The following is a 72,089-nucleotide window of genomic DNA, read 5'->3' as shown; positions in this document are numbered from 1 at the left end:
CCCAAACAGTGCTGCAAAACCCTGGTCTTTCCTTAGCCAAAAATGTAGAGATAGAATGTACAATGATATGCCAAAGCAATCCCAAGTGTCCAACCCTGAAAATGACTTAGGAATTACATGATATAGACTAGCCCAACCCATTCCCTTGCCTCTAGGGGTCAAGCTCATCATTCTAGGAGTTGTTTCAACCAATTCTAAACAAAGCACTAAAATCTAGGCAATCAAAACAACTTGCCTCTATAAGGTAGGAAACTGATTCATTCATTAAATTTTCACTTTTTAGTGAATTAATCCTCTAGAACAAGTAAATAAGTTCCAAAATTACATCATTTTTATCCAATTACATCAAGATAGATCAAAAATTACATCAAGATAGATCAAAAATTACATCAAAAAGCAAAACTAGTCAAATTGGCCAAATTTCTGAGCTGGAAGGTGAAAAATTGAGCAAAAATCCTCTATGCGCCGCGCTAAATCCTCTATGCATCACGCCACTTTGAGGCTGAGTTTGAGGCATTTCCTAAAGTCCAAATTGAGCCCAAGTGTGCTTGTTGGAAAGCCCTACCTGTCTACTTTCCAACCCAGGTATAATTTCTAAATTTGGTGCCCATTTGCCCCTCCAAAACTTCAATCTCCCAAGACTGCTCCCTGTGTGTCAAAATAGGGGCAGTGAGGTCATTTTTTTGAGTGTTTTTGACCTCCTAGGGACTCAAAACTTGCAGAAACTTCTTGGCCATGCACCAGCAGTCATGATTTTTCATGAAAAATCGAAAAATGTAAACATTTTTCAATTTGGAGCTACCTATCAAAACCGTGCGCCACATGGCGTGACGCATAGGGAGAAAAACCCCGTTTTTGTGTCAAAATTTGTCAAAATGCCAAAAATGCCCCAAATTTCTTGAAATTTGGGCTGGAGCTTCTCCATCAAGTGTCATGCTAGGTTAAAGAGGCTTTGGCCAATATCTGAAGACGATCAAGCTCCATTTGCCTCTTTTGCTTCCTTATTGCCTTCCTCAATTTTGTCTTTAAATTCCTTATTCGTACCTTGCAGACCTTGTTTCGTGCCATGTAGTGGAAAGACATGTGTCTCAGCAATGCATGGTCCTTATCAGCCTTGTCCAATAGTCTCTCTAAGTGCATGTTAACTCTCTCGAGATTAGACTCCTTATCCTCATTAATCTCTTGCTCCAATGACGTGAGCTCAATTCTTCTCCTTTGTGCAGCTTGGTGATTCTCGCGGATGTTTTGTAACTCCATGATTGCTTGCTGATCTTCAAGCTATTTCTTCCTCTGCTCCAAATACTTCATGGTCCACTTAGATCTCTCCAAGTCAAGGGATAAGGCTTGGATCTCTGTTTGCTGCTCCTGGATGATATCCCTAAGTTTGGCACTTTGTGGGCCCGTATCTGTATCATCATCATGAATGAGAATGAAGTCGGTCTCTCTTTACCTGAAGGCCCCTCATCTTGCATTGGCCTCTTGCCTTTGTCCTGTACCTATGATGCTGATGGAGGAAGTGAGGCCACTTCCACCCCGAGTGGACATAACACTCGCTTTGCTACTGCAAACAAATGTTTGGTGCCTCTCTGATATGTGATGAACACTGGCACACTAGTGGTCTCATGGTGCTCATACTGATGAGAAGGTCCACCTTCATGCTTAACCTCTGATAATCCTTGTGAAGCTTTGAAGAAGTCACGAGAGATGAAATCATCCCAAATGATGCCCTGTAATCCAAGCTTATGAACCACCAAAATCTTAAAAAGAGAAAAATGATAAACACTGTTAAGTTGCTGCTGAGGTGTTTTGTGTTGCACAAGTGTGGTCATCCTCTCTATGTTCCGGCGAATGAAATACGGACTGCTCATCATCCATACCCTGGTGAAATGCATGAGCAACCTGATGTGATAAGCATAGAGAAGTCACCTCAAGCCTAGGTTCCTTGGAAACCTCATCATGTTTTCTTGATGACCCCACCTCCATGGGTTGTACTAACATGGTTTGGTGCTGGCTTGGTGAAGTGGTTATATGCGTTTTCAAGGCTGCCTCAATGAAGGTGTCCCATGTCATGTTCTTATCTTTCAACTGATGGAGTAATATAACCTTTATCAGGCTATGGTGAAAGAGGCTGGGATAATGCACTTTTCCTTTCAATTTCATGCTTTCAAACATTTTGGTTAGGCTCTTATACAAGTAGCTGGACAAATTTAGAGACTTGGCAGCTGTAAAGTGCATGAGCAGTCTTATGTGGTATTGATATAGCCTAGAAAATCTGCCCTCACATGTGAAGAACTTCATGAGAGCCTTCACCAATGGTGCATATCTCTCCAATAGGTATCTGAATAGGAAAAAATGTGAGTTAGCTCCTTTGTATTGTGATTTCAAGTAGGGTTTGTACTCTTCTAGGTCTAGGTTCATGCCTTTGAACTAATTTTCACCATGGTTTGGTATGCATGTAGCTTGAGAGATGGCATCCACTGAAAACATGAAATTAGTCCTTGCAATGGTGATCTTGTCTTTCTTCAAGGTGAGGGCAAATATACCTGTGAGATGCTCATGGTAGCCTACTTCTTGCACTCTTTGACAAAACGCTAAACAATTGACATATTCAAAGCATTTCATGACAAATGGGGAGGAGGTGATTTCATTGCAATTAGAGGGCTCAAACCTCAATATATTTCCCCCTTTTTGTACTTCCTCTTCTCTAATGGTGATGAGTTAGACTCCATACTTCAAACCCTAGGTGAAAGGCAAGCAAAAATAGTGAAATTTGTTGCTGTGAGGGAATGAGGTGGTATGATGGACTTAGGATTTGGATAAATTTGTAAGGAAATTTAGGAGGGTAGGGGATGATGTCAATAAGTAGGGGAAAAAGGAATTTTGGGAAATGAGTGAGGGGAGGGGGTGGAAAAGGCGAAAACACAAGCCTATCCTAGAAAGAGATAGGGTAGATTAGGGTTTAGAGGAAAATGATAGAAAATGAGGGGATAAGGATTTTTGATGGATGGAAATGGCGTATTAGCTGCAAAAATATGTGTAGGGACAAGGAATCTAGGGTTTAGGGTAGCAACTCATCATTTGAGGATCAAAACCATGAAAATCATGTAAACCCTAAAAGAAGAAGTATTTGATCATTTTCTTGACATATGAGGCAAATGAGGGCATGAAAATGATTAAAATTATTTTTTATAGAGCATGGGGGATGAAATGAATGAAAAGGAGCTTTGAAAAATGAATTTTGGTAATCAAACAACAATTTTTGACAACTCTTCCCCATGTGCAGCGAAGGCTTCCTATGTGCAGCGGGCTATCCAGGTGCATAGCGAGAGTCGATTTTTGCCAGTGAGGGCTATGGAATCACAATTTTTTGCAAAGGAGAGGGAGAATCTAGATTATAGGATGGTAGACAAGTGCAAATGAGTGTGAGTGAGCTCCTCCATGCGCTTTTATAATTTTCTTTCAGTGTCTAAGTAATTAATGAGGTAGGATGACCCACCTCACCAATTCACTTTCTTTTTTAGTTTTGTAGCCTTAGGACCTCTTCTTGTAACTTTAGAACCTTAGGAACACCATTACATCTAAAAACATAAATTACATTTGAAATCAAGTGTTATTGAACAAATTTACCTATTACTACTCCTCATTTTCCAGATTTATACATGAAATGACTGATTTTGTGACCTTAACCCTAATGACCTAATGGTGACACAGAGCTAAATGGAGACCATGATGATGTGACTGAAGTGATATTAATGATGTTTTCATGATGTTAGACTCTAATGAGTAATGAAAGTGACTGACATATGAAATTATTGAGAGAGTGTAAATAGCCCTAGACACATTAGCCAACGACAGAATTTTTATTTGAAGACTCACTGAAAGGACAAAAATTTGACTTGACACCCTAAAAACACCTTGTAAGAGCATATTTGATCATGGGTGATAGACTGAACTAATTAACACTAACACCCTCACCGATAACCTTACTTTTTTGTGACTTGGGAAACCGACCAATTCATTAGCAAAACAATACTGTGCACAACCCAAAGTCTCCCTTTCTCTGAAATTTCTTTGTCCATGCCTTATCACAACCATAGGATTGCATCCTACAAGTTTTATTATGAAATTCTCCTAAAAAACTTCATCCCTGGGATACCTGGAATTCACTAACACTCCTTGGCACACACTCTTATTTGTTCATTTCCAAGCATTTTGACCTAGTTCTCCCTTGTGTTCCCCTAACTCTCCCTAACACTCCTCACCATCCATTGAAACTATATGCCATGTGTTAGCACACCTTTACATTCCTTGGCATGCCCTGGCACTCCTTAGCTATCATGCCCTCACAACTACCCTTACTTTTTTTAGACATGGCCAGAACCCAACCAAGTCCTGCCCTGACTACAACAACTTAACCAAGTTATAGTTACTACAATCTGTAATGCCTTGTTCACCTAAGAACTTCCTATAACACATCTTATGCTACTCTTTTCTAATCTCAACTCATCCCACTTAACAAGCTTCCAATTGAAGGTTCACGTCCAACCATGGCCATAAAACAAGAAAGAAACACAATTTACATCTTGGCATCCCATAGTAGATGGCATGTCTAACAATCCCTTAGCTCTATGTGACATGTGTTAGCATCCCCTACATTTATTGGCATGATTTTCACTCCCTGGAACACCCTAGCACTCTTTGACATGCCTTGGCACTCTAGCATGCCTTGGCACGGCCTAGCATCTAACCTTGTCACTCCCTCCTTAGAACACTTGGAACTCGTTGACACTCCCTATCACACACTCTTATCTCTTCATTTCCATGCATTTTGAACTAGTTATCCCTTGTGTTTTTGTGGCACTCCCTAACATTTGCTAGCACACATTGACACGCCGTGGCACATGGCACATCTTGGTATGTTTCCTTGGCACTCTAGCATTCCTTAGCAATACCTAACATATCTTGTCGCTCCCTCCTTACCACACCTAGAACTCACTAGCACTCCCTGTCACACACTCTTATTCATTCATTCCATGTATTTGAAACTTGTGATCCCTTTTGTTTCCTTGCTACTCCATAACACTCCTTGGCATGCATTGGCACACCTTAGCACCTGACACATATTGGCATGTTGCTCTGACCTTTAACATGCCTTAGAATATCCTACCATACCTTGTTACTCCCTCAGCACACCTATGTCTCACTGACACTTCCTATCACAAAGATTTATTTGTTCATTTGCATGTTCTAATTTTACCTAGTCCTCCCTTGTGTTTCCCTAACACTCCCTAACACGTCCTACCACATGTTGACACACCCTGGCACATGGCACGTCTTGGTTGCATGTTTCCCTAGCAATCTGGCATGACTTAGTGCAACCTAGCATACCATGTCACTCTCTCCTTAGCACACTTGGAGCTCATTGAAACTCCCTGTCACACACTCTTATTCATTCATTTCCATGCATTTTGAGCTAGTGCTCCCTTATGTTTCTCTAGCACACCCTAACACTCCTTGGCATGCATTGGCACACCTTGGTGCTTAGCACATCTTGGTATGCTTCCCTAGCACTCTAACATGCCTTGGAAACAATGCATATCATACCTTGTCACTCCCTCCTTAGCACACCTGGAACTTGCTGATTGTAATGTTCCAAACTAGGAAAAATAGTGCTATGAAAAGCGGACAATAAAAATAACACCATAAAATTAAATCAAACCATCAAACCACAAAACTGTCTGGCATGTGTTAGCACACCTTTTCATTCCTTAGCATGCCCTAGCACTCCTTAGCTATCATGCCCTCACAACTACCCTTACATTTTTTGCAACATGGGAACCCAACAAAATCCTACCTCAACTATAACAACATCTTGACCAAGTTACAATTACTACAACTAGACTATGCCTTGTTCACCTAAGAACTTCCTATAACCCTTCTTAGGATACTCATGTATAATTTCAACTTATCCAACTTAACAAGTTAAGAAGACAAGGCTCACATCCAACCATGGTCATAAAATTAAACAACTAAATAACAAATTTTACATCTTGACATGCCATAACATCTGGCACGCTTAATAATCCCTTAGAACTATGTAGCACGTGTTAGCATCCCCTGCATTTCTTGGCATGATTTGGCACTTCCTAGCACTCCCTAACACTTATCACACCTCATGCTCGCTAGCTAACACTCTCTGCCACACTCTTATTCATTCATTTCCATGCACTTGAAACCACTTCTCCCTTTTGTTTCCATGGAACTTGGCCCTAACACTCCCTAGCATGTGTTGGCACCACACCTTGGTGCTTGGAACTTCTTGCCATGACTTAGCACTTGGCATGTCTTGGCATGACTAAAATTCCTTGGAACTATCTAGCATGTGTTAGTACTTCTTGGCATTCCCTGGAACACCTTGGCACTCCCTAGTTGTCATGTCGTCATAGATAGTCTTACTTTTTTTGCGACTTGGGAACCCAACCAAGTCATTGAAAAAACAATGTTGTGCCCAACCCAAATTATCCCTTTGTCTGAAACTGCTTTGTACATGCCTTAGCACAACCATAGGCTTCCCTCCTACAAGTCCTATTCTAAACTTATCCTAACACACTTCTTCCTTGGGGCACCTAGAATTTGCTGACATTCCTTGGCCCACTGCAATCTTATTTGCTCATTTCCAAGCATTTTGACCTAGTTCTCCTTTATGACGCCTTGGCACTGGCTAGTATACCTTTTCACTCCCTCCTTAGCACACCTATAAATATCTGACAATTCATTTCCATGAATTTTAAATGAGTTTTCCCTTGTGTTTCCCTGGCACTTGGCCCTCACACTCCCTAGCATGCATGGATAAAATATTTACAAAATTTGCCCATATCCTACTATCTAGGGTTTGGCTTTTGACTAACTAAAAATGTGATAACTGAAGAGATAATCATGGTATATGATAGAAAAATCCTCAAACTTCATTATCCAAATATATTTTAGGTCAACCATGCCAAGTTGGAGGTCCACCAAGTCAAATTTCAAAAAGTTCTAGAACCCCGTCAGCAATTATGGCCTAGAAAAATTGTGAAAAATGGGTCTCACAGTGTCACCTGTAACTCCAAGACAGTAAATCCTGTGTAAAAAATGAGAGATATATATTTTTTTGGGTATGAACAAAAACCTCCTCCCATTTTCAAAAATACTTTCCCATTTGTTCATAATCCAAGCTTGAAGTTGGTCACACAGAAACACAACAAATCTTGGCAGAAGGGCATCAAATAGTTGACTTGAGATTTTGATGACTTGAATGAGGTTTTGAGTGTTTTTTAAGACCTATGAAGAAACTTGGAGATGTCAAATACACCCTGGAGCCTTTAAACCATGAAAAAACATCATTTTAGCCTCTTCAAACTTGATTCCAAAACTAACTGTCCAAAAGCACAGCAAGGAATACAAACTCATATCTCTTTAACCATAACACCTCTGCAAAACATGAAGGAGGTTATTATGCTTGGTTCCATTTTTAACAAAAACCTCCTTTGGTTTTCCAAAATTCATCTCCATTTGGTCATAAATATCTTTTGAAAATGATGATAAAAATAGAGTCAAAAGCGCAACAACTCTCCTATAGCAATTGTATTTTGGGCATATCTCCCAAACGGTAAATCCAAATGGGCTGAACTGTTTACAAAAAGTTGATATCATCATAATGCATCTCCCAAAAAACTTTCAACCCAATTAGAGTCACAAATATCAAGGAAATCCCAAAATGGTTGTAGATGATGATGACTCATTGCTCGAAAACCGTGCATCCTTTTGTGCTGAAATTGAGTGGGTGTTCTCATTTCATCCCTAGTCATCTCTTGTAACAATTTCATGGAAACTGGGTGTGAGGTTTAAGAGATATGATGGGAACATGGTGACTAGGTAAAAGTGTAGCGCAAAAGAGCAGCAACTTAGGGGAATGGAATGAGAGGGAAGGGAGTGTTGGGAACGCGTTTTGGTCGCAGAGCGCGAAGGTGTCAAGAGTCATAAAGGGTTGTCCACCCTTATTTTGTAAAGTGAAAAATCGGCTGTAAAGATCTACCCATGGTTCGCGAACCATGGGATTGTATAAAAAGGAGCTAAGTAAGTAAGCTCTAAGTAGTTGGTAGCAAAGAATGAAGTAAGGAGTTAAGCATTGGAATCTTTGTAGAGGAGTCTAAGTGTTCTTGGGTCTTAGCATAGGTAGAGGCTCTGTAGTTGAGTAAGCAGAGGCCTAGGGTGGATGTTCGCAGCTGAGTGCGGGGACCCCTGCAGTTGTGTGCGCAAGGCAGAGTGAGTCTGTATTAACTTAAAGATGTCAATAAAGAGAAGTATTCTGCAATTACTATGTATTCAATGCATCTGATTATATTGCGTTTGGGTTTAATTTACAATGTTTATGTGATACGCGAATATATGTGATTGTATTGGTTAACTGAACGTAAGTAAGGATATCAGTTTAGATGACGCTAACTATGATTGATTAGTAAGATAAGTAATACACTTAAGATAACTTGGGAACCTATACAATACATTGTCATAGCTGTGCGGAAGTACCTTGATCACGGGTTAGGGATGTGCGAAGGGAAATCATACACCTTTGTGGACGTATTGAAGGGCGGAATAAGGGTAGAATGACAGAGACTTAAGGCTTAGAGACCTGCACGAAGGTAGGGGATGAGGGTATAAATCAACAGCATGACCATCTTAGGGTGCAGAAACTTGGTTCCAGCATCCCTCCATTCTACTTCGGGTGAGAATTCAGTCTGCGCTTCACGAGCTGACGCCGAAAAGGCTAGTAGTGTAGGGATTTGTTTGGCTAACTAATGCTAAACCTGGGTCAGGCCCCACGAAGCCAACAAATGGTTCTATTGCCAGGACCAGAATCTACATAAGAGATGTGTGATGTCATATCACTGGAATCCAACTAAGCAAGAGGTCAAAGACTGGTTTGATAGGAAGATCCATGAATTCACAGCACGAAGAACAAAAATCCACGACCGACAAAGGAACATTGGCTGGAAAGGTACCTGTATACAAAAATCCACGAGATCCTTTTTTGTTCCTTTCGAGTTGAGTTATATGAGTGGATCGCGAAGCTAGCGGATAGCCAAGGAAGGTGGAGGCTTGATGGTCCTATTTTCTAGACCCTGGAATTAGTACAGAGACTGGAAGCCTCTGAGGATAAGATCTCTTGCACTGTCGATTATTGGCTCGATCGTATCATAGGAGGGTTTGTGACTGAATTCGCGGTCGATACCTCAGTCAGTTATAGCGAGGTGGAGCGACACTTTTTCAAATGTTCACAAGGTAAGTACTTGAAGTCTTGAAATACCTGGATTAAGATGTTATTGTGCGAAAAATGGGTTAAGCAACTACCTTGATGTTTGGAGCTACGTGAAGTGGAAAGACTTACAGGAACGAAGGAAGAAAGGGTCCTAAATATAGCCCACTGGTTTCACCTCCATTAGGTGACAGAAAGGGAGTAGCATAGGCTTCTCCATGAAGTGTAGTTCAGTTAATAAAACAAGGATTCCTATGACTGCCACCTCCGCCTACACCACCTCCAACTTCACCACCATTACCTACGACTTCGCCCACACCACCATCACCTCCACCGTAGTTCAACATGGTGAATTCACTAAAGCTGCCTTTGTTTAAGGGCTTGGGAAATTAGGACCCGGACCATTTCTGGTTCATCGTAAAAGCTATATGGGAAGCTCAGGGCATCACAGACGATCACATGAAGAAGGCAACATTGGTTAGCACTTTGCAAGATTGCACGCTAACTTGGTACATCAAGTACTCTAATGATAACCCAAACATTGGGTTGGAAAAAATCCAGACCACGCTAAATAAAGATTTCAGTATGCCTAAAGCCAAGGCATAGTCGATTGTGGGGTTCAAGTAAATCATGATGAAACCAGGTGAGACACCTTGGGAATTGGATCAACGATTGAAGTGTAAGATCCGCAAAGCTAATATGAACTTTACAAATGGGCATAACCACAAATGGTTTATGGCTTCGCTCCTGCCTCACCTAAGGGTTGCACTGGCACAATAGAAGATTACAACTCATGAAGAGTCCTTGGAGATTTCAATAAGACTACATGAAACACCGATGCAAGATCCAAATCTAGGGGTTCAGTAGATCCATGCACAGTTGCAAAATTTTTGTCTCGAATTTCAAAGTTTGAAGTAGGACAGAACAGTTCAACCAAAGGCGCGTGAAGAAATGTGGTGCCTGAAATGTAAAGGTCAAAGGCATTTAAAGAACGTTGCCCGGTCTTTATGAACTATATTGCAGAAGGAGGATCGATGCCTTTGAGACCAGAAGCCCAAGTAGGGCCAAGCGTGGGGCCTATGTTGTGGTGCGCTATATGTCAGGGAGCAGGGAAACATATGACTGATAACTATCATTTGCTGTAGAACTTTGTACAAACATCACAACAACTGTTCTACAACTTCTGCAGGTCGGTAGGGCATGGTGAGCACAACTGCCAAAGTTATTAATTGATGATGGACAAAACACCCACCTATATATTTCAAAAAGAAATGCGGCCTCCTAACCAAAGTGCTAGGATGGCGTGAATAGGCTTTCAGGGGCGCAAATGAGGCCGAGGTGGAGGAGGACCTGGCAGAGGTCGGGGAAAACTGATCTGTAACAATTGTGGGGGAACAGGACACTATGCCCGTGAATGCACTAACCAAACGTGTCCATCATGCAATATTGTACTCAGTTTGATCTTGAGACATAGGAATGTCCTATGCTAATAGAGAGGATACGTGAAAAAGGGGTGCTACCACTGTAGCCAACTTAGAAACTACAGATGATGAGGGATGAGCCTCACGAAGAGGATCCGAATGTGAATATAGTGCTCCGAAGTGGAATTGCAACGGGCGACAATAAATGGAAATGGCCTGAAGATAGCTCATGGGTTCGCAAAGCTCCTGTGAAGGAGGCTGAATTTGATTTGGAGCATGCATGTGGAAAATTCATGGAAGTAATGAAGAGCTTCGCTGAGGCCTCTACCTCAGGGAGCCACGATAAGCCCATTCAGGAAATGGACCCTTCTATGCTTACGACCTTTCTAGAGACCTGCATGAAGTTGTTACATGATAGAAAGTTTGTGAAGGGATTACGGGAACTTATAAATAGATGTGCCGGAAACACTCCGGGTGAACCATGCATGGTATGGAAGATTGGTAAGCATAAAGCAAGGACAGGACATGAGATGAGACTCACTGCGCAGATAGGAGAATATGAAATGGATTAGGTTATTCAGGACTTGGGGTCACATGCAAACGTTTTACCAAAGCAGGCTTGGGAGCGGATGGGGAGACCCGCGCTGCAGTGGTCTTCGATTCAGTTAAGGATGGAAAATAAATAGAAGATCATCCCCATGGGACAACTGCAAGGCGTAACTGTAGATATTGAAGATGCAAGTGCATTCACTAATTTTGAAGTAATAGAAATTATGGATGATAGCAACCCCTACCCTGCGCTCCTTGGCATTGATTGGGCTACTGACATGAACAGGGTAATCAACCTAAAGAAGCAAAATATGATATTTGAAAAGAAATAACTTCACGTAATAGTACCCCTAGATCCTGCTGAAGGATTGCGCTATACTGAACTAGTCTGTGCTTATGAAAGTGATGATGATTTGGACTACATATATAAGATAATAGCGTGAGACAAATATTGGGTGAATCTGACAGTGGATGGATGAATTATATGGGATCGCGAGAGTTCTTGCAACTCAGACTCGGACGAAGAATTAGAGCGCTGACACAATTGGCTACATGAAGTAACCACGCTAAGCTATAACATGATGACCCGGTCGTTGCATTGTGTGTCGTCAGAGGTAAGAAATCTACCCACTTATGATGGATTGAATGATGTGGATGTGTTTTTGGGTGCATTTGAGAGGGAAGTACCAGAGAAGTAGCACCTCCACGCTTTGGATTTGGCACTGCGTGCTACGCCTGCGAGATGGTGATGTACGCATAAGGGTACTTTTGGATTGTCGTGAGTGTAGGAAGATGATGAGAACACGCTTTTGGAAGTTGAAGGTATGAATGACAGACAAGTATGACGGGAAGGATGATCTGCGTGCACACCTGGCCAAATGGTCTAAGGCTTATGGAGCGAAGCCCCAACCTGAATGGGTGCACTTGTTCTGTCACACCTTGGATGTCATCCTGATGAATTGGTACTTGGAGACAGAGCTCCACCATGGCATAGGTGAATGGGATATTTTGTGTGAAGGGTTCATAATTATATTCAGCTTCGATGATGGGTTTGACTGTATTGATGAAGTGCTACAAGAAGTTAAAGCAACAATATTTCGGATACCGTAGGATCCTTTGGATCTGGTTCAACCCAATTGGACCACTCAGCTGAGCCACAAGCTGGAATTCTATAATGTGACTACTGAAGAGGAAGATGAGGACCCACGAAATATTAATATCCCTAAAACCGAGGGTCAGTGCGAGGTCAAGGGACCATAGATCGAGAATCCTGATATAACCACACCACTGAAGACTAAACAGGTCAATATTGGTATGGAAGTGGAACCCAAATTCACGAAGATTGGAGATTACTAGGATGACACGATGGTAGATAAGTTCATTGAATTTCTCTACGAATACCAGGATTTGTTCCCTACCAAGTTCACAGAGTTAGAGGGGATAATAGGAGACCCGAGTGTTATGAAGATCACATTAAAAGCCGACGTGAAACTGGTTAAGCAAATACCTTAACGTCTCAATCTAAAGTAGAAGGAGAAGGTCTACCTGGAGTTAGATAAGATGCTCGCGGTAGGCATCATTGAGCCCGTAGAAGAATTTGATTGGGTGAGCCCAATGGTGGTACATGAAAAGAAATAGAAGGATGAAATAAGGATATGCGTAGATATCAAGAAGTTGAATGGTTCTTACATGCATGATCCCTTACCGACTACGTTCACTGATGTGGTATTGGATAATGTAGGTGGCCAGGAAGCATACTCCTTTACTAATGGGTTCTCTGGGTACCATTATGTTAAAATCGTGCCTGAAGATAGAAGCAAGACAACCTTTGCAACTGAATGTGGATGTTTTCAGTACATTATAATGCCTTTCGAATTAAAGAATGCGCCTGCGATTTTTTCGTGCGTAGTCATTGCTACATTCAAAGAATTCATTCATAAGTTTCTAGAGGTGTACTTTGATGACTGGACTATGTTTGGGTTGGTAAAATGCCATGTGGCCAGCTTGCGCTTAATGCTAGATACTTGTTGAAGGTACCAGATTGCGCTCAATCTAAAGAAGTGCCTGTGTTGTGTTCCTTTTGGGACACTGCTGGGTCATGTGGTTTGTAGAGAGGGACTGATTGTAGATCCCATGAAGGTCGCAGTGATACTTAACTTGGAGGCGCCAAGGAGTGTGAAATAGCTACTCAAAACCTTAGGACATACTGGGTACTACAGGAAGTTTATCAAGGGCTATGCCCAAATCACCGCACCTATGGAGAAGTTGCTGAAAAAGGATATCACGTTCTGTTGGAATGAGGACTATCAGAAAAGCTTGGATGTATTGAAAGGAAAAATGGTTACCACACCGATTTTAATCTTCTCGGATTGGAAGAAGGAATTTCATGTACATGTAGATGTGTCATGTATAGCACTGGGAGCAGTATTGACACAGGTTGGCGGAGGAGAATTGGACCATCCTATAGAATTCGCAAGCAGGAGGTTATCCAAGGCTAAGAAGAACTATTCCACCTCTGAGCTTGAAGGATTAACCATGGTATATGTGCTCTAGAAGTTTAGACACTATTTGTTGGGTGGAAATTTCAATATGTATACAGATCATTCTGCATTGAAATACCTAATCAATAAGCCTGTGTTGGGGGGAGAATCTGTAGGTGGTTGTTATTGTTCCAGGAATATGATTTTGAAGTTATTGTGAAGCCTAGATGACTGAACGCAGGACCAAACCATCTATTGCTCATCAAAACGGGGGAAGAACCCACTAATTTGGAGGAGGGATTTCCTGATGCATAGCTATTTGCAGTGTGCGTCGCAGATGGTCACTTTGAAGACATCATACACTTCCTAACGGCAGGAACCACCCCAGAAGGATACACCGTCTAGCAAAAAGAGGAGTTAGTGGTGTGTGCAACAGACTTTTCTATCATTGTCATACATCTGTACAAAATGGGGTCTGATGATGTATTACGACAATATGTACCAAAGTTTGAAAGGAGCAGTATCCTTGCGGATGCTCATGGGGGAGCCATGGGAGGCCATTATGCAGGAAGAGAGAGCGTACAGAAGATTTTGCGTGCAGGGTTGTGGTGGCCAACCCTCCATCAGGATTCAAAATCTTACTACAAGCCATGTGATGTGTGTCAAAGGACTAGTAGGTCATCACAGAGAGATGAGCTGCCTCTAAACCCACAGATGATGCTACAACCTTTTGAGAAATGGGTGATAGATTTTGTGGGACCCATTCAGCCCCAAGGAAAGAAGATGGGAGCGCGGTACATTATCACCATGACTAAGTATTTGACTCGATGGGCAGAGGCACAGCCTATGAAGGACTGCACAAGCACAACCACTACAAAGTTTCTCTTTGTGTACGTACTGATGCAATATGGGTGTCCAAAGATTTTGATGAGTGATCGCGGCACACACTTTTTGAACGAAACGATTAGTGTGCTGACAAAGGAATTTCAGGTATATCACTAGAAAATCATGCCTTATCACCCACAGGCTAATGGGATGGTGGAAGCATTAAATAAGGTATCGGAGAATGCGTTGACCAAGGTTTGCAATTCTCAACGAAGTGATTGGGACTTGCACATACCCATAGTACTATGGGCCTATCGAACGACATGCAAAACGTTGACTAGGCAAACACCCTTTAGGCTTGTATATTGTGTTGAAGCAGTGATGCCCATGGAATACATTGTGCCTAGTCTGTGTATAGTGGCACTCATGGGTATGACAGATCACGGAGCCCTGGAAGAGAGGCTCGCATAGCTTGCTGAGCTTGAGGAAGAAAGATTTTTGGCTGGATTTCACCAACAGGTCCAAAAGTAGTGCGAAAAAGCATGGCATGGAATACATTGTGCCTAGTCTGTGCATATTGGCACTCATGAGTATGACAGATCATGGAGCCCTAGAAGAGAGGCTTGTGTAGCTTGCTGAGCTTGAGGAAGAAAGATTTCTGGCTGGATTTCACCAATAGGTCCAAAAGTAGCGCGAAAAAGCATGGCATGATCGGCACATTAAACTATGCACCTTTAAGGTAAATGATTTGGTTTTGTTATATGACAACAAGTTTGATAAATTTCCAAGGAAATTCATAATGCACTGGCTAGGGCCCTATGTCATTAAGGAGATTACCGATGGTGGAGTAGTTTAGTTGGTTAAATTGAATGGAGATCCCTTCCCAGGAAAGGTGAATGGAAGTCGATTGAAGGCATACACTGGTGATCTGGCTAGGTTACTATATTAAGGTAGCATAGTCTTAGCGCTCTAGGTAGCTAAAACGAGGTGCGGGACTATAAACTATACTGCTTGGGTTGGGGAACTGCACGATTGGAGGATTGTGCGAAACGAGGAAATGTCACAGGGTTCACGACCGCGCGAAGAGAGCTGTGCTACCCAGGGATAAATCACACAAGTCAGTTGGAAAGTGACCGTTAAAGTCACTATTCATGCTTTGACAGTAAGAATGCAGCCAAATGGAGTGGGCGGCTGGCATTTAAGACAAAATTTATGGGTAAGATCCTTGGAAATCTGCCACCAATCCAGCATTAATGAACCGAATGTGGGGGAATGGTCGGATTTGAATTCAAAATGGCCTATAAATTATAGGTGGAGGCCCAATGAAAAAAACTTGGAATTTTGAACATTGAGTTGGTGACTTCTCAGACGTGCATGACCCGAACATTCTTCAAAGCACTGCTTGACCGCCAAGTGTTTGATCGGTTTCCAGAGCCCAACTGCAATTTCATCCATGATTTTATCCCAAGATCTAAAGCTATGGACACCGAAGGAGTGACAGCCGAGGGGGCTATGTCGGAAGTTGTTAGGGAGGTAAAGGGAGCTGATCCAGAGGTTGCAGAGGCACTAGCTGAATTCCCCAAGTCACCACAGATGCCTAGACCAAAGCCTACCCTGACCAAGGAGAGTGTGAAGGATAAGAAGTGCAAGCATGCTGTGATACTGGTGCGCGCATCACCGAGAAGAAACCCACAGAAGGACAAGCCCTCCACACAAGAAAAGGGAAAAGCCATTAACTTGGAGCCAGAGGAGGAAGAAATTGAGGACATCCTGATGGATGATGAGGATTTGGGGGTGGAAGTGGAGGAAGTTGAAGTTAAGGGTTCTGACCCTATCACTAAGTTTCTCGAATACGTCCCTCCGTGCAAGAGCAAGACCAAGGTGCCAAAGGACATTGACGAAAGAAAGGTTGCCTTGTACACACCTCTGCTACTAGACGAGATTGTTTTTGAAGGACCGCGCTTGGGGCGGGTTCCTCTATTGAAACTAGAAGATTGGGACTTAGTTGAACATGAAAATTTCCCACACTTGGTGACAGAACAATTCATGCACCACGTTGTTCACACAACCACTGACATGACTGCATTAGAACTGCGAAAGTGGCTCAGGGGATTAGACAAGGCAAGTCTACTCAACCTGCTATGGGTGTCGCACTACAATCGCACCCCCATTACAATATTGGTCATCAAGCAGTTGATATGCTTGGTGCATGATGGGTGTCTATGGCTGGAGGAGCCGATACCCATCACCGACACGCTAATCCATCAGATCACATCACTGCCCTACACAGGGGAAAACCCATCCATGATGTTTGGTGGAAAAGGTGGCGAGCAGGCCCTCGCGGAGGCCATGAAGGAGAAATTTGAGCTCATGAAGAAGCTGTAAGGCTATGCCATCTCAAGTATATGCAATCCTGCGGTCAAAGTGGCCACATAGATCTTGGCAGGAAAGGTTATGAGGAAGTGTCATGCAGATGAAGTGTCAGCACCAGTCATCGCACTAGCAGCTTAATGCGCAAAGGAGTCTATTTTAACTGGGCATGCTATCTCTGTTGTGAGTTCCTTGCGAACTACCATGAGGCATAGGAGCTCAGCAAGACCTTGCACTATGTGTGGCTCTTACTGTCCATTGTGCTGGTAGCTTGGGAGCTGCCAAAAGACAGTCAATTCCCCTCAATCACACCGGACCTACCAGAAGCAGCGAAGTATGCTTCGCTGTGGGTGACCAAGGATGCTCAGTGCATCAAGGATAGCAAGATCTTCTGGATCTTGATGGAAATGAACATACACATGGCTATCAATGGCAAACTGCGATTGTCACTTATTTTGTTTGCCAAACTATAGGAGTACGTGGAGTTCAAGGCATAATTTCAACGTGTATCGATTAGGGCACAGAAGGACCCTGAGCATACATGGTATGACTTTCCTTACTTGGCAACAGACGACGCAATTGATGCAGTTCTTGATCATTGGCCGACAGAGTGGTGCACTGCCTCAGACTTGGTGGTGGGGTCAAGCAAGTCCACTACCAAGTGGAAAAAGGAGGAAGCCAAGCTCAAGATGGTGTAGTTGGCTGAGAAGAGGAAGAAGGAGGCCATTAACAAGGCCCAGGCAGAACGCAATGCCACCCAGCAGGCGGAAAAGTAGACCGGTGAAATAGAGCATGGTTTTGACAAAGGTGTGAGGTCACCTTCTCCCGAAACAAAGGAAGAAACAGATGAGAAAATAGAACAGCATGGAGTGGACCCACAGACAACGTCATACTACATCAAACATCCAAGAGAAAAAAAAAAGTGGGGCCGAGGAAGAAATCCAAGGCTAGTAAGGCATCGATGGACCCAATCACCCTCACAGAGGGAGATTTGAATGACATTGGAGACATGGTGCGGGATGTCACCATGGAGGTCCTGCAGCAGTTCAAACAGCAGTAACAACAAATATTAGGGGCCATCCAGATGGGACTGCATGAGCTACAGATCCGTGCATGATAGACTGGCACCGTGTCCACTAGCCTTGCTATTGGTACTTCAGAAGCTGTTGAGATGTTGCATGCAAAGGACTCCCAAGTGATAGTGTTTCCAGATGGAGCACTAACCACAGAAATAGAAGTTGACAAGCCCACTGTCAGTGCCCTCAAGGGAGTGGGGTTGAACTTGGCAGCGCTCCCTGGCGAGGCACTCCACCTACTATAGGATGGACTGATCGCAGAGTTGAGAACCCATGAACACTGCGCTTTGTAGGTAATCAGTGAGCAGAAGATTAATAATGAACAGGTGGCCCTGCAGCGAGACACCACCCTCAATTCCATGGTGGAACTCAATAAGACAAATATGCGCATGATTAAGGTTGTGAGGCAAGCCTACTGAATGGTCCCCAAATTGGCCATTCCTGAGGATGCGGAGGCAGATGAATAGGTCTACAAGCTTGCAACAGGGGTGTGTGACGCTCACATAGAGTTGGCTAAGGTTCAGCTGGAGCCGAGCCTACAGATTGCAGATTTACAGTTGAAGGTCCAACCTTCAACTCTGCCAAAAGTAAAGGAGCAGTGCACACTCGTTGTCACATAGGTGATAACGGTGGTAGACAATGCAGTAGTAGAATGCACACGGCTTTTTGAATAGTTGTTCGAGGTCCTGACGAGCATCCAGGAGGATCCTAATGTACAACAGCTAGAGACAAAGGTGCGAGAATTACAACAGTGATATGACGAAGTAAAAGGTATAGCACACACTGTCGCTCTAACATAGAGATTGACGAAGCTGCAGGAGGCCAAAACATTGAAGGAATAGGTCGATGCAGCATAGCAAAAAGAGGAAGGGCTGAAGGTGCACTTGAAGCCTTGGTTGGATGAAGCTTATTCATTCACGGCCTCCATTGAAGGAAAGCTTGCTAATCTACAAGTAACTTAGTAGAAACTTCAGGCTCACAGTTTATGACCAGTGACAGAGCGGTTGGTTGAAGAAGTGAAGCAGGTGGCTGCACAGTGAACCACTGAGGTTGTCGTCATATAGGTCAAACTGGGAGGTCTTCATGCCAAGATCTTTGTGCCCATAGAGTGACTCAAGGACAAGTCACCATGTTTGTGTTGGGGGCCTGTTGGGAACAGGTTCCCCCAAGGACAATTTTGGGGCTAAAAGGCCACGTTTTGGGACAATTTTATAATAAGTTGTAAAGTTTCCACATTTTTTGGTTGTGGAGCACAAAGGTTTCAAAGGTCATAAAGGGTTATCTGCCTTTATTTTGTAAAGTGTAAAGTTTGCTGTAAAGATCCACCCATGCTTCGCAGACCATTGGATTGTATAAAAAGGAGCTAAGTAAGTAAGCTCTAAGTAGTTGGTAGTGAAGAATGAAGTAAGGAGTTAAGCATTGGAGTCCTGGTAAAGGAGTCTAAGTGTTCTTGGGTCTTAGCATAGGTAGAGGCTCTGTAGCTAAGTGCGCAGAGGCCTAGGGTGGAAGTTTACAACTAAGTGCGCAGACCCCTGCAATTGTGTGCGTAGGGTGGATATAGTTTGTATTAACTTAAAGATATTAATAAAGAGAAGTATTCTACAATTACCATGTATTTAATGCATCTGATTATATTGTATTTGGGTTTAATTTACAATGTTTATGTGATACGCGAATATATGTGATTGTGTTGGTTAACTGAATGCAAGTAAGGATATCAGTTTATGTGGCACTAATTGTGACTGATTAGTAAGATATGTAAAACAATTACGATAAATTGGGAACCTATACAATATGTTGTCATAGCTGTACGGAAGTCCCTGGATCATGGGTTAGGGCTGCGCGAAGGGCAATCGTACACCTTCGCAGAGGTACTGAAGGGCGGAATAAGGGTAGACTGACAGAGCCCTAAGGCTTAGAAAGCTACGTGAAGGTAGGGATAATGGTATAAACTAGCATCACAACCATCTCAGGGTGTGGAAACTTGGTTCCAGCATCCCCACATACTACTTCGAGTGAGACTTCGATCCGCGCTCTGCGCTCTGCGAGCTGATGCCGAAAGGGCCAGAAGTGTAGGGATTTGTTTGGCTAACTAACGCTGAACCTGGGTCAGGCCCCACGAAGCCAATACGGAGGTAGGAAAAATTACGAGAAACATATGGGGGATAGGTATTGGTGTTAGGAAAATACTAAATGTGGAATTTCTCAAAAACAGTGAGTAAAAGGGGGGGAAAAGGTCAAAACACAGAGCTAGGGTAAAAGCACAACAAATTTCTAGGGTTTTTGGTAAGATAAGGAAATGAAAGGAATTTGATGAGGGGAATGATGGAGAATGGTCATTGAAGGATGATGAAGGAGGTATAAGCTTAAAACAAAGGCCTTTGACTCATGAATGAATCTATGAACCATGGAGAAGGGAAAGTGCAACAAAAACCCTAGTAGCAGAATTTTGACTCAATCTCTAAGGAAAGAAGGTGCAAGTGTGATTGATAGGGTTTGTCTGACCATGATTAATCAAAATAATCATGAAATATGGAGATGACCTACCATGATGAAATGATATCCTCATTTTTGGAGTAGGAGTAGAAATGACACCTATACAATGACTCATACTCTTTTCTTTATAACTTGGCAAATTTTGCTAGTATAGACCAAAATTTGGATTTTGACCTTGATTGACTTGAAAGATTAAAAAATCCTAATTACTATGGAACATAGGACCCTAACAAAGACCATATTAGATGTTGATAAATATCACCAGGTTTTAGGCACAATCGTGATGCTTCTACACATCAGTTACCCATATGGAAGAGTCCTTATTTCATCTAGTATTTAACCAAGACATACCATGCACATGATTCCAAATATATTTCTACATCTAACTCTTCCTACCATATCTCTGAATACATGAATTCTACTTTCTAAAGAAGAGCTCTTATCTAAAGATGTGCATACCTCTTTCCTTCATTTTGTCATCTAGTCAACTTCTTTCACGAACTGCCTCTTTCTTTGAAGAAAATGTCTATGATGAGGCTCCTTTCTCAAGATGATAAAATACTTCAATTATGCCTTCATGTTGCAACTAAACTAGTAAACTTCTTTGATGCTTGCTTCCATAATATGCCAGACTGCATCCACAAACTTCTAGTGGAATATACTCTTTCCAAGATTCTTCCATATATTGAAGAACCTTCTCATTAAGGATCCTTGTGATCCTTTCCTGCTAGAAGACTATTTCTATAACATGCCATGCCTACAAGAGGACATCTCTAAGGTAAAAAATCTTTGTCAATGTATCATCAGTGAGCAATTCAGCTTGTTGCAAACAAGGCAATGTCCTTGTCATTGCTACAGTGATATGACACATAAATAAGGACCCTTTAAAAGGGAAAAATGGTGGATGTTACCATCTCCCATGGATATGCATGAATTTTCTTGTCAAGGAACATGGATCATTTCTTTATAACTTGGCATCAATGGGATTGTTTAGTCATGGCTCCTTAAGCTTCAAAAAGAAGAAACATGGCCGGTCAGGACTTAGGAGTCAGGACCTCAGAATGTTGACCATTCATCACATGTTCTGGGCATATCTCTTTTCTAGTTGCTGGTGTAAAATGTAGTAGCATGGCAGTATGATACTAGCATGTCTTCAGTGAACAGGTTTGTAGTATTTCCCAGACTAGCCATAGCCCAAGTATGAATTAATTTGTAGCAAGCCCTTAGGCTGAAATAGAAGTTGTTAAAGTAGCTAAAAAACCTCTTTCCAAATCTGTAATTTTATTACCATTCTGAAAAATCCTTTACTCAAAAGCAAGGGAACGAGTCCTTGCATCTTTCCTTGTCATAATACTAACAACCTTCAATCACATTGGAATGACTTGGAGGTCAATGATATATGTTTGGGGTGCCTTCTAAGACTAATATAGTCTCTTTTCCATTATCAAAAATTTCATTAATTATTTTAAACACCATATTAGCTACTTATGCATCCACAATTAATTTTCTTTTATTTACCTTAATGTGGGTTGTAACATACATCTACAATATAGCTACTGCTTCTATAAAGCATTTTCTTGATTTCGGTTTTGGATATAATTTATGTTAATTTAGTTGTAGGATGAATCCCATGATTCAAATTCTGATAAACATGCAACACTAGCTGCCTTAGAATACATAAAGTTAAGCCATTGTACTAGTCTATAATCAGCTATAAGAGAATATAAGATAATAGTTATTGAGAGATTATCCAAAATGTGAAACATGCCTATTGTAGATAATTCTATAAGAAGGTTTGTTTACTAGCTTCAGTAAGATTTTTTCTTCCTACATCTTGTATTGGCATAGAGAATATTTATTTCATTTTCCATGTAAAAGCTACAAGGTATAATGAACAATTCTGGAGGTCAAGCTACTGTTTGGCTATTGTTTGTATATCCAACATACAAACAATAGCCAAACAGTAGCTTGACCTCTAGAATTGTTCATTGTTCATATATCATCGCGTTCCTATGTCGCTTGAGGGCTTCCTCCAACAATATTTTGAAAGGATCTCTTGCTCCCTCGTCTTTCTTTTCTTCTGCCATGGGAGCTTGTCAGGGTTTGCGAGGTTGGTCTTGCAAAGGTTCAACCAGTTCGAGCCCTAACTCCTTATACCTTGACTTCATTGGGGACATGCAAAGAGAAAAAATAGAGAAAGAGAAAACTGCTCTGATACCACTAATCCAGACTTATGCATGAATGTGAAAAAATAAAGATAAAATCATAAACACAAAGATGCAGTAGAAATAAAGCTTCACTTCATTAATATCAAAGAATTGAAATATGCTTACAGATAGAATATAAATGAAATAGCTCGGGTGATGGTATCTTATATCTGAGAAGAGATGTGGTTGATACATGCCTCTGAACTGTGTTACAATGAGGTTCAAGGGCATTTTTATTATTGAACAACAAGACAAAGCCCTAAACAACCAAAACCCTAACCCTAGGGGATGGAACACCATGAGTTTGTGGGCCCTGTTGGGGTTAGTTGGGCAGCCAACTTCCTAGGGTCATTATAATTTGTTCATATTATCTCCGTTTGGTGCGTATGATACCTCATTAGAAATATCTCTCCGAGTACTAAAGGATTTACGACCTATGAAGACAAGCTTGTTGTAGACTTAAAAAAACTCTGTTTAGGGGGTCAAAATTGCTCAGGAAGTTTAGGACCCAAAAAAATGCTAAAAATAGTAAATGTTGCTAGAAACAATGAAACTGGTGAAACTGACTGGATGTCTAGGTGGAATAGGTAGGTGACCACCAATATCCACCTAGATCAGGACACCATCAACAAGTAGGTCAAGTGTTGTCTTGTTCAGGATATACTCGTTGTTAAAGGACTAACATCGAGCCCTAGTTGTATTCCTTGTATTAGTGTGATTGTAAAGGGTCATGATCCCTGGTATGGGAGCTCTAGCCTGTTGTATTATAGCTTGTAATATAATGAAGAAGAGTTTGAAAAAGTTAAAAATTTTCATGTGCATTAGTTGATTCCCTGATGCGTGTATATTTCATCATGCATTAAAGTAGATGTGTTGTGGCACTTGAGCATGTTTGCATCAAATATTCTAAGACCAAACCCAAATTATCATTCTTCATGGAAATTCAACACATGCCTTATTCACCTAAGAAATACATGTAACTCATCTAAGGCTACTCATGTCCAATATCAACTCATCCCACTTAACAAGTTACCAAGACAAGGCTCACATCCAACCATGGCAGTAAAACAGCTAAGTAACACAGTTTACATCTTGACATGCCATATCACTTGACACATCTTAGAATGTCCTGGCACTATGTGGCACATGTTAGAATCCGCTATACTCCTTGGCACGATTTGGCACTCCCTAGCACACACTACCACTCCTTGACACGCCCTGGTACTCTAGCATTCCTTAACACTACCTAGCATATAACCTTGTCACTCCCTCCTTAGCACACCTTAAACTCATTGACACTCCCTATCACACACTCCTTTTCGTTCATTTCCATGCATTTTGAACTAGTTCTCCCTTGTGTTTCCATGACACTCCCTAACACTCCTTGGCACACATTGACACACCCTAGCACTTGGCACATCTTGGCATGCCGCCCTGGCACTCTAGCATTCCTTGTCACTCCCTCATTAACACACTTGTTATAGACATATTTGGGCACTTCAACCCCAATCTTATATGTCGATAAAACAAGGCTCTTCAACCCCTAAAAGAGTTGTTTCATACCCTAAAAGAACATGGTCATCTGATTACATCATTCCCCAAAAGTTCCACCTGAAAAACCATCTAGAAATGGCCTAAACTGAACCATACTGACTACTACACTGGCCAGGTGCGATGCATACTGAGTGCTACACTACTCAGGTGCGATGCATATTGATTAGGCCTTCTATAGGGTGCGATGATCTAGGATGGACAAATGTCCAGGATAGTTTGCTAAGTGGATGCTCATAGAATCTTCTAGAAACTTCCCCTCTACCACTTACCTCTCTGAATTTGCCCCAGGCTGAGTAAGAGATCTAAACTTGAGTTATATTTTTCTCTTGTGGAACCAAATGTAACAAGTGGAATGACATTAATTAAACCCCAGAGATGACTCACACCCTTGCACACATCTATAAATGGATCCCTCATCTAAGAGATCCAGGAGGCTGGAATGTTGTGAATTGCAAGGAAGTGTTGATAGTTTGTAATTGAGGAAAGAGCATTTTATTATTGGTGTGATCTTTCTATTTCATGAGGTGAAGAGGGCTTGATGTTGGGAGGATGATGTTGGATCAGACAACTGGGTTTTAATTCTCCCTTCTATTTAATAAAGTTCTTCAAGTTTTCTTCCATATGATTATGCAATTGTGAATGTTATCATTTGTGAATGCTATTGTATGTTCATTATACATCTGGTTTTGTAATGTGTATGTTGTAATAGATCAAGATGCTTTGACGGTTCTTTGTTACTGTGTTTCTACAGGTACTCTCCAAACGGGATAAGTACGGGGAGGAGTTGCAAGCTCTGTCAAGGGGGAGAGAGATCAAGCAAGGGATTAAGCAAAAGTTCGAGGTTGGTTCCGTTGTCTTTCTCTTATCTATTATACATAGAAGAAATCATGAATTGCTTTAAATTGTTTTTTCTAGGGTAGCTACCAAACCTAGAGGGCTAGTCGCTCGAAAAGACACTAGCATTCCTAGAAACAAATTGGAAACTCCACTGGGGAATGAATGGATGTTTGTTTGTTGTTATTGTTTGTTTTATAAACTATAGACAGAACCTGAAGTCAGCTAGGTAGCCTTCGAACTGCTCTTGCTTTGCAATTGCATAGTAGGTGAATGTTTCTTCAGTCAATCTCTGGTTTAGTTTATGAATTAAACATTTGACTTACAAGAATTCAAGATGCCCTTTTGGTAGCTCAGTAACCTCTCAAGACATTCCTCTGTACTTTATCTTTATTGTCCCTCATATCTCAGCTTAACTCACTGAAAATAGTTTCACAGCTGAGCCAAAACCTACTTCAGTTGCGCTCCCTGGCCCATCGCGCTATCTGTCACTGTAAACCAGTATGAATTGCACCTCCTAAGTGTGTAAAGTGCGATGCATCCCTATTTCTGGGAAGCTTAGGTGCGATGACTGACTGAGCCTATTTCCATTCTAGAAATTCGGGGGTTTTATCCTTGTTTTCAGTTATGTTTAGTTGTCTTTGCTTCTTATCAACAGTGCCTCATTACTAAAACCTCCTTGCATCACATAGATCAGCCTCCATTGATTAGGATTAGTGAATGTTTTTTGTATTTGTTCATCATTTACAATCCTTTGTCGAAAATTTGTTTAAATCGATCGTCGCTTTGGTACAAAAAGTGTCATAACTATCGTTTTATGTCAAAAAGAGAAGTGTCATAGATTCTTCCTTCCCTAGATAGTCGATTGAACTTTTTGTCATGTATTTGGTTTGATTTTTTTTTATTCAAAGTGTCGAAAGAATTTTTTTTTTTCAAAATTGAAAAGTCTCATTTAGTCTTCCTTTCTATTTTGAAAAAGAAATTGTCGAAAATTTCACTTTGAGTAAAATATTTCAGATCTTTGCAACACTTAGTTTTCCTTTTTGGCATTCTTTCACATTAAGGGGAACTAAAAGAAAATACATGCATTTGCATTTGCATTTAGTTTGTGTGCAGAAAATGATTTAGGAAAATCCACTAGTGTGTGCTCTTTGCTCTTTGTTTGAAAGAATTGTAATCTTCTTTCCCTAGTAGCTAGGATTTTCATTGATCGAAATAAACAAAGTTTGTTGATCATTGTAGATTGCATTTTAGGAATTTAAAATTGTCATCACGCAGTGAACCATTGAAAGACAAACTTTAAACAAGATCAACTTTAAAATAAATCTCAATGAAATTAACAACACTTTCGAACTTAACGCAACATATCTAGAGGTCTAGGCTAGAGATGTGTTTAGGAGTCGTAAAAACTAGTAACTATCGTTTTCATTGAAGGTTGGGTGATTCTTCCTCCTTGATACGACAAGTGCTAGCACGAACTTATGCTCCCCGTACCTTGGGATACCACAATAGGCTTATATCCTTTATCCATAGGAAGCTGATTCTGCCACCTTATTGATCACAATGCACTGAACATAGCATTCGGGAAGATTTATTGCCGTACATAAGTCCTTGGAAATTTCTCCTTAATTTATCACCAAGGTGTATATTGCAGTTTTCCAATTGGTTTGGTAATCCCTCTGTCTAGATTTCTAGAGTAGTCACTTTCGTTCCTTTTTTACTCTTTAAAAGAAAAGGTTCATCTGAGCACTTGTCACTTTAGGCTCATTAAAAATCGAAGGGGACTAGAGTCATCTTTAGCTTTCTCTCGACTCTTAAAAACTGAAAAACAAAATTTGTGTCAAAGCGTCATTAAAATTAATTGAATTCGGAATAACAACATTTTCCCCTTAATTTTGAGTTGATCAAGTAATCCACAATCGTGGAATAAAGTCAATCAAAACCCCGTTGTTCGCGGAGACTAGCGAGTTAACTGTCTTTGACTATGGAAACGAAGCCATTCCAGGTAGAAAGGTCTCATTTAACTGAGTCCAATTCATCTGGTTTATTTGAAACTTTTGTTTCAACATCGTCAGAGACTACAGTTACTCTGATCATTTCTGGTACATCTGCCTTTAGAGAAGAAGTTCTGCAGTTACAAGAGGACATTAGAATTGATCCTAGTGTAACGGTAGACACTTCTATACCTGAAACAGCTCCATCTAGATTTGATCTAGAGACTGAAGTTCACTTACTTGAACATCTAGAAGTTGAGTTCCATAATTCAGAAGGTGTCATCCCTCTAATATCTGTCACTATAGAAGCTATACCTTCTTCGTCTCCAGAAATCTTTTACAGACCTGACAGTATACCTCTTCCACCAAGTCTGATTGCTATAGAGGAGATAGTAGAGGATCCTCCATCCAGTAGCCCGTTACATTTTGGAACTGGGATTCATTTATATCCTTATACTCCTGAGTTTGGTTCTTTTAATCATCCTCCATCGCAAGTTCCTGTCGATTTGTTAGGAAATCTTTTGGATAGACTAAACATGTCTAAGCAACCATCAACATCTAGGACTGTGTCATCTAATACAGCTATGGCAGAACTTCATGTTGCCATTCCTACAATGTTTGCTGGTATACCATCTGTTCTAGCTAGTTATCAATCACTAGCGAGAGTCCACTTAGAGGCTGCTTCAGCAACATGGTCTGCTCCTATTTATTCATCTGGAGTCCCATATGGTATTTCTTATGTTGAAACTCAACAAATTGATCCTACATGCCAGTATCAATTTGGGCAGACCAGTCTTCAAAGACCGATATATCCTTTGAACACTGGACTATTGCCATATGGAGGGCAGTATGCTTTTTCATTTTTCCCTCCTGGGGAACAACCATATGAGAGTTTACAACAAAATTTAGGTCAAACTAGAATTACATCCAGTGGTTGGGTACCAATACTACCACAGCAACCAAGGGTTGTATATTCAATGCAACCGATCCAACCTGTGTCGAATATGGCCACTACACCTGCTATTGTGACTGTGTCACAAGTACAAGAACTGCCTATTGTGTCTCAACCTCAAGTCTCTCAAGTTGAAATACAACAGCCTCTTGTCTCTATGGCTCAATCGTAACCTTAGGTTAGTGTTTCCTTACCTGGAATGACTCAGGCTCAAATGGGTATTATCACTCCGTATCTTGGTCAATCTTCTAGTATCAGGCAACAACAAATGGTCCAACAACCATGGCTGATACAATACCAACAACTGCAATTCTAGCAAACCCAACCTCAGTTTGGGCTTGGTCAATATCAAACCTACCAAGGACCTGAGCAACAAGGCTTTGTAGGTAATGGACAGCCGCATTTTCAAAATGGTTATCAACAACCACACTATACTAGTTATGTCCAACAACCTTATTAAAGTTACCAGCATTAGATACATTATGTTGGTATGCAAAGACCTACTGCTCAAGTGATTCCATCTTATCCTGGGCATGCTTCACCTAACCTGAATTAGCAGTTGCCTTTCATAGCAACTCTAGAATTACCAGATTTGAACTGGCTGACAAATGATCCAATTGCATACGCCCCTTGGTGGCCAGCGATTCCTCATAAACTTCCCTCCGATATTCCTAAATTCAATGGAAATCCAGGTGAATATCCATCAAATCACGTAATGACTTTTCATTTGCAGTGCTCATCTAACACCCTGAATGATGATTCAATTAGGCTTCTCTTTTTCAGAGAATGCTAACTAGTCCGGCAGCGAAATGGTATATTGAATTTCCTAGAGCTTCGTTTGATAATTTCAGCACCCTTTCCACTACTTTTCTAACCCACTTTAAGTTACCCATAAGGTACGAAATAGGAATAGAACTCCTTACCAATTTTAAACAGACCACCGCCACTCACATATCTGATCACATTCATGAGTGGCAGCATCATTGTCGAATGGTAAAGACGTATGTTCCCGATCAGCTGTTAGCTAAGTGGTTCATTAAGTCCTTATTTCCATCTATCACTGAGGACGTGGTGAAAGGAGGAGTTGTCACTGAAGAGAAAGTCATTGCTCGTGCCCAATATTTAGACTTAATCTATACTCAGTCCAGCACACTCTACGACAAAATTCCTGATGCTCCAAGACCGGAATTTTCCATTCCACCTCCTCCTAAATCGAATAGAGATTCTCATGCCAGTGATGGCATGATCGGTGCCTTAAGCACGCAAACCACAAAGGCTCCATCTGGTAAAGCTCTTGCAGTTTCTAGTCAGAATGCAAATCACAAATCTCTTACCTCGGAGATTAATTCTGCCTCATCTGACAAGGGCAAGAATCCAAAGTAACGAGGGGGCAAGAAGAAAGGGAAAAATAATAAGAAGAAGCAGGAGAATCCAACTCCTGAAAAATCTTCTGAGAACCCTACTAGACCAAAGAAGCCTCCTCATTTTCCATGTTACATATGTAACAAGGAGAATTATACGAAAGATTGCCCACATTGAGCTGAGGTTGCGAAATTTTTAAAGATTTCAAGTACCTCAGCGATGTTGACTGATCTGTTTCTGAACCTAGAAACTAATCTTGTTGCTATCGATCATGCTTCCACATCCCAAGTGCTTATGCTATCCATCTCAAAACAGCAAAATGATGCTTTGATATTGACAAGGAATAAAGATTATGGGAATCCATCATTGTCAAACATCCAACCTATAGATCAACCTAGTAGTTCAACAACGACTTCTCCAGAAGTTGTTCCACCCATTATTCTTGAATTAACTATAAAGCCACTAAAGGGATTCGTACATAAATCGACATTCAATCCTCATGCTCAAGCTGCATAGAATTATATAGTGGAGGATCTGGCTCAATCGCCATCCACTATGGCGACACTTGAGGTACTATAGAATTGCCCCTCCCAAAAGCAGGCTTTGTTATCAGCAATAGGTCAGATTGATCCAACGGATTCTAATCTTGTGGCCTTTAATCATAAAGGATATACACCTCAGTTACTAGCCCAAATCACTTTCTTTATACAGGTAAAAGCCCTCAGTAAAACTATTCATCAAACAATCATTGATGAGGGGGCATCTATGTATTTTATGTCAATGAGTTGCTGGAAAACTCTTGGTTCACCACCCTTATCGTGATCATCAACAACATTAAAAGCATTCAATGGAAGAACATACACTCCATATGGGATTTTAAGTAACTTTCAAGTTGAACTGGGGGGCAAGACAGTAGAGATTGAAGTCGAGGTCATTGATGGAAACCTTGATTACAATATCTTACTGGGAAGGCCCTGGATTTATGCTATGGCTGCCATTGTGTCTACATACTTTAGAAAGATTGCATTTCCCTTCCAAGGTGGAATTACAATCATTGACCAACTCGTCCTTTTTCCTAACAATTCAAAAGCTCCTGGAAGCATTCCATTGATCCATGGAAGTTCTCAATCACTTCAAAACAAGGAAAATTTTAAGGATGGAAAATTTTCTTGAAGTTTAAAACATTGGCGAATCTCACTAATCCCTAATATGCAAATTATAAATGTTTATTGATATATTTGTAAAATTAATCAAATTTATAATTATTTTATATATAGTCTCTCTATAATCTTGGCGATTTTTAAGGTAAAATAATTTTATATTCTAAAATTTGGGCGAATCGTCTTTTATAAAATTGGAAATTGGCGAATCTTTTTTGTGGAAAAATCATGGAAAATTAGCCCACTGGGCGAACATTAGCCCCTAAAATTTTCCATGCTTCAAAATGTCGAAGTAGGTCTCCTAAAAGACCCATCCTTAATGGGTACTTTTTCCCTCCCACCTCCATCTGGTCTTGCGGAAGTGGCCACAGTGGAAACCTGTCATATGATCTCTTCTACATCATCTAAGATTAAGAAGAACTCTGACCATTTTGATAGTGTGGATCACCGAGAGGTGTTGCCCCCAAGCCCCATAGAATCTTTGTAGCAATCAATTTTCTGGGCCTGGGCGGCAAACCCAAATCAGCACTCAACGAGTGTTTGGATAGATAGGTCTTTAGAGTATGGTACCTCTTCCAATCCTTGGTCTCGTATACATTCTACAGATGAAGGAATCATCCAATCAATGATGATAGGAGAGACGCCGTGGGAAGATTACCACCATCGTTCCCACCTTCAAGATAACAATGAAGATTATTCAAATGACCTCAATCATCCTTCAGTTTTTTATTTTTTATTAAATATTGTAAACACAGTAGATTCCGAGTGAAATCTGTCCAATATTGAAGAAACTATCGCCATTAATATCTCGACCAAACCTAATGTTGTAGAGAATCTTCACGTTGGCAAATCTTTTTCTCCACTAGAATTGGAAGTTTACTACGCTCTCTTTCGCAAATTTAGAGATGTCTTTGCATGGTCATATGAAGAAATGCTAGGCATTGGCTCAAGAATTGTTGAACATGAAATCAAGATGTATCTAGATGTCAAACCAATACGACAACAGCTTCGACTTGTCCATCCAAAGAAAGACACTACCATTAAGGCAGAAGTTGAAAAACGTTTGCATGCTGGTTTCATTTACCCTGTTTCTCTCACTAACTGGGTATCGAATATTATTCTTGCAATGAAAAAAAAAGGAACGATTAGAGTGTGCGTCGATTATAAGGATGTAAATCAAGTGTGTCCAAAGGACAACTATCCTACACCCTTTATCGACTAAATTATTGATGAATGTGCCGGATGTGAAATCTTTTCATTAATGGATGGATTTTTCAGATACAATCAAATCAATATACGCCCAGAGGACCAGTCAAAAACTGCATTTATATGTCTGTGGGGCATATTCACATATCGCAAATTACCATTCGGTCTGAAGAACGCAGGGGAAACTTTTCAGAGGGAAATGAATTATGCCTTCCATGACATAAAACACATCATTCAACTGTATCTCGACGATCTACTGGCTCATTCGAAAAAGTGTATTGATCATCTACAACATTTGAGAGCCATATTTCTACATTGTCGACACTACACTTTACTACTCAATCCACACAACTGTTGTTTTGTGTTGGTTCTGGTCGATTACATGGTTTCGTAGTTTCTAAGGACAGAATTCGACTCAACCCATTTAAGGTTCAGGCAATCCTTGACATGCCTCCACCTTCAAATTTCCTTCAGATTCAGAGACTCCAAGGGAAAGCTAACTTTCTGAGGAGGTTCATTCCACACTATGCAAAGATTGCTAAAGGTTATACGTGTCTTTGAAAAAAGGAGTAACCTTCCACTGGGATCAGGTTGCGCAAGCTTCCTTTGATGCCTTAAAAGATTCCCTGATAAAAGCATCATTAATGAATGCATCCAGTAGTTGCTGTTGGGCCATTCGCTAAATGGGGCATTGATTTCATGATATGTAACCCCACCTCAGCCGAGGAGCATGGGTATATTATAGTTGCTATTGAATATTTTACAAAATGGGCCGAGGCGATGCCTAAATTAAACAACAGCGGCAAAACGACTACTCTTTTATCTTTTAATCATGTAGTTTCTAGATTTGGTGTACCACAGGCTATAGTCAGAGATCATGGGTCACATTTTCGCAATCACGTGATGATTGAATTGACTGCCAAATTACTACTGTCCCACGATAGTTCTACTCCATATTATCCGCAAGCTAATGGACAGGTTGAGGCAATCAACAAAGTCCTTAAACGCATGCTACAGAGAATGATTGGAGTCCACAAATGGAATTGGCATTTAATCCTATAATCGTCTCTGTGGGCATATAGGACTTTGGTGAGAAATGCAATCGGATTTACACCCTTTCAGTTGGTGTATGGTCTGGAAGCTATCTTACCAATTTAGTGTGAAATCTCGTCCCTCAAGCTTGCAATTGATCTGCTTCCCGAAACTTCTAAAGAAGAGGTTCATTTCTTGGAACTAATCCACCTGGATGAAACCCATCGTGATGCTGTGCTGGCTAATGAAGCACATAAGATACGTGTCAAGGTGCAATATGACAAAAATGTCAAGCCTCGTGTCTTCTCAGAAGGTGACCTGATCTTACTTTATGATCAGGACTCTGAAAAATTAGGAGCAGGTAAATTCGAACCATTATGGATGGGAACCTACATTGTTAAACGAGTATTGACAAAAGAAGCCTATGAGCTAGTCGATTATGATGGGATTCCACTGTCGCAGCCCTGAAACGGGTTGTATCTTAAACGTTACTATGCTTGATTAAGTATAGTAAACTTGTTGTACATATGTTTTTGTTGCATTTTTGTTTTCTTTTAGAGTTGTCATTTTGGTTAGGTAATCCACTTCACATTTGTTGCAGATGTCAGAATTTTTGGAACCATTTGTTGGGTATGCTGACGAAGCTAGTCATAGTACATAGAACCTATCTTCTACGGCGTAGGCCATTTTCACTACAAGTGGCAAGTTAGTGAGTTTCAGGGGGATATGTATTCGATCAACGAACAACATCGCTGAGTATAGCGTGTTGATTGAACTTCTCTCTGACACCATTTCACATGGCATATGCCAACTCGTTGTCAGGCTAGATTCATAGCGTGTCATTCTATAGCTTGCTGGTGTTTATTCCGTTCAAAACCCAGCTATTTATCGCATGTTCCTAAGAGTCAGGATTTTGGAAAGACATTTTGATTCCATTCAATATCAACACATTTCTAGAAACCTAAACACATTGACCGATTCATTAGAAAACTATGTGTTAAATAGATATTTGCAGCATTTGTAAAGAAAGCATTTCACATCAATATTTACATCAGGATTACATAACTTAACCAAAATAAAACTCTGAAAAATAAAAAATAGATAGCTATTTATAGTTTTTACAGAATTTTTTGTGTCCAAGACAAAATTGGTCATCTGACCAAGAAACTCAAAATGAATGTAGAAAAACATCCTTGACTAGTGATGCTGGTGATAACATGTCACCGCTTGTGCGATCATGCGCAGGAGCCTAGTCCATCGACTCGGCACACCAGTAGTATGGCGCTGTAACCTCAAAGGTAACTCATCGGTCCTGACATCCTGAATACGGAGAGTGGGGCCCTCGATCTGGTCCTGTAGCACTGCTAGGGTCTCTAATATGTCTAGATCCTGAAGGATGGCCCTCCCTTCAGCCTCTCGTGCTGGAGCGTCATTTTCCGCTCACGGGTGTGCCACTGGTCGCACTGGTCCAATATCTGCACACACATATAAGTTTGATTAGTCTTGGTAACATTAACAAACAAAAAAACATTATAAAACTAATTTTCATGCGGAAAGAGTCAATTTTGCGGACAAAACTGACCTCCCTAGAAGCTAAGGCTTTCTAGTGACAAACAAGACAATTAAGCACTATCTTTCCCTAAATATGCATTTAGATTACAAGCAACCAGGTGTTTAAAGCATACCTTTAGTCCAACGCTGTTTGTAGCAGTCCAGCCTCTCCGATCCAGATGAGCTCCTCCTTCTCTTTGAAACCTGCATTCACTAACAAGCAAACGATTACATAGCACCTGAATAACTCATAAAATAAAACATATTCATCATAAAGACCAAGGAGTATATGAAACAAATTATATATAACAACTTGTTGAGAAAAATGAACTTAATTGTATTAAGTGGAAACAAAAGAAACCATTACAACCAGTGCCTTGGTGTTGTGCAGGTCCCTCCCAGGGTCCAGCAAGAGTTCTCCTTTACTTTGATTAGCTCACCCACTTCCAAATGAAGCTAAGAAAGGATGGGAATCTCTCCTCTCAAGCTCTATAAGGGAGTCCTAATTTCAGCAGCATCTACCCTTAGGAATGTTTAGCCTTCAACCTCCCCTCCCTCTGGCCCAATGCCTGTATTTATAATGCTTTGGAGGAAGTTAATCAGGTCCGCCATCAATGGGATAAGCCCCTCTTTGAATGGGATAGCTCCCCTCTTGATGGGATAAGTTCCTCTTTCTTTGGGATGCATGAACCATCTGGAGGCGCTCAATACACGTCAAACCATCTTCTAGAATGCTCTAGAATTGACCACAAGTAACTTTTTTGGAGTAAAACTTGCGCCTTTTGACCTTTACAGGAGTACGCACCCACCCCTTTACAGACAGAGCGTACAAGTACGCAGGTGTTATGAACTTGAGGTGCGTACACGCAGGTAAGGCTAAGAGAAACTGCGTAACCAGAGTTAATTGACTTTTTAAGGACTTTCTCTCTTTCTTGGGGTTTGACATGAGGAGCAGAGGTATAAGACTTGCCAAGGAGGATAGTATGACAGTTGATGGAGCCATACTAACTGCAAATAGTCATGGTGACAAATTTTAGTGTAACACTAATAAACAAAGATGTGGTTGAATCATTTTACCTATAGCACTCCACTGCTCGCCAATTGGTAACGCCAAATCCAAGTCACCTCAGAAATCCATCCTGACATATGGATACTCCACAAATACCATCTCCTGATGGTTGAACCACTCGAAAAAGGCATCAGAGAAGGAAATTTGTGACTGGCCGACATGTCTGGCCATAAGATCAACCCATCTCTACATCTGTGGTTCCCTCGGTGCTGGCAATCCTAGTGAAATGTTCTGAGGCTGCATTAGTGGAATCCTCTCCAAAGCAAAAGCAGTCAATATGGAACCGTAGCCAAAATTCTTGGTTCTTCCATTCTTTACTTTGGAGAGTTGTTCTTTTATGACAGGAAGTATCGCCTTGCACCAATTGAACACCTTCAGTTCTAGGCATTCCAGGGCATACTGCATGTAAGATCTGTTCGCCAAATGTAAGGTCGCGCTGCCAACCAATCTAGCAAAGGTAAATAAAATGGTCCTCAAGGGCTAATCAGTGACATCCTGGATATTGATCTTACCATCTCTGCTGGGCTGAGATCCATCCCTGCAGAACTGATGAATATAGTCTTTCATGGATTCACCTCCACGAGCGAATCTTGATAGTGAAAGAGGGGCACCATGCCTCGACAATCCCATCAGAAAGTAGATGTCCTCGACTGTTAATGGAATGGATTTACCTCTGATCTGGAATACCTGGTCAATCGGATCCCAAGCATCGAGAAAATACTGCAACAAACTGATCTGTTGCCTCATGCTAGATATGCGGAAGAACTTCAGCAAGCCACAGTTTCTTAATGCATCAACTGTGCCCTGGTCATGTAAAGCAATCATATCCTCTTCTTCATGTTCTTGTTCACGCCATGTGACGACCATCTTGATCCAACAAATATCTGAAATGTAGACAAAAGATGAGTTAGGATCCAAATTTGAGCAAAAATAGGCAAACATTTGATGAAAAATCACTGTGTAAAGATGCCTTTCTGCACCCATCGCACCCTTCCTTTGAGCAAGGTGGGATGCATACTGACTGGCCTGTTGGCAGCTTAGTATGAATCGCACCTTTCGATACAGGCTAGGTGTGATGATTGGGGAACGAGATCTTCAAACCCCAGGGGCATAGAAAAGTGGAAAAGCTAGCTCAGAATCAAGAAAAGATGGAATGAAAATGAAGAGCTCAAGGATAGCTCCTAACTGGTCTTGATGGCATGGAAAATGGTCCACAGGATCTCTCGAAATCAACTGGTGAAATTTTAGGGGGAAAACCACTCCAGAGCTCCAAAATCCAAAATTTGAAATAAGATGATGAAAGTGAAAGGTAAAACTACTTTTATGTTTGCTATTCATGTACTTCAAGGTAAAATGTTAGTTTTAGTTCATTTTTCGCCCATATATATGTATTTCTAATCGAGCAGGTCAAAAAACTGATGAAGGAATCTAATGTGCTAAACAATGAATCAAACATCTTTGAACTTCAAGCATGGTTTCATCATTTCGAGCTTGTGTAAAAATGAAACCGACTTCAAGCATATCTTTCCATTTTAAGCTTGTAAAAAAATGAAACTGAAATCGAGCATAGTTCCCCCACAGTTCAAGCTCATTAAAAAATGAACCCACCTTCAGGTAATTAACCTTTGAGATTGTTGTTCTATCAGCCTTTTGAGCCTTGGTTGTGTACTTCTCATCACCTCCATTCTTTTGGCTGATCAATACGCTTCCACTTGGTTGTTTACCCTTTTTGAGGAACAGCAGGGACAAGTGGTCTTGTTAACCAACCTCTTCCCAGAAACGACCATGTTTTGAGAAGTTCCAAGCTTACCCGGAACCAGTTGCTACCCTAGAAACCACTCGTTCCTTAAAATCGAGTCTCCTTTAAGCCCTTTTCAGACTCATTAAAAATGAAAAGATTGTCGAGCACCGGCCTTTCCAGCTCGTTAAAGTGATTGGAAATGTCATCCCTACCGTATATTTTAACCTTTTTTGGACCTGAGGGATTATCTGATGAAAAAGTTTTAGCGCTTGTCTTTTTCGGCTCATTAAAGTGATCGGAAAAGTCATCCCTTTTGTATTATTTTAATCTTTTTCGGACTTTTAAAGGGATTATTCTATGAAAAAGAACTTCTGGAGTTTCCTTTTCATCCTTTTTCAAACTCTCTAAATATGAAAAGGACCGAGTTATCCTTGTTTTTAAACTCGTTAAAAAAATAGTGACAAACTTGTCAATTCTAGACGAGACAAAGATTTCTTTTCGTCCCTTTTCAAACTCTCTAAACATGAAAAGGACCGAGTTATCCTTGTCGTTAAACTCGCTAAGAAAATAGAGAAAAACTTGTCCATTCTAGACAGGAATGAGTTTCACTGTCGCTAGACTCGTTAAAACATAGGGACAGTTTTTCCCAAAGGGAAAATTATAAAACAAGCATATGTTATCCTCGTCAAGCTTGACAAAAATAAAGAGGTACTGGTCAGCAATGACTGGGGAAAAAGGGAAGAAAACTTGAAAACTTTATGGTAGCAGGTCGCTCTTGAACATGACACTTTCACTCCATCACCATTATTGAGTCAGGTTGGGTTATTCTGATCATCTCAGCATTGGTCTTTTACACCATTCATATTTTGGGGTTAACGCTACCAATCCATCTCAGTGTTGCCGACATGTTCAAAAGAAGTCATTCAGTCGAGAAACCACAATCTAGTTAATGTCTCATCCACTGTAATACCTTCAACCTTCATTTTTCATGGCCACTATTCCTGAACCTTGTGTCATCAGATCGTTTTCACTTCTAGAAACTCATTTTCTTTGTTTCGAGTCATAGATGTGGGATACATCAAGGCCCTCCTACGATGAGTCACTTCTTGTTGACATCAGCTCATTATCCAAGAAGTTGACTTAGAAATAACCCTTTCAGTGTTTTGAAGCTTGCATGCCTTAATGGCAAGTTTCTCACTTCCGGCGATAGGTTGACAACAATGGCCTTCAACGAAAAGATTTTGCGTGGTCTTCAACATCAGATCATATATTCACGCCACGTGAATTGTATTGTAGTACCTTGAGGGTCATTATCATTATCAGTGATTCCTCTCGTGTCTGTTAATAGCTCACATTATTGGCTGGTAATCAGGCAATGTCTTTCCATGTTTGACTTTAGAACATCACTTCACATGGATTGACTTGTACATCGGGCGAAGATTGAACAATTTCGAATACCCCGGATCTAGTTTCATCCATCCAGGTTACGATATATTCAGGGATATAAAGACATCAAATGTACAAAGAAGCTGCACCGATGGTCATCTAAGCTATGGATGATGACTCTACATCTGAAGAATCACCAATCTGCATCTGTAGACAACTATCTGATCTATGTACATGAAATGAATTTATAAAGCTGAGCATGTGAATGCCCACCTCAACTAGATCATGAAAATTATATTATGATGATGTATTGTACTGTATCTTATATAGGTCACCTTCTAGTTCAAAACCTAGGATCCTCATGATAAAGCATTTCACCCGACATCAAGATTTACGACTTCATGCTTTAGGGGGAAACTATTATAGACATATTTGGGCACTTCAACCCCAATCTTATATGTCGATAAACTAAGGCTCTTCAACCCATAAAAGAGTTGTTTCATACCCTAAAAGAACATTGTCATCTGATTACATCATTCCCCAAAAGTTCCACTTGAAAAACCATCCAGAAATGGCCTGAACTAAACCATACTGACTACTACACTAGCCAGGTGCGATGCATACTAACTGCTACACTACTCGGGTGCAATGCATACTGATTAGGCCTTCTATAGGGTGCAATGAGCAAGGATGGAAAAATGTCCAAGCCAGTTTGCTAAGTGGATGCTCATAGAATCTTCTAGAAACTTCCTCTCTGCCACTTGCCTCTCTGAATTCGCCCCAAGATGAGTAAGAGATCTAAACTTTAGTTATCTCTTCTCTTGTGGAACCAAATATAACAAGTGGAATGACATTAATTAAACCCCAGAGATGACTCACACCCTTGCACACATCTATAAATGGATCCCTCATCTAAGAGATCCAGGAGGCTGGAATGTTGTGAATTGCAAGGAAGTGCTGATAGTTTGTAATTGAGGAAAGAGCATTGTATTGTTGGTGTGATCTTGCTATTTCATGAGGTGAAGAGGGCTTGATGCTGGGAGGATGATGCTGGATCAGATAACTGGGTTGTAATTCTCCCTTATATTTAATAAAGTTCTTCAAGTTTTCTTCCATATGATTGTGCAATTGTGAATGTTATCATTTGTGAATGCTATTGTATGTTCATTATATATATGATTCTGTAATGTGTATGTTGTAATAGATCAAGATGCTTTGACGGTTCTTTGTTACTGTGTTTCTACAGGTACTCTCCAAGCGGGATAAGTATGGGGAGGAGTTGCAAGCTCTGTCAAGGGGGAGAGAGATCAAGCAAGGGATTAAGCGGAAGTTCCAGGTTGGTTCCATTGTCTTTCTCTTATCTATTATACATAGAAGAATTGATTTAAACTGTTGTTTCTAGGGTAGCTACCAAACCTAGAGGGCTAGTCACTCAAAAAGAAACCAGTTTTCCCAGAAACAACACCTTGAACTCGATGACACTCCATGTTACACACTCTTATTCATTCATTTCCATGCATTTGAAACTAGTGCTCCCTCGTCTTTCCGTGACACTCCCAAACACTCCCTAGCATGCTTTGTCACACCTTGGCACTTGGCACATCTTCGCATGTTTCCCTGGCCTCTAGCAAGCCTTAGCACCGCCTAACATACCTCGTTACTCCCTCCTTAGCACACCTAGAACTCAATGAAACTTCTTGCCACAAACTGTTATTCATTCATTTCCATGCATTAATTTTACCTAGTTCTCCCTTTTGTTTCCCTGAGACTCCCTAACACTTCCTAGCACACGTTGGCACACCCTGGCACCTAACTATTGGATGTATTTCTTACACTAACATGGAAACTCAATTTTGTGCCTTACCCCTTTGATTCGACTCCAATAGTAACCAAAGGATCATGTCTTAGGAGTCTTCAATGCCTAAAAAATGCTCGACACAATACTAAAGAATTTGTTGTTATTCACTAAAGAATGAAGCGAGTTGTGTTTGTGTCTCTTCCTTTAACAAATATGTCCACTAACCATGTGACACGAACTATTATCACCACATTAAGAATAGTTTGACTAGGTGGCGAAAGGTCCAAGGGGCTCCTTACTCATGTTGCAAGGGACAACACCCTATAATTCTAGTAGTTGCTAAAAGGACACCCCTTTTATATAAATCCTTTGCACTTACATTATTAATATGAAAGTGTAGTTTCATACCAATTAGTGTGCTATCATACCATGAGAAATTTTATGAAGGCTCTTTATCATGAAATAAGATCTCATTGCATTTCTTTCACAAAAAGAATAACACTTCAACATGAACAACAATCCAAGAAGAATGAAACTTTCCTCAGGAATATGTTTTCCTAACAAGATTGCATTCCATCTAATATTAGCAAGGGTCACTAGCAACCCAAAGACTTTGCCAAAGCCCATGTAGATTTTTCCAAGGGACAAAACTAGAACACATGTTTTAGGGTTTTAATTCATCTACAATGGGAGCACCATGAGTTCTAAACTCTCAAGTATATTAATATTCTATTTACAAGTATGCCCCCCATCATTAGTGATTATACAAAAGAGACTCTCTATGGCCTTACCATTGATTTTCATAGGGTTCACCACAAGGAGACCTAGGTTTTTCTTTTGACAAAATAATTTCTTCAAATAACAATCAAGGATAAGGTTAAAATATAGCCACATGCAATACATATTAGGCTCATGTTTCATAAACATTAAAGAACAACCCCATTTTCAATCTCACTACCAATATTTAGGTGATTGAATTATTAACATAAAAATGAGACCAATTGAATCAATTTATAAACTTATTCCAAAATAATATTATTAGGGTTAGCTAACATGTATGTAAGCTTGAACCACCACTATCGAAACTAAACCCTTAGATTTTAGTTTAGGTACATAATAACATTTATTTAAAACGAACAATGGTCAATAATTAGTTTCTAGAAAATTTTAATAAAAATAAAATAATATTGATTTAAATTAAGTTAAAGTCATAGTAACAATTGATTTCTCCAAAATTCTAATAGAAATCATAGTATGATCAAAGTTCCAATAAAATTTTGAAGTAAATCGAAAGTATCTCATACTTCGACCAGGATGCACTTTTTCAATTTTTATGGGATACTATTTATTTCAAACTATTATTTTAACCCATTTATATAAGTAGGATAAAAATCTATTGAAATGCATCTTTCTCGATAAATCTTAATCAAAATTTAATTCAATTTTACATTATTGGAGTGATGAATTTTGTTTGTGTGTTATAGTAGCGGATTCATTATTCTTGCAACATCATTTCGGGCTAACTAAAGGTTGGGTAACTAATACCTTAGGGTCACACCAAAAACTCAAGTGACGGAGGGCAAACAAAAGCTTAAATATTCATCCTCAATTCGGTCATTAATTTCATCTCTTAGCAAAATGCCATCACTAGAAAAATGTTGACAGAGGTTCCTGTTCATCACCAAAGCTCGACATCATCAACCAGAGACTTATCATCGCCATCCTCAATGGATCCCTTGCTTCTCATCCTAAAGATTCCTTATAGTTCTCTTAGAGTACCCCGCATGTGCTCAAAGGTGCCCTCCTTTTCGCTTCCCTCAACGATGATTGTCTTCTCCATCGTCTTGGCCACCTATTTCTTCGTGGTCTTCAGCTTCATCTACGATGTCATCGTCAAGCCAATGGGTATTGGGAGCATGTAGGGTCCTACCACATAAATATAAAACCAGTTGTCTTCCTATCTAGAAGAGTGAAAGGGCAATATATTATCGAAGGGCTCTTGTCGGGGTTTATGTTCTTGCTTGGTGGGGTGGGGATAATTTTGCTAGACTTGGCCCTGGACAAACACAGAGCGAGGAGCGTCAAGGTCTCTTTTGCGGTGGCCAGGGTTTCTTCTTTGGCGATCGCTTATATCATGAGTAAGTTATTCGTTCGCATCAAAATTCCATCTTATTTATGTTAATCGGGGTTATGAATAGCGAATCTAGATGTTTTAGGTCCATTGCTAGTTTAGTAGAACATTTGTACTATTTTTTTGATTTTATGTTTAGTGTAACAATTTTTTCCTTTTTGAGTAATTAGCTGGCGTAATGGAAAGGCTTTGAAGTTTTTAAATTCGTTATTTCTAGGGTTTGAAATTCATTAATGATATGGTTTGAAATTTGTTAAATGCCAGGATTGACTTAGCAAAAGAGTTGTTACCCTCATTTATGTGGATGCTAGGGTTCTATAGTTCAATTTATTAGAATAGTTGTATTAAGATTTATGGTTCCTGAATTGCAGGTTAAGGAAAACAATCTTTCTTATTTTTTTCCGAGGAAAAAATCGCAACAAAAGTTACAATACATGCACTATGTACATTCAGCAAAAAAACCATCTGTGAATGGCCAAAGCTGTGAGTAGTACAACCTCCAAATAATTTGTGTGTGATAAAAAACACCCTAAGATCAAACATCAAAATTTTTATGTCCACACAATGTGGGAAGCAGAATTGATATATACTGATCAGTTCACAATAAGTCCTATCTAGCAGAAAATAAAAATAAACAACTGACCTTTGTAACCGAAATATTTACATAAAAAAATAAAATATCTTACAAACTGTTAAAAAAGGGTAGAGAAATATAATCTGTAGTTTGATACAGAGGAGAAACACAAAGCATCACATATCTATAAAAGAGTGGTGCTGGAAAATTTGGACTGTCCCATTCATAAGTTCAATGACCTGCCAATCGCTCATAGCCTTTCTAGCACCTTCCTTGGATAGAAAATTTGCTTCATGGTTCCTTTCCCCGTAGATATGATGGTAGGATATATTATTAAAAGCTTGTTTAATCCGAAGAATTTCTTCTAGAATAGGAAGGTGTGTGGTTGTGACATATTTGAACTTCATTAAACTAATTAATAACATTTAAAGAATCCCTTAAGACAGGAAGAGAGAAACAATCATATTCTAGAGCCTAGAAAAGTAGAATCTTTAAAGACAGAAGTTCATGAAATGATGTTCATTTATGAAAAGAACGAGGTCACCCCCACAACTACTGTCCTCACTTTCAAGCACCATCAAAATAATACCAAGGAATGTGTTGATTGATCTCTTCTTCAATGATATTGAGAGGCATGTGAATAAAATCTTTTGATGGAAGGAGAGCATAAATTGCCCCCACTTCAGCTCAATAAGATTGGGTGCGGATGAGGAGTCCATAAAAGTGGCTTTGTTCTTGGCAAGATAGACCCCCCAACAACTGAGGGGAGGGATGTTTCTGAGGGTCTCGTTGTTTGAAGAATCCCATCGCAACTTCCAAGCCTCAATCAAGCTATTGTTTCCTCTCCATTGCAATTTTCAATTCAATATTTGCCTAGCCTTAACTCAAATATGCAGTGAGAAAGGGAAAAACAGAAACAAGTGTGAGATAGACTCTTCAAATTTTTTACATAAAATACACTAGTTGGGACCTTGTTTTTATATTGTTTGTAAGTTTTCCCAAGTTGCCACTTTGTTTTTTAATAAACACCATAGAAAAAGTCTTGACTTATACTATCTTGTGACTGTATCCTAATTTTGGGTTATATACCCCAGAAGGAGAGTGAACCCAACACAAAGAGTCCACCCTACATCTTTTTTCTAACATTCGACCTTTTGAGAGAGATAATATAATCCTGCCACATATCAGCATGCTCTCCTTAAAGGCCCAAATGAGCCACATTCTCCCAACCTTGCGACCAGAAAGTAGTCCAATCCTCATCCACAACCTGATTGAGGAAAACTTTGTCGTGCTCATTCAGGAAAGCCACAAGATCCAAAGGAAGTCTAAAATTAGCTTGGCAGCCAACCCATGGTTCCAAATTGATTCTAACTTTTTGCCCATTTCCCACCTTCCAAGTGAGGCCACCTCCAATAATATTAAATGAAGCTATAACAACTTTCCAGATAATTGAAGAGTTTGGCACCATTTTATTCAGTTTTCTGATCCATTCATCAAGCGAGAGGGTGAAATGTATTTCCTGAAAACTACCGATGTCCATAGGCTCTCTGTGGAGAGAAGTCTCCAACTGACTTTTGACGAAAGGGTTTTTGAAAAGATCGAAATATCTTTAAGGCCCCATACACCCCATGATTTGGGAAAAGCATGAAGTATACCTTAGAGGCACGCATGCTATAATTTGTTGCATTTAAATTCCCTAAGAGATGCATGGAAATTTCTATTTCTAATACACCTCCCATGAAATTAAGTGGAACTAGAAAGGTGATCTCTATAGGATTGTAGACTCAAGCATTGAAAAACAGATCAATGAGATCATGTTTCCTCAACAACTCGTAATCTGAATGACAAATGAAAAAGAAATAGATATTTCCCTTTACAACAAGCCACTATTCCATTCTGTCTCCTCTTACTTCAAAATTTATCTCATAGTAATCTGATTTGGAAGGCCAAGTTAGAGATGGACAAATGCAAGCATTTTGAGCAAGATAGGTACAAATACATTAAACTCAACAGATTGGTAATTTCCTAGAAAGTATAGAGAACATTTCTTTTTCGATTCTGCATGGACAGGCAGTGATTTCAACGATATTTAACCATACAATAACTTCTATTTTAAATTCGATAGAACCAAATTGAGATAAATGAGAGATCGATACATATTTATGTAAAATAGAGAAACCAAAAAGCTAATCAGGATAGAAGCTTGGGGTTTTGTTGTATGCTATTTGAGTTGATTATGTATTACATGCCCAAGAAATGATGAATGACAAGCAACAATTTAAAATAGGGCCTATTGAGACAATGTTTGGTCAATCATGCACTCTCTTCAACTTCTTTCCTTTGTCTTTTAACTACTCATCCTTGGTGTAGATGCACGAAACCTATGAATTTTCTTTCCCCATCAAGGACAACCTATGATTAATTTTAAATATATTCCTCTTGTATGGGCTTAATCTCAAACAACAAGAACAAATGACAGCAGAATTGACCAAATAGATATACCAAGCTAGAACAAACCTTTTTAATTCCCCAAAAAATCATAAAATTGGACAAATTACTTATCACTGCTTTTGTCGTGAATCTACAAATAGGTACTAAAAGCTCCTCAGTGAATCCTTAGGTGTGCCTTCATTAATTCATTTCGAATACCAGTTATCTTTGACACAGCAATGACAACATCATAACAAAACTCAGTAACCCTTTCATAGGAATCATTGTCTCTAGCAGCACATAATGAAGCTTGGTCAATCACCTCACTTGGATAATAACATGCACAACAAATTCACTCCAATGCGCATAGTGGTTTGGCCCTCCACAACCTTGAATTTCTTACAATGATTTAAGCTCAATTTTCTCCAAAGATTTGGCCTTCAAAAACCCCTGAATTTGCATAGTGATTCGGCCTCTAAAATCCATGAATTTGTACAATGATTTAGACTCCAAAGACCCACGAATTTTCCTAGTGATTCGGCCTCCAAAAACCCAAGAATTTGGACAGTGATTGAGCCTCCAAAGACCTACATATTTGTACAGCGATTCGGTTTCCAAATACCCCGCGTATTTGTACAGTGATTCAGCCTCCAAAAACCCACGAATTTTCACATTGATTTAGCCCCTTAAATCTCAAGAATTTTTACAGCGATTCAGCCTCCAAAGACCCATGAATTTCCACAGTGGCTCGGCCTCCAAAAACCCATGAATTTGCATAGCTATTCGGCCTCCAGAAATCCACAAATTTGGCCACTATGAGTATCACGAATTCAGCTCCAGCCAATGGCAGACTTGGCCTCAACAATTAATGGATGTGGCCCTCACAAATTTGGCCCTTTTGAACCCTCAAACTTTGCTTGTGCAAATACAAAAAATTTGGCCCAGATAGATAATGAACTCAACCTATGGAAATGCACAATAAATTGGGAGATAGGGTTTTAATCCTGTTGAAATTTTACATTCCGATAACAAAAGATAAATTGTCCACTGCTAATCAATCCCCTCATGCTGGTACGAAAGCAGCTCTGACACCACTGTAATATCCCTTTTTCAATATTCAATACTATTTCTGACAAATTCTTTTAAGATTTTTTCTCGTAAACATTCTGCAAATTAAATTGCAAATAAAACAAGGATTTTATGGAAATATCCCTTTTTTAAATTATGAAAGGGCAAACCATTTGACTATCATATGTTTGATATTGATGGGTATTTCAGAAGGCATTATGTCTTCCTTGTTGGGTGGTAGAGTACCCCCATTTATCTTTTTGGGGAAAATGGTGTGCAGCCCATCTAAGTAATGTGTTTCTCCCTATCATTATGTATTTACTATTTGCATATAATTTTTGTGGACACGATGAATATTTCCTTATTTTCCATTATCTTTGGGTTTATTCTAGAATCTGCTATATTCTCTGTTGTTGTGAAATATAGATCATTTATTTTATTTACAATGAATTATCTTGGAATTTTTTTTTATTGCCTGTAATGTTGGCCTAAAAACGTATTTTAGGTAAATAGCCATCTATTAGAGACTTGTCGTTGATACCTTGTTGAACACAATTTTTCTGTGCAAATGTCATGTGACATGCCTCATGTTCATTCTTTGTAGAAATTCCCACTATAGATCACCAGATAATGCAATATACTAAAGAAAAATTCTTGATCTACTTCTATAAACAAACTTGCAGAAGCTTAATCGATTTTGAGCAATATCAAATAGAACACATATAACAGAGAATGAGAAATCAATCACACATGAACACAGAAGAATACTTTGGGGAAAGCCTGAAATAAAAACCCCACTATCTGTATTATCATACAAGTGGAAATATCTCCAGATTACACAAAGCTTTAGCTCACAAGCTATCCAGCTCTCAGTACAATCCCTCAGTGCTGCTCATAGACTGAATAGACACAACATATGCCTTTCCTCAGTCCTCCAAGCCTCCTATTTCCTTGAGTAGTTTCTCTTGGGTCCTCTAGCTACCACCTATGTGAATTGACCTCTCACACAACTCACCAAACTCAGAAGTAACTGTGCAATATCCAAGGAACGAATTCCTTCTGCATGCAAGAGATATCCTCAATGGAATATTCCTTCAACTGATAGTACACTATCCCATCATTTGATCTCAACTGGGTCTCTGAGTGAACTAACATGCATGAGTTATTTATGAGAGAATATTTAGTTATCTGAAGTGCAGTAGTTACATGCATGCATGCAATAACTAACTTAACCCACAATTAGTTCCACAAACTGTTGGAACTAATCTAACTGGACTTAACTTAATTAATTGAGCTAACTAATTACAACTCAAAGTACAACTCATCCTAATCACTTTAATTAAAGGGAAAACTATTTCATGTCTTCACATAGACTTCATGTTTGATTTTCTCCAACTAATTAACTCAAGATGAATTAATTAATTATTTTTGAAACAACTGCTAAAATCAAATTCGAATTTTAATTATCAATTTTAGTTCAGGGACTAACTAAAATTGGAATGTATCCCAAAATTCTATTTACAGCAATGCTATTTTTAGCACTTCTATATTTAGCATTTCTTGTTGCTATTTTCAACACTCCCTCTCAACAAGAAAGGGATTATCTGTCAGCCCAATCCTATCTCTGTGGAACTCGAACTTCCATTTTGAGAATGCCTTAATCAAAATATCTGCATCCTATTCCTCGGTCGAAACATACAACAACAACATGATCCTCTTCACCACACAGTCTCGAAGATGATGATACCGGATATCGATGTGCTTGGACCTGTCATGAAATAATAGATTCTCAGAGAGTTTGATACAACTCTAATTATCACAATAGAGCATAGTTGGATCCATCCTTTGACCAAACAATCCAACTAGAATTTTTTGCATCCAAATGGCCTCACATGCTGCCTGATTGGCAGCCATGTATTTAGCCTCCATTGAGCTAAGTGCAACTGACCTCTATTTCCTGCTGTACTAAGAAACTGCAGTTGAACCAAGGTTGAAAATTCCTCCTGAAGTGTTCTTCCAGTCTGATGGACTCCTTGCCCAATCTACATCTGTGAAGCCCTGAAGCTTCACTCCCTTTGTCTGTCTGTACCACCATCCATACTGAGATGTGCCTCTGAGGTATCTCAACACATGCTTCGTTTCCTTCCAAAACAACTTGGTAGGATGAACCATAGCTTGATTCAAATGGTTCACCACAAAGCACAAATATGGTCATGTGTTCACTAGATACATCAATGAGCCCACAAGCTACCGATAAATAGTAGCAACTACTACCTCACCTGAAGTAGCATCCTCCTTCGTCTAGTTACCAGCTAGAGGAGTCTGCATGGGCTTTCACTTCTCCATGTGGAATCGCCTGAGTATCTCATTGGAATACTTGCCTTGAGACATAAACACTTCCCCATTCTTTTGCCACACTTCCATGCCTAGAAAGTAGTGCATAAGACCCATGTATTTCATCTCAAACTCTTTTGCAAGGTCCTCCTTGCAAGATTGGATCAACTAATCATCACCTATCAATATCAAATCATCAACATAAAGAACAATGATCAATGGCTTACCTTCTACCATGATGTGATAAATGTTCACATCTGATTCACTCTTTGTGAAGCCCAACCCAGTGAAATAGCTGGAAATCCTGGTGTACCAAGCACGAGGTGCTTGCTTCAGCCCATACAAGGATCCTTTGAGTTGGCACACATGCGACTCACGATCGAAGGTCTCAAAACCTTCTGGCTACTCAATGTACACCTCTTCCTCAATCTTTCCATTGAGGAACGTAGCCTTCACATCCATCTGATGGATCTTCCAACCCATCTGAGCTGATAGTGCCAACATCGATCTAATAGATGAGTACCTTTCTATAGGAGCAAAAGTATCATCATAGGTGATCCCCTCAACCTGTGAAAAACCACGAGAAACAAACCTTGCCGTATGTTTCTCAACACTGCCATCAGCTTCTTGCTTTACCTTGTAAAGTTGTTAGTTCCTTAATTTGCATCATTTTTTACCATTTTTCCCTTCCCAAATCATAACCATTTACCCCTGTTTTACTTATCTTATGTGCCCTCATCTTGCACTAGTGCAAGAACGATGACACATTTTGCATTAACTTCATATTTTACATTTTTTAATTTAACTTAGCATTTATTAACTATTTACTATGTGATTAACTGCTTAGAATTACTTTTGTAACTTATCATTACCTCCCATGTCATTTAATAGTTAAATGCTCACCTTGACCGTTGATTTTAAGTGTAGATCATATCTTGCACCAGTGCTAGCGCCGCGAATCTTGGTAGAAAATCTGGATCTCTTAGATTGCCGCCCAATTTTGCACCGCCTTAGCCATGAACATGAGAACATATTTGAAGGCAACCGAGTCCCAGTTAGAACAACAAGTCAACCTGGAGTAGCTGAGATCAGACTTAGGTGGAACGAATAGCTGGAGATATCCATGGCCCGTTCTGTTAAAATGTCTAATTGTGGAGGCAGAGAGACTATTTTGCAACCAGTTATGTAATATGGTGTAACGAAAGCTTATTTTGTAATCAATTATGTATTTTGTTGTAACAGAAGCTTATTCTGCAATTGGCTATGTAACGAATTAAATGATCCTTTTGGCCTTCGGCCAAGGATATATATAAGAAGAAATGTAAATAGGAAGAAATGTTAAATGGTTGATAGAATTATATAGAACAAAGAGTAGAACCAGCGAGGCGGTAACATGCCTTTCTTTTCTTATCGCCCAAATCTGGGCTGGATATGTAATCACGCATGTACTTGCTTTGATGATTTAATAAGAAGAGCTCTGCCTTACGCTTCATGAATTTTATTCTTTATGTTTAACAGTTGATGAATCGATTCAATATTGATTATCACTCCCATTTGAAAGGGAAACACACTGGTTGGCTAGGGCCCAACCAACCCAACACGTTTTCCCTCTCTTCTAATCTTGTAATTTATGTTTTTGAACTGCCAAGTGTGATTTACTTTACAACATTTAAATTCCTGTCTAAGTGAAAGTAGATCTGCAGCTTGAAGTAGTTAAATTTCCTTTTCTACATCTAATTTTGAGTTGGTTTTTCTCGCCTGGTTTGAGTAGGAGAAATTACCTACACCAATGCATGTTGGCGTGCTATTCACTTTCTGCATGTTTGGGTTGTTCTTTGCCTGGTCTAAGCAGGAGAACTGTTCCTGCACTAGTGCTAGATAGTGTGATGTAGTAGGCCTCTTTAGTTTACTTCTAACAGTTTTCTTGCTTTCGTTAACATTTTACAATAGTATAAATTGAAAAACGATTGTTTCTTCACTTCTGCAGATATTCATCTTTCTGATATGCAATCTGGTTTCATAACACTTGCAGTAATTAAGCATTGATTTGAAGAATTAAAAAGCTAAATTGGGAGAAGCTTTGATCAAGTATAAGAACCAGTTTCTTGGTACTAGATCTGAGTGCTTTGGACTTGAGAAAGTTCAAAGCCCTTGCATGAAGAAAAGCACTTTTAGTACAAGACATTACTTTACACCTTCTGCATAAATTGTTGTTCCTGCACTAGTGCAAGCAGACTGCACTAGTGCAAGATCGATTCCTGCGAGAAGGACATCTTTACATAAGCAGGTTTGAAGGGGCCCATCTGTTGAAGACTGCTAAGGTGTCTTTGCTAAAGAAAACCATTCTCAGTAGTTAATCAATAGTCAACTAGAGTAATTGCCTTCTTTTATTTCTGAATCTCTTTTGCAAGTACGTTTCTTCTCGTTCCAGCCTTGGATTATTTTGATGGTTCGAGTTGCCTTTTTCCTCTATAGTTTGATTCTGCAATTTTCTAGGAGTGGATATTAGAAATATTCATACCATCTCTGGCATTGCCTGTGCTTCGTCTCTAAGTTTATGAATCCCTCGGGTTGACAATTTAAGTGTTGAGGAGTTTACTTAAGTGAAATTCTGGCACCCAACATTTTGGCGCCGTTGTCGGGGAGGCGATTTGATTTGGTAAGAATTTTCTGATTGTACAATAGAGGTAATTTTTTTCTCTTTCAGTATTGTTTGGGAAATATTTTTCTTTTGAAGGAATTTTATTGGTGTTAATTGATTTATGACAACATATTTTTATTAGAAATTACTTGTTGTTTTTCTTTCTTTGAAATGAATGCCTAGGAAATTTAAGGGTTCAAAGGCCACCAAGGGCCAAAAGAATTTTGAAAACAATTCTCATATTGGGTCTCCTTCTGTGAGTAGGAAGCCCAATCAAACCCATCACGCAGGAACAATCCACCTGGATTCTGGTGACAACAACTCAGGTGTGGTTCAGCCTGTCGAGAGTAAGAAAGAGACAATGGCAGATCATGAAATTTATGTGGAAGGGTCTGGTGAAAACCAGGATCAGGTAAGTGAAGAACAATCCACTTTTGTGTTTCCAATTGTGGATCCTGATACTATGGCGCAGATGAAGAATATTCCACCATCAGCTCTCCCCCATTTTCATGGTAAAGTTCATGAAGACCCTAACTCTTTTCTATTCGAGTTTGATATTTTGTGTAGAAGTTATGATTATTCAACTGATGCTCAGAAGTTAAGATTATTTCCTACTACCCTCAAGGACTCAGCCTTGCGCTGGTTCATGGGGCTAAGAGGAAACTCTATAACCTCTTGGGAATAGATGAAGAGAGTGTTTTTGTCTAAATATCAGGAATATTGCAAAACTCGGGACATACAGGATGAAATTTTTATGATCATACAGGATGATGATGAAACTCTTGAAGATTACTTAGAAAGATTTCTGTATATTCTACAAAGGTCAAAACTTAAGCTTGATTCCAGCACTATTAGAACCTTGTTCTTAAGAGGACTTACTGATAATGCTAGAAATAATCTAAATCTGTTGGGACAAGGTGACATTTCTCAGCAAACTTTTGATCAAATTTGTGAATTATGCAGGAAATTTTCAAGAAATCAATATAGATCTGGTAGAGGAACTCGAAATAGAAATAGAAAAACTAAATCTACCGATGCTATGATTATTGGACTAGAAAATAAAATGGAAAACATGAAAATTGATATAATGAATTTTGTTTCTAAATAGTTGGACTCTTTAAAATTTCAACAAAAATTTATAAAAGAACAAGAGTCACTATCTATTTTCTGTCCTAAATGTAGAGATAAGCATCTGCCTAAAGAATGTCCTCTCAATTTAAAAGAAACTAATAAGTGTGTTATTTTTGTAGAATACCATATCACCGAAAAATGTCCCTCCATACCAGGACTTAAAGTTGTATTTACAGGAGGACAGCCTGAAGGTGAATACTTGAATGCTATGGGAGCAAGAATAAATTGGCCTCATGTAGGTGTAGGTATGGCTCCTGAATTTTCTCCACACTATTTTGGTTATAATTCACATGCATATTCTTATCCTAACACTAACCATGAGTTGCAGTATGGAAATCAATATCAGCATGGACAACCTTCTCAACCATGGCAGCTAGGTTGGAGAGGGTCAACTCATTCCCCATATTCCTACTAGCCACCTATGCAGTCATATCCTCATACACAAAATTCAATGCCACAACTTCCGAGTCATTCTAATCCACCATTGCCTTTACCTCCACCATTTTAACCTCCTTAATTGCCTACTCAACCTATGCCTAATCCTAACAATAACAAAGTAGTGTAAATGATTTATGTAACAAACGCACCTTTATCATTTGAGTACCAGTCTATTCCAGTTGGGGTTCATGATATCTAGTTAAGATCGGGAAGGATTGTAATAGCTAAAAATCAGAACCGACCCATAGTGATTGTTGAAGAGAAAGGAGAAGAGGAAACTCCTAACCATTCTCCAAAAGTAGTCACCAAATAGCCCTCACCCTCTGGATCCTTGCCACCTTCTTCCAACCAACCTCCCTTCCCAGAGAGGCTAGTTATGGAAAGAAGGGAGCCTATTTCTGAGACTAGCTTGACATCAGAGCTTCAGAATATTTTCATTAAGATACCTTTGCTTCAAGCCATCAAAGAGATCCCTATTTGCACTAAGATTATTAAGGAAATCTGTCTCAAGAAACCCGGGAGGAAGAAATTGGAACCCCAAACCATTCAATTTGTTGGTAGGGTAGCAGAGTTAATGACAGGATGTGTATCTATGGAAAAATATACGAATCTTGGAAACCCTGTTGTCTCAGTTCAGATCGGTAATGTCCTTGTCTCTAATGTTCTTATAGACCTGGGGGTAGCCATTAATGTCATGACTAAGAAAACCATGGATCAACTTCAGTTAACCCACCTTCGCCCTACTCCCACTGTGCTTGAATTAGCAGATAGATCTAAAATTAAGCCAGAAGGAGTATTGGATGATGTGATCATTTCATTAGATTCTTGGGAATATCCTGCTGATTTCATTGTGCTTCAGCCAAAGAACCCAGTAGGAGGACACCCTTTGATCTTGGGTCGACCATGGCTTGCTACCGCCGATGCATATATTGGATGTCATTATGGTGATATGTATATTTCACATGGAGACTCTAGGAAGAAAGTTACCCTATATCCCCCTGCTAGATCCATTCAGGACCTTCGAGATACTTTGTGGTTGGATCAAAGTAGTGATGACGAGACTCAGCCCATCTCCCTTATCCATCATTATACTAGGTCCTCACAAGAAGATGAGATTCAAGACTTCCTGAATAATCTAGACACTATGCCTAATTTTGAGCCCTTGAGCCAAATTTTCAGCCTAGATTTTCAAGAAGATCATGATCCTCATTCTTCTGCACCACTGTATTTGACCACCCCTTGAGTACTCTCGAGCCTGATACTACTCTTGTTGAGATTAGCCCTGGTAATTCCTTGTATATTAGTTCATATTTGGACTCATCTCAGCAAGAGCATCTTGTTAATTTTTTGCGAAACCATCTTAGTGCCTTTGCATGGGGTTATGAAGATATGAATGGTATTCCCACCTGAAACCTACACACATCATATCTATATTCAAGAAGGAACCCAACCTGTTCGACAACCCCAAAGGCGAATGAATCTAGCTCTAAGAGATATTGTGAAAGAAGAAGTACAGAAACTCTTAGATGCTAGTTTTATCTATCCTATTTCTGATAGTCAGTGGGTCTCTCCATTAGTTCTAGAACCTACGAAGGATGGAAGATGGTGTATTTGTATTGATTATCGAGAATTCAACAAATCCACTCTCAAATATTATTTCCCTCTCCCATTCATTGACCAGGTGCTTGATAGCCTTGCAAGAAAGAAATACTTTTATTTTTTAGATGGCTTCAGTGGTTATAACCAGATAAAGATTACACCCGAAGATCAGGATAAAACTACTTTTACATGTCCATTGGGTACATTTGCTTATAGGGTGCTTCCCTTTGGTTTATGTAATGCCCCGGCTACCTTTCAAAGTGTAGTCTTGGCTATTTTTGCTGATCTAGAATTTGTGGAAATTTATATGGATGATTTTTCTGTGTTTCATGATTCTTTTCAGGAAGCTCTTGAAAATTTGGAAAAAGTACTTCTTCGGTGTGAGGAAGCCCATCTTGCTTTGAGTGACAAGAAATGCAGGTTGATGTGCAAAGCAGGGGTGGTACTTGGCCATTTGATTTCTAGTAAAGGTATCCAGGTTGATCTAGCAAAGATTGAAATCATTCTACATCTTCCTGCACCCAAAACTCAAAGGGAAGTAAGAGGTTTTTTAGGACATGTTGGTTACTATAGAAGATTCATTGAAAATTTTTCTAAGATAGCTGTTCCTCTTTTTAGACTTCTAGCTAAGGATAGTGAATTTTCTTGGACTACAACTTGCCAACAATCTTTTGAAACATTGAAGGAAAAGTTAGTACAGGCACCAATTTTGAGAGGTCCTAACTGGTCTCTGCCTTTTCATATTTCCTCTGATGCTTTAGATTTGGCTATTGGCACAGCTCTAGGACAAGAGGAAAATAAGCAATCCTATGCTATTTATTATATTAGTAAAAATTTGTCTTCTGCTGAGTTAAACTATACAGTTACAGAGAAAGAGTTTTTAGCTGTGATTTTTGCAATTAATAAGTTCAGAAACTATATTACAAGATATGCAGTATTTGTACATACTGATCATTTCGCAATTAAATTTTTGATGAATAAACCTTTAACTAGTGGTAGAGTGACTAGGTGGTTACTATTATTACAGGAGTTTAATATTACTATTGTTGATAGACCAGGAAAATCTAATGTTGTAGCGGATTTTCTTTCTAGATTAGATAATCCTAGCGAAACAACTCTTGTTAATGATGATTTTCCAGATGAACATCTTTTTGCTATGTCAACAGATTCTCCATGGTTTGCCAACATTGCTAATTACATGGTTACTGGGAAAACACCACCCCACTTGTCCACCCGAGAAAAGAGGAATATTATTCAGAAAAGTGTTGCATACTCTTGGATTCAATGAGATCTCTTTTACACATGCCCAGATCTGATTATCCATAGATGTGTAAGAGAGGAGGAAGTTTTGACATTTTGAAATCTGCTCATGATGAACCTTGTGGAGGCCACTTTGTTGATAAGCGGATTGCATATAAAGTATTTCACGTTGGTTACTTTTGGCCTTCCTTGTTTAAGGATGCCAAACACTATGTCAATTGTTGTGATAGCTGTCAGCGAATGGGCCAACCTAATCAAACCAATGAAATGCCTTTATGCCTCAAGTTATGATTGAGCCATTTGAAAAATGGGCTATTGATTTTATAGGGCCAATAAATCCAACATCAATAAGTAAAAAGAATATTTTGGTTTGTACAAATTTCGTTAAAAAATGGGTAGAAGCTAAAGCTGTTTCTTTTGAAACAGAAAAAGTTGCTGTTGATTTTCGTTTTACTGAAATCTTTACTAGATTTGGTGTTCCTAGAGAAATTGTTTTTGACAATGGTCTGCAATTTATTTCTATTTTGGTACAGGGTGTAATGGAGCAATACAAGATCTGGCACAAGAAGTCCACGCCATATCGCCTGCAACCAAATGGCCAGGTGGAATCTACAAACAAGGTGATCAAGCCCATCCTTACAAAGACAGTCAATATGCACCGAAAAGATTGGGCTGAAAGATTACCAGAAGCTTTGTGGGCATACAGAACCACTTGGAGAAATAGCACGGGACATACACCATATGATCTGGTATATGGAAAACAAGTTCTGTTACCAATTGAGTTCCAAATCAAAACCTTTAGGACTATAGTCCAGTTAGGACTAGATCACTCTGAGGCACAACAACATCGTCTTCTCCAATTAAACGAGCTAGATGAATTTCGAAGGGATGCTATTTAGCAAAACATACTAATTTAGCAATAATGTAAGAGATGGCATGACAAGTTTATTCAGAAAAATCAATTCCAACCAGGTGATTGGGCGCTCCTTTATGATTCTAGATTTAAAATTTTTAAAGGGAAATTCCATACATGGTGGATGGCTCTTTATGAAGTAATCTGAGTATTCGAGAATGGAGTAGTTGAAGTTAAAACTATTGATGGACAAGATTCAGTATTCTTGGTAAATGGACACAGATTAAAGAAGTACTTTTAGCCACTTACTAAGAAATATTTTTCACAACAAGTCCAACAACAATTTGGGACGATAGTGGAAAATGGTAATACCAACTTGTTGGAGACATGAATTTTTCTTCTTCTCAAAAATAAAAAAATTAATAAGAAAGAAATATATAATATATATATAAAGAAAAAATCTTTTCCTGTAATTATGAAAATCAGTTTGCTGACATGATTGCAGAAGGATCAACCTGAAAACCAGCTTGTTGGCAGGAAGATCAAAAATTCCTAATAAAAAGAAAATGTTGCTTGATCTTTAGATGTGCTAAACTACCACCAAGGAGAAGTAGGTTCATCAAAACCAACCTTTATACAGTTGGGGTAATTAGCATGGATATTTTTATTCAAGTAACACTTAATTTTTGCTGTAGTTATTTTTTCTTGCACTAGTGCAGGTAGATTTTTCAAAAAAAAAATCTGCCTTTTTTCATATTCCACTTTCGTAATACTCCCTCAGTTTTCTTCTTTTATCTCAGAATATTGACCTTCCCACATTCTTCTAAATTTACCCTGTTTGTTTCGAAGAAATCCCACTTTAACCTTGAATTTTTTCCCTATCCCACTTCCATTATTCCCTCTTTTGGTACTTTCTGAGAATCCCTATAATAGAATTCCTTCCCATTCTAAAAATTTCCCTTTCCCACTCCTTTATTCCCTCATGGTTTATTGTAGGATCTTGCATACAAAGAGCAAAAGGATGTGCTCTGAAACATTAGAAAGGGTGAAGCAAACTTCAGAACAAAGTTGAGGAAATCATATGAAATCCAGCCTATATTTTAATTCTTTGTCTTAATATTATGCTTGCACTAGTGCAAGCATGTTGTCCTATGTGATAAGTAGAAAAGTACCAGTAGAACGATATGATTTAAGCAGTATAAAGATCAGTATAAGCATGCACTTCGTTGGCAGCATAGTACAAGTTATCATATGACATAAGAAAGTGGTCATTATGGAAAGTTATATGACGTCTTTTCATGTCATCAATGAGTATTTATGCTATTATACTACCTAGGAGGAAATTAGTTAAAAGTACAAAGTTTTTAAGTAGAAATCATGATTTTTTTAATGAGTGCTAAGTCCTTTTTTTGTAATTATGAAGAAATGTAAGAACTGTGTCCATCATGCTTGCATATAATCTACCCTGCTCCACAATGATTTGAAACGTCTTTCACTCTTAAATCTGCCGCTCCTCCATTTATCCTAAACGTCCCTTCACTGTGATTATCATTGCACTTAACCGTTAAACCACCGCTGTGCGTACCAATTGGGCCTAACCAGAAATGATGAGTATCTACGGCAAATAAATCAGAAATACGGTGGATGAACGGTTAGATTTTCTATTTATGAAGGTTGATTCCCCAGTATTGCATGCAAAGTCTCAGAGCTCAACTGTTCATAGCCACTAGCAGCAATGCTGCCTGTCCTAAATGAGCCCCTATCTCTCAGAAAAATTGAGCAAACTGTCGAATATCACAATAGTCTTGCACTATTGTGAGAGTCGGGATTTCTACAGTTCCTGCAGAAGTTTGACGGGTATGACAGAGAGGTCGCCCTACAATTTTCAAGAAGTTTTAAGAACGACCAAGTGAGAATTGGGCCGCTAAAATTTAAAGTCATGAAGAAATTTGTAGCAGCAGCAACGGGTTTGGAGAATACGAGAGAAAAGTGGTTCAAGAACCAGAAACTGGAAAGAAAACGCTGGCAGCGTTTTGTCGAAGATAAAAAGATAGAGGTGATATGAAAATGCGGATTCCCGCGCAAAGCCCTACTGGGTCAATGGCAGGACCTCTTATTTATTTTGCAGAAATTTGTGACCTGCAAAGGGAGACACACCTGCACCCTGGTGTACCACTTCAGAATGTTGCAACACTTTGAAGCAGGTTGGCACATTTGTTGGAGGAATTCCCTCACTTCTTGCTCAAAAGCCTGGAGAAAATGGCTAGAAGTGTACAAGATGGAAGGGAAGACTAGGTTGATACATAGTTATACCATCACGGCCTGATCAAGATCTTGGTCCTAAAATAGCTGGAGAGCGAAGCTATGTCATGGGAAGGGCTGTTGAAACAGCTGCATGAAGAGTTAGTCGAGGAAAATAAGACAGAGGCCCCTACTAGTACAAGCAAGGGCCCGAACAAAAGCGAAAAGGGAAGTCCTTCTCACACTAGTGTGAAAAGGAAGCAGTCAGAGAAATCGACAAAAGAGAAGACCTCATCCTCCACTAAGGAAATAGCTGGTGCACCCACTGAAGAAACCCCTGCTCCATAGGCACAGGCCTCTGAACGCAACAACTTGTCGGTCCTTGTAGACGCAACGAATATTTCACAAGTAGGGGGTGATACTCCGCTGGAAGATTTTATCAAAAGGTCCCATAAGAAGAGTAAAATCTCTGGTGTAGGTAAAGAACCACAATCCCCACAGGGTATGGAACCTCATCCTGCACCAGTATCGAATGAAGCATCAGCCTGAGAAGATGAACAGAAGACAGAAGGAGGAACTAAAGAAAAAGAAGATGCAGGAGAAGAATAGATAGGAGAGTACGAACCAGACAACGAAGAGCCTGAAAAAGAAGAGACAGAACTAGAAGAAGAAGAACTGGAGGAAGAAGAAGAGGCGGAAGAACCTGAAAAAGAAAAGGGAAAATCAGAAGAAGAGCAGAAGGAAGGAGACCTGGAAAAAGAGGGACCACAGGAAGAAGAATTCCCTGATATGACCATGGTAGATATGGAAGTCCCTGAAAAGGTGACAACCCCTCGTGAGACAGATGGAGGAAAAAAATTTGTGATTCCTGCTGCTCGAATAGCTGAGTTAGAGCTCCAAGTGAAAAACTTGGAGCAACTTGTGACCAAAGCACAGGAGGAGAAAGAACGAAGCAGGGATGAATTAATGGCAGAGCTCAAACAAAAGAAAAGCAAGGTTAGAGTCTGGAAATATTGAGCTAGATGTTGTTTTAGGCGATTGCAAAAGGAAGCAAAGAAGTTAAGGCACATCAAGAAGAAGAAGGCCCAAACAGTGCAACCTGAGGACAATGTGCCGGAACAGGATTGAGTTGGAGTGCTTAGAATTTTGAAGTTTTTTACAGAGGTAAAGAGTTGTGTGAGGAAACACAACAGTTTAGGGATGGGAGGATGTTAGTTCCCTAATTTGCATGCTTTTTGACCATTTTTCCCTTCCCAAATCATAACCATTTACCCCTATTTTACTTATCTTATGCGCCCGCATCTTGCACTAGTGCGAGAATGATGACACATTTTGCATTAACTTCATATTTTACATTTTTCAATTTAAGTTAGCATCTTAGAATTACTTTTGTAACTTATCGTTACCTCTTATGTTATTTAATAGTTAAATGCTCACCTTGACCACTGATTTTAAGTGCAAATCAGATCTCGCACCAGTGCCAGCACCGCGAATCTTAGCAACAAATCCAGATCTCTTAGATTGCCACCCAAATTTTCACTGCCTTAGCCACGAACAACAGAACATATCTGAAGGTAGCCGAGTCCTAGCTATAATAGCAAGTCAATCTCGAGTAGCTAAGATTGGACTTAGGTGGAATGAATAGCTAGAGATAGCCATGAACCGTTCTGTTAAAATGTCTAATTGTGGAGGCCGAGAGCCTATTTTGCAACCGGTTATGTAATCTGGTGTAACGAAAGCTTATTTTGTAATCAATTATGTATTTTGTTGTAACAAAAGCTTATTCTGCAATTGGCAATTTAACAAATTAAACGATCCTTTTGGCCTTTGGCCAAGGATCTATATAAGAATAAATGTAAATACGATGAAATTCTAAATGGTTGATAGAATTGTATAGAACAGAGAGTAGAACCAACGAGGTGGTCACAGCCCTGTCTTTTCTTATCACCCAAATCTAGGCTGGATATGTAATCATGCATGTACTTGCTTGGATGATTTAATAAGAAGAGCTCTGCCTTATGCTTCATGAATTTTATTCTTTATGTTTAACAATGGATGAATCGATTCAGTACTGAGTAGCATTCCCATTTGAAAGGGAAACGCGCTAGTTGGCTAGGGCCTAGCCAACCCAGCACATTTTCCCTCTCTTATGATCTTTTAATTTATGTTTTTGAACTACCAAGTGTGATTTACTTTACAACATTTAAATTCTTGTCTGAGTGAAAGCAGATCTTCAGCTTTAAGTAGTTAAATTTCCTTTTCTGCATCTGATTTTGAGTTGGTTTTTCCCACCTGGTTCAAGCAGGAGAAATTACCTGCACCAGTGCACATTGGTGTGCTATTCACTTTCTGCATGATTGGTTTGGTTCTCCCCACCTGGTTCGAGCAGGAGAAATTACCTGCACCAGTGCACATTGGTGTGCTATTCACTTTCTGCATGTTTGGGTTGGTTTCTTCCTGGTCCGAGTAGGAGAACTGTTCCTGCACTAGTGCTAGATAGTGTGATGTAGTAGGCCTCTTTAGTTTACTTCTAACAATTTTCTTGCTTTCGTTAACATTTTACAACAGGATAAATTGAAGAAAGATTGTTTCTTCACTTCTGCAGATATTCATCTTTCTGATATGCAATCTGGTTTCATAACACTTGCAGTAATTAAGCATTGATTTCAAGAATTAAAAAGTTAAAGTGGAAGAAGCTCTGATCAGGTACAAGAACCAGTTTCTTGGTACTAGATCTAAGTGCTTTGGACTTGAGAAAGTTCAAAGCCCTTGCACGAAGAAAAGCACTTTTAGTACAAGACATTACTTTACACCTTTTTGCATAAATTGTTGTTCCTACACTAGTGCAAGATTGATTCCTGCGAGAAGGACATCTTTACATAACCAAGTTTGAAGGGGCCCATCTGTTGAAGACTGCTAAGGTGCCTTTGCTAAAGAAAACCATTCTCAATAGTTAATCAATAGTAAACTAGATTAATTACCTTCTTTTATTTTTGAATCTCTTTTGCAAGTACGTTTCTTCTCGTTCCAGCCTTGGATTATTTTGATGGTTCGATTTTCCTTTTTCCTCTATAGTTTGATTCTGTAATTTTCTAGGAGTGGATATTAGAAATATTCATACCATATTTGGCATTGCCTGTGCTTTGTCTCTAAGTTTACGAATCCCCGGGGTTGACAATTTAAGTATTGATGAGTTTACTTAAGTGAAATTCCGGCACCCAACAAAAGCCATTGGGAACTCACCACTGACTTGTCCTTCGGTCTTGGGAAAGCATCCCAAACACAGTTCCAAACGATGGAGTCGTACTCCTCCACCATAGCATCAACCCATACTAGTTGTTGCACTGCTTCCTCGAATGAAGAAGGTTCAATCTCTACACACTCGCCAACCAGGGCCATGTAACCAGTGTACTGCTTGGGTGACCTCCTCTATCTGCACTGAGAAGATGGCTGTCCCACATTCTCTCTTGCATCCAGCATCAGCCTGTTAGATTCCTTTGAGAATTTATTTCCATCTCTGGAAGACTCTACATGAGTGGATGTCTCCACTCCCATATCCTCTACATGCAGCTGCTCCGCATCAATCTGAGGCTCCTCCTCCTTAGGAGCTAAAAGTTCCTCCTTTGCATGCAACTTGAGCTCCCTCTCAAGTGATACTCACATGAATTTCTACTCGTTGAACTTTAGATCTCTGTGTAGCACTGTTCTCTGACTGGTACACAAGAACACCCAATAGTTGTGGGGTGTATCAATGTACCTCACAAGTATCCCCAACTCAACTATTGGATCTAGCTTCTTCTGAGCATCTTTGGTCACATGGCAATAAACCAATGATCCAAAGATCCTGAAGTGACTCACATCTGGTCTCTTCTTAGAGAAGGACTCCATTGGTGTCTTCATCCCCAGTATACGATGCAGGCTTCTATTGTACAAGTATATTGTTGTATTGCATGCCTCAGCCCATAAATGAAGTGGTAGGCTTTGGTCATACAACATCACCTGAGATGCTCCCACAATCAATCTATTCTTCCTTTCGGCCACCCCATTCTGGTGTGGGTTATGGGGTGTCATCAACTCCTGTTTAATTCCTTCTGCTACACAGAAATCCTTAAATTGTTGGGAGACATACTCTCCACCATTGTCGCTTTGCAAGGCCCTTATTTTCTTTCCAGATTCTTTCTCTACCAAGGCTTTGAACTCACAAAACCTTGAGAAGGTTTGATCCTTCTTCTACATAAATTAGATCCAACATATATGAGAAAAATCATCAATAAAAATAACATAGTACCTTTGTTTAGCAGTGGAGGCTATAGAGAATGGTCCACACACATCTATATGAACTTTCTCCAGGATTTCTCCAGTTGTACTGTGTCAATCCTGAAAGGAAGATTTTGCATACTTACCCAAGGTACAACCTTTGCATGTATCCATTTGCTCCATTTTTCCCTTGGGAAGTCCAGTAGAAATCTGCTGCATGATCTTCAAGGCCCCATGGTGCAAGTGGCCCAATATTCTATGCCATAGATCTGCAATGTCTTGGCTTTGCACCAACTTTTCTTTGGAACTCAATGTAGCATAGTCATCTACCTCTAGCTTATAGATATTCTTTACTCGAATCCCAATCCTCTTAGTCTGTCCAGTGCCGATATGCCTTAGGAATGCCTTTCCTTTACTAAAGACTACCTCATAGCCTTTGTCTTCCAGCATAGAGACGGACACAAGATTCTTCTTGAGACCTGGAAAATACTTTACATCAGCCAGGTTGAGAGGATATCCATGCTCCCTCTGAAACACAACCATACCTTCACCTAAAACACGGTACTTTCCATCATTGCCCATCTCAATGCACATCTAGAGGTCCTTCTCCTCCAAGGTACTAAAAAGATTCTTATCGCAGGTCATGTGGAATGAAGCTCCACTGTTCAGGTACCAAACACACCCCACCATCGATGAAACCATACACGCAATGAGGGTGAAATCCAATTCGAACTGTGAGGCCAGTGCCTCACCATCTGATCCCTTCGAGGATCCCTACTTGGATTTGTTTTGTGGACAATTTGTAACATAATGGCCTACCTCATGACAATGAAAGCATCTCACTTTCAATTTGTCAATCTTCTTCCCACCATGGGAAGAACTAGATTTGGAATGGGACGCCTTCCCTTTCCCTTTCCTCGCCTTATTCGCTAAGGCTATATTTTCTTCATCATCTTGCTTTGATGAAGATCCATCACTAGCTCTTCTCCTTATCTCCTCTTGCATCAAATCTGACCAAAGTCGTTCCCAATCTGGCAGTTTCTCTCTTCCATTTACCAAGTCTTGGTAGCTATTCCAGCTCTTAGGAAGACCGAGGAGAGCAAGACTCACCATGTCATCATCAGCTGTCATGATCCCTACACTTCCAAGCTCATCCCTACAAGTGGTGAGCTTGTTCAGATATGTAGAGATCGTGTCGCCATTTTCACACATGATTTTCTGAAGCTTGTCTTTCAGCGCCAGCTTCCTCTTATCATTGTTGTTCTGATATAGAACCTTCAATGTTTTCCACATTGAAAACGGTGTTTCCTTCCGATGGAGACTCGAGACAATGTGGTCTGGAACTCCCTCTAGAAGAATCCTCCTCACTCTAGCCACACATTTCTTCCATTCCGCCAATTCTTGGGCATTAGCAGCTACTGGCTTGGGGACTTCTTGATCAATGAAGTCCTTCAAACCGTTGTCCTCTAATACTGCTTCCATATGATCCTTCCAGGCTATATAATTCAAGCTACCATCAAGGGCATACTCGAGTCTCAAACCATTTAACGCCATTGGTGAAATTTGAGATGTGATAAGAATTCAAATTCTGTAATCAGGAACTTTAAACTTCAAACTTCTCCCTTCTTTATATAATGTTCTTCACTTTGATCACCTTTGCTCCGATACCATGTATAAATTCCCACTGTAGATCACCAGATAATGCAATATACTAAAGAAAAATACTTGATCTACTTCTACAAAAAAACTTGCAGAAGCTTAATCGATTTTGAGCATTATCAAATAAAACACATATAACAGAGAATGAGAAATCAATCACACATGAACAAAGAATAATACTCTGGGGAAAGCCTCAGCTAAAAACCCCACTATCTGTGTTATCATACAAGTGGAAATATCTCTGAATTACAAAAAGCTTTAGCTCACAAGCTATCCAGCTCATAGACTAAATAGACACAACATATGCCTTCCCTCAATCCTCCAAGCCTCCTATTTCCTTGCGCAGTTTCTTCTGGGTCCTTTGGCTGCCATGTTGGAAATAATACTGAGAGGGGGGGGTGAATCAGTATTATCAGATCAATCAAACTTTTCAATGCTCAGAAACATATACGCTACTTCAGTTAGGTGAACCAGCGTGTACACGCTACTGTGATTAAGTAAAACAGCGTATAAGAAGAAAACTCATAATTTAGTTAGCTTATTCTTCAGTTAAGTTCATCAGGACATTATTCACCACATTAACAGTAAGCAGGTGCAGTATAACAGAACAGATCAAAAACCACACACATGAACACCAAGATATAAGGTGGAAACCCAATGTGGGTGAAAACCACCTGCTGCAAGTTGTCTCTATCTTTCTTTAATAAGAAACTTCAGTTTACAATATTTTGTACTGGTGCAGCCTTGTACTAGTACGCAGGCTACAACCTGCAGAAGGCTACAACCTTCTCTCGTTCTCCAAACTTCCTTGGAAGGGAGCTCCAACCCCCTTTGCTCTTGTACTAGCCAAGATACTAGTACTTAGGTGCTGGCCTACAATCTTCTTTCTTTCAGGTACCACCTTTCATACATTTTCAGACTGGATATTCCTGAAGCACATCATTCAATCTGTAGAACCCAATTCATTCAACTTTCATAACAGATCCATGAAGCATAAAACAACCAATACTAGAATTATCAAACTTTGAATCACTGAACCACTGAACCCTGTCAATCACCAGATACCAGAACCCAGAGCAGTCTACAGAACTCTGCAATAACAGTCAGATCCAACTGCAAACCCAAAAGTCAAGCTTTAAGAGATATACGCTACTTCAATGAGAGAAACCTGCGTGTACACGCGTTTTTACTTAAGCCAACCTGCGTACAGATCTAAAAATAGATTCTCTCAACTTGCAGCTGTACCAGACATCAGTTAGATCCAGAACATAATATTGCGACAGTATGCAGATCTAGAAATACGCATAATCAACCATATCATAATAGAGCATTTCAAACCATTAGATCCCGATTTGTCCTTAGATCTAGTCTTCCATCCGCCGATGTGATTTCTCCTTAGCTCATATCAAGCAACCCGAACCCTGCATATCAGATCTCTTTCTCTCTTAGATATTCAAGCCTTGTCAAAAGATGATTTTGCCTAATGATCTTCTTCTCCTTATATAGCCTTAGGCCTTGCTCAATACCAAGAGCCAAAACCATAGTAACACAATACCATCAACTTTAAAACTAGGGATCGACACGCCCGTCGAGACATAATGGTCCGAAATCATAGGCACAACTTCCAAGGACTAACCACCATGGACCAAAGGAACCTTTCCACATACACGCGCTTTTTCTGAATCTAACTAGCGTGTACACGCGACTTGGGCTTAACGAAACGGCGTGTATGAACTTCCTTGGCATGCTGTACTGAGATCTGTCTTCTGATTAAGTTGCCATCACCTGTACCAACCTCTGAGCACCTGTACCAACCTCTGAGTGAGTTGCCATCAAGGACAACACTTGAATCATAATGCCAACAATCTCCCCCTTTGGACTTGATGGCAACCACCATACCAAGTCATTCTCCCCCTTTGACATCAAGGGCAAAGGGCTGTGCTCCCCCTGAGGACATGCTGATACCTCTGCTTGCTGTGCTGACTCATGCTCCCCCTGACAGTAGGCCAGATCTGCAAAAGATGTTCTTCAACAGGACTTATACACCATAAGGGACCTTCCTATCACCAAAAGACTCAATACATACATCCATATTCCCTACCAAGAAAGGGACATATCAGAAACAACCAATTATATTACATCATTCATCCCAGGCATAGTGGGGAAACCAACATAGGCCGTTACATGACCTTGACATCATAAAAGAGATATGACAAGAGAGAAACATGACATAGAGACAACAGATCTAGACCAAGACTTATGAAAGTCACCAGCAGCATATGATAAACATCTTTTTAGATCAGCAATCAGGATTTCTTTCCGAGCTCCTTTTCCTGAAATCAACAACCAAAACATCTGAATGCCAACAAAACTTTATGAGACTTTTAAGCTGCTCCCCCTGAACCTGTGCCTGCTACACCCCCTGAAACCGTGCTTGAAGAATTCTGACATACCCATTGCTGTTCAGGACTCCAGAGTTTGCCCTTGCTGCTCAGAACTCCATATACGCGTTTTATCCTGCACAAAACGGCGTATGAACGCGGATATACTCTCTGAAACATGCGTACACCATACACGCGACTTTCCCAGCATAAATACGCGTGTATACGCGTATATACCTTTCGTAACTTGCGTATACCAACTTTTCTGTAGAACAGACAAGCTTCAACAGCAGGATGAAGCATCAACTACTCCCAGCTTTTGTCTGAGATATTCAAAAGTTTCCCTGGGCAGTGGTTTTGTGAGAATATCAGCAACTTGTTCCTTAGAAGGAACATACTCCATCTTGACCTTCTGCTCAAGCACTTGTTCCCGAAGAAAATGGTACTTGATTGGTATGTGCTTGGTCTTTGAGTGCATGACTGGATTCTTTGAAATGCTGATTGCACTTGTATTATCACATAAGATAGAGACGGGTGGAGTGCAAGTGATTTGAAAGTCCTGCAAGGTCTGCATCATCCAAAGAAGTTGTGTGCAACAAGATGCTGCAGCCACATATTCTGCTTCAGCTGTAGATAAGGCAATCGAACTCTGCTTCTTGCTGAACCAAGATACTAATCTGGAACCCATGAAGAAAGCACCACCACTTGTGCTTTTCCTATCATCCACACTTCCAGCCCAATCTGCATCTGTGTAAGCATGAAGAGTGAGATCTGTATTTCTAGGATACCATAAGCCATAGTTTTGGGTCCCTTGAAGATATTTGAAGATTCTTTTGACTGCCTGAAGATGAGTTTCCTTTGGGTTGGCTTGAAATCTTCCAACCATTCCTACTGCATGTGTAATATCTGGTCGAGTACCTGTCAAATAAAGCAAACTCCCAATCATGGATCTATAAGTGGGTTGGTGAACTGCTGCTGATTCATCATTTGCACTGAGGCTGCATCCTGTAACCATGGGTGTACATACTGGCTTTGACTCTTCCATGCCATACTTCTTCAAGATCTGCTTGAGGTATTTGGTTTGAGACAAGAAGATACCTCCTTCATTTTGTTGGATTTGCAATCCAAGAAAATATGTCAATTCTCCAAGAAGTGACATTTCGAATTCTTTCTGCATAACCAAGGCAAAGTTTTGACTCATAGTCTCTTCATTGCTGCCAAAAATAATATCATCTACATAAACAACAAAATTAGCAATTTGTTATTTTCAACTTTTATATAGAGATTGCTATCTGCTGATCCTTTTGAAAAGCCTTGTTGGTGAAGATATTTGTCCAACCGATAGTACCAAGCCCTTGGAGCTTGTTTGAGTCCATAGAGTGCCTTTTTCAATCTGCAAACAAGGTTTGGATCATTCCCAAGAATGAAACCATCTGGCTGCTCAATATATACTTCTTCTTCTAAGTCTCCATTCAGGAAGGCTGATTTCACGTCCATTTGAAATACCTTGAAGTTTTGAAAGCTTGAGAGAGCAAGGAACATTCGGATGGCCTCAAGTCTTGCCACAGGAGCAAAGGTCTCTTCAAAATCTATTCCTTCTTGCTGTGCATACCCTTTACAAACAAGTCTGGCCTTGTTTCTAATTACTTCTCCATTTTCATTTAATTTATTCTTGAAGACCCATTTTGTTCCTATTACATTCTTATCTTTTGGTCTAGGAACTAATTCCCAAGTGTTGTTCTTTTCGATTTGCTCAAGTTCTTCATCCATTGCTTTGACCCAACATTCATCTTTGCATGCCTCTTTCACATTTTGTGGTTCAGTGGAGGAGAGTAATGCCAAGTAGCTTGAAGCTTCTGCAAGTGTCCTTGTTTGTACTCCTGCTTCTTTCTGCCCCACAATCTGAGTTTCTGGATGATTCTTTTGAACATATCTGGATGGAGTCTTCTCTTCCGTTCTTGTCTGCTCCTCTGGTTCTTCTTGAGATTCTTCTTCTTCTTGAGGTTCTTCTTCTTCATTATTTCGCCTTTGAGAGTAACCTTCATCTTCTTCAATGTCTTCATGATGAACTTGCCTAGGAATATATCCCTTCTCATCAACCACTATATCAATACTGTCAACAATTCTGCCAAGTCTTTTATTGTAGCACTTGTATGCTTTGCTATGTGGAGAATAACCAAGAAGAATGCCCTCATCTGCTCTAGGTTCAAGTTTGCCAAGTTGCTCATCAGTATTCTTGATATAACATTTGCTCCCAAAGATTTTGAAGTGCTTCACGGAAGGAGTTTTACCACTCCAAAGCTCATGAGGTGTTTGAGTGCTGTTTACTCGGACATTTGTTTTGTTAAGAATAATAACAGCAGCATGTGCAGCTTCACCCCAGAAGGTTGCAGGAGTACCTGATTCATCGAGCATAGCACGAGCCATTTGTTGGATAGTTCTGTTCATTCTTTCCACAACCCCATTTTGCTGAGGAGTTCTAGCTGTAGAGAATTCTCTTCTTATCCCATGTTCATCGCAGAAATCGAAAAATTCATTTGATGTGAACTCCCCACCTCTGTCAGATCTGAGGCACTTAATTTTGTGTCCTGATTCATTTTCAGCCAATGCTTTGAAGGATTTGAATTTTTCGAATGCTTCATCTTTGTGCTTCATAAGCCCTAACCAAACAAACCTTGAGAAATCATCAATGAATAATATCAGATATTCTTCTCCTCGAGGTGTCCTTTTCCTAAATGGACCACATACATCTGTATGGACTAGCTCAAGAGGCAAGCTAGCTGATCCTTCCTTCTCTGGAAAGTTAGTTCTGGTTTGCTTTCCAAACTGACAAGATTTGCATATGGTGTTGTCTGGAATTTTGATATTTGGAAGATCGCGAACTGCCTGATATTTGCATGCTTTCCTTATTTGTGAGAAACTTAGATGTCCCAACCTTCGATGCCATAACCAGTGCTCTTCATCCTTGCTAAGATAGCATTGTTGTTGTCCTTCTTCAAATATGTACAGATTATTTGGAGTTCTTTTGCCTTTGAGAACTGTTTTTCCTGTATCAAGATCACGAACAAGACATCCATTCGATCTAAAAATAACCTCGGTTTTTTGATCACACATCTGGCTGACACTTAGAAGATTATGCTTCAATCCATCAACATATAAAACATTTCCAGCCTTGACCTTTTCTTTCAAAGGAGCAATACCTTTTCCTTTTATAGTTGCAGGAGTATCATTTCCAAAAGAAACTTTCTTTCCCTTTTCTAAAGTAGAATAAGATTCAAGTTTTTCTTTATCACCTGTCATATGTTTCGAACATCCACTGTCAATGTACCATAGATTTTCCTGTCCTTCTGCATAAAATGCTATCCCACATCTTTCTGTTTGAGGTTCCTTTATTCTCCATGTTTTGGTGCTCGTGGCTTGTTCCTTTTTCTCCTGAAACCTGCTCCTGCATTCAGAGTCTTTATGACCAAAATTATTGCAAATAGAACATTCAACTTCATTTTCAAGAACCGAAAAGTTGTTATAGGTCCTTTTTGTAATCCCTGTCATACTTCTTTGTTTTTGAGCTTCCCTAGTCATGATTGTTTTATATGCAACACATTGAGCTGCTCTGTGACCAAAGTTGTGGCAAGAAAAGCATTGTCCATTGAAGAAGCTTCTGCGGTTATTGAATCTACCAGCCAACTGATTGTAATTTCTATTTTCATCTATTCTTGAGCCAAACTGAGAAGATTTTACCTGTGGTTGGTTGTAGCTTTTGTTCATCCTTAAGGAGGATTGTCCCTGATAGTTTCTGTTTGTAATTCGTCCCTGCTTTACCTGATTATCTTCATTGTTCTTCCGCTCATTTCTTCTTGCTGCATCAAGATAACTTTTTGAGGTGGATGCTTGAGAGGTTTCTCCATTATAGCCCAAACCTGTCTTGTTTAGAGGAGACCGCTGCACACTGATAATCTCATCCAAAGTTTCAGATCCTTTGACAAATTTAAGATTAATAGCTTTTGTTTTCTCAATTTCTTTTCTGAGACCAACAATTTCACCTTCTAGTTTTTCAAGATGTTTTTCCTTTTCATCAATTTGAAATTGCAAAGTATCAATGATCACATTCTTTTCTTCTATGCCTCTCTTGAGTCTAGTGATTTCATTATAGAGATTATCCACATCTACAGCATCCTCATAATCATCATCTTCAAATGCCATTAACAGCTTATATTTATTACCTTGTTCATCTTCATCACTGTTTGATAAGCCATCACTATCTTCATGGGTGTAGTAGCTTTTCTTATTTGCACTTTGTTTCTTGTTCCATCTAGCAGGTTCTTTTCCTTTATCCTTATAAGGACATTTTGCAGCATAATGACCTACTCTCCCACAAGCAAAGCATTTGAAAGGTAGCTTACCTCTGAACCTTCCAGAACCCCTTTGAAGATTTCTGACAAAATTTGATTCTTCTTCCTCTTCTTCTGGAACATGGCTTGCTTCATAGTAATCTTCTTTTCCTGATGCCTTAAAAGCAGCTTCCCTTCTGTCAGATGGACCTCCCTTTCTCATTTCATAAGCGGTTAGAATTCCATGTAGCTGAGACATAGTGAGAACACGGAGATTTTCTTTTTCTTCTATTGCAGATACTTTAGATTCAAACTTGGGGGATAATGATCTTAGAATCTTTTGAACTACTATAGTTTCTCTTATTTCTTCACCCAAATTTTTCATACAATTAACAATCTCATCTAC

General features: G+C 39.7%; 1 pseudogene; it reads left to right on the top strand.

Moving 5' to 3' along the window:
- Positions 1-42,013: 42,013 nt before the first annotated feature.
- Positions 42,014-42,540, top strand: LOC149155973 (uncharacterized; annotated as a pseudogene).
- Positions 42,541-72,089: the final 29,549 nt, after the last annotated feature.

This window comes from Pinus tabuliformis, chromosome 9, assembly GCF_031772625.1.
Source record: "Pinus tabuliformis cultivar Carrire ecotype Pingquan chromosome 9, CPIR1, whole genome shotgun sequence".
In the NCBI taxonomy this organism is placed as follows: Eukaryota; Viridiplantae; Streptophyta; class Pinopsida; order Pinales; family Pinaceae; genus Pinus; species Pinus tabuliformis.
The sequence above is the reverse complement of the archived record's forward strand: the minus strand, read 5'-3'. Positions and strand labels throughout refer to the sequence as shown.